We start from the raw sequence: 72,089 nt of genomic DNA, 5'->3' as shown, positions 1-72,089 counted from the left end.
GGAGTTGACTCGTCAGATCCTTGATGCTTTCCCTTTCATCAGCAGGGGCTCTTTTGAACTACTTGGTGAGAGTCTTGATTTCTCCCCTCAGATGATGAATTTCCCTTTCTCTTCTGCTTGGCTGGTTTGCAGACTTGATGTTGACTTTCTTCTCCTCAATTCCAAAACGCTCCCTTGCCAGGTTGTAGGTTATTGTTGTGAGAGTATTGACTTTCTGCTCAGCCGTTTCTGCTAATGTGGCTTCTAGCACTTTGTCAAGATCTTGGTCTAGTTGGTCTTTGTTGTCGCTCATTTTGGGCCATTTGATTCGTTCCCTCGCAGGGTGGGGTGGCTCCCTGGGGTGGCATCAGGTGGGTCCCTCCTGAGGTCTTGAGGTGACACAGGTGCTGAGAGATCTCCAGTGCTGTGAGGTGATTCCTGCCTGGAGTTCTTCTGCGTCTCACCAGGTGCTCCTGTGACCCCATTTTTCCATAGTTGGTTCTGCTTTGGTGTATCTTAAGCCCTCTTTTGTTCTCGCAGGTCTTTCCGCAATGACACTTTACTTCCAATGCTCCAAGGTTAATGTTGTTTGGGTGAGCCAGCTCTGTGTCCGTAGTTCATTCCTGGCCGTTACGTTGTGTCTGTCCTGTCGAGTCTCTCATCCTCCCCCACTCTCGGGAGACTCTGGGGGTATTGAAAAAAAGAAATAATGTAATTGAGAAGAACGATTGTTCTGCACACTATGTACTGCAAGTAAACTCTTGGTTTGTCTTGTGTTCAGAATTAAAATGTAAAAAGATGTTAAATGTGAAGAGTTTAAGATCATTTTCACAGTTCAAGATGTTTACACTAATTAGTTGAAATGTTTGTTTGAGTCGTAAAATTGCAATATCAGTCCAAATTTTAATGAGTGCATGCGTTGGACAATTGAGAATTCAGTATTGACCAAAATATGCATGGTTATAATTTTATAATGTGGCCAAGTGGCTGCGTCATGTTACTTTTAAAGCCTCTGCCCAATTTATACAGAATGTGGGGGCAGATGAGGTTGAAAGAGGGGGGTGTTGGACACACGTACTGGCTGAAGAAGATATATTACCCTCATGCTCTGGTATGCAAACAGCAGAACAGACTTTTGTGGGAACATTGTACTAGGCACGTTATTGCACGCTACAACATGATTGGCTCTTAAAATAAATTCTGTCTTCTCTATCCCCAATTAGCTACATCCACACGCATCATAAAAAAGGAGGAATGTGTCTGATTTGGTTGATTTGTTTGATTTAATTTTTTAAGCTGTGGTTGAGGTTCCTGGGGAAAATGAGGAAAGCAATTTAGTATTCACACCTATCAGGTGTGAAAGGAGGGATTTGTGAAGAAATAATTAAAGTTAACATCCTAAAGTGCCTTAATATGATAATGACATTACTAAGAAGTTACATGTTTTTAGGAAATGTGGGTGAAGGTAAGAAAAAAGTGTAACTGTGGTCATGTCAAATGTGTGTGAGTATGCTTGAGTAGATAATCAATGGTGCTCTTTGCAATATGTGTAAGCTTGATTAGATCATTACCTGATGATTACATGATGAGCTGGTCATGACAGGTTACATCAGTATGGGACAGTGGAAAAGTGCAAAATACCTAGAGACAGGATAAGAGACATAGGTTGTGAAACAACTGTTATGAGTGTGGTCATGTGAGAAGTCATGTAAGAGTTACATGACTTATAGGTACACTCCTCCTTCAGAGAGCAGCTGAAGAAGTCATTGGACCAGGAAGGGCCAAAGGATCCTGGCCCCAACCAACCAATGGGAGGAGGCGACACCCCAGAGTAGAATAGAATATCAACTGTCTGTACTAGGAAGTCTGGGCCATTCTACGGAGCCCCAGGGTGAAGTAGGGTGGTCCACATCAATGTGTGTGTCATGTAATCTTTTTGTTTTATTATTCCAACTATAATAAATTACCTTAAATGAGAGCAATGTTTGTCTTCTGTCCTGACTGATCAATTGGATCGCGTCAAGAACTTCAGCAGTCTAATAATGCAAGTTAAAAGTAAAGTTTTACCCATTCATTTGATCAATTGATACACATGGAAATGGGGATAACCCTACTATATATATATATATAGTTTTATTTTATATTTTCTTTTTTAGATTAAATTACACTTAGAATTGTCATTGTTGGGAGTGTCACGTGACCTAATGGCGAATTAGTTAGGTGAAGGACGAGCTACATATAGTGCACTGCTGTATTTATCCTTTTGACGATTCTGACCAGAAATATTTGTGCTCAGCCAGGATGAGAAACATTCTGAATGCCAAAAATGCAAAATCTAAAAAGTTAGTGGCCGGTGGAGATATTAAGCAGCATATGCTCTGTGGTGGAGACGCGACGGAAAAGAGTCAAAATGGCGCCGCTGTTGTGACAGTGGCAAAAAAGCAACAGGCTAATGACATGTCGCCAACGGATATTGTTAAAATATATTGAAGAATTGATTCAGGAAGCAGAGGCGGAGGGCCTCAAGTGGACAGACACTACAAGCCACACACTCTGGAGACATTTCGGATAGTCCCGCATTGCCAGACCTTCCTGCACAGCGCTGCGGAGAAAGGTCTGACTAGTCCACACAGCATTCAGGGATGGGAGAGAAACGTGCTCTGGTTTATTGGCATTTCTTTAAACCAATCACAATCGTCACGGGTGGTACTAAGCGCCGCACAGAGCCCTGGTGCCGCTGCGAAATAGTCTCCAGAAGGAACTTGTTTTGGTGTAACGTGTACGTTCAAAAGTTGTTTTAGATGGCAACAGAAAACTCAGATTGGACAGATAGTCTAGCTAGCTGTCTGGATTTACCCTGCAGAGATCTGAGGAGCAGTTAACCATAGTCCTTGTTACATGCTAGACAAAGCGCCTGTCTGCATGTATTCTCTCTCTTGTTGTTGTCTTCCTCTTGCTCACTCTGTTTTCTCTCCAGGTGATTGAGATGATTGCTTTCCACCTGTGTTTGGAGTTGGCCAATCAGCATTGGACTCCTGAGAAGTGGGATTCTCTCTTGCTCTGCACTGCTGGCTGGGTGCTACACCACAAGGGGCAAGGCTGAGTAACACTGAAGTGCGGTCTGACTTGGACCGCTACTCGTCTCATCTGCCTGATGACCAGAGTAAAGATGTAAAGGACCTAATAAGTCATTTCCTGTGTTTGTTTACTGACATCTCCTCTCAAACTTCTGTCATAGCTCATGACATTGTGCTGACTAGCCCTAAGCCACTCAAGCAGCATGCATATCAGGTTAGTCCTGCTAAGAGGGAAGCCATGAAGAAGGAGGTTGACTATCTGGTGCAAAATGGATTTGCGGTGCCGAGTTCCAGTCCATGGAGCTCCCCTTGTCTTCTGGATATGAAGTCGGATGGAAGTCCAAGGTTCTGCGCTGACTTTCCCAAGGTGAATTCTGTCACTGTCCCAGATGCACATCCATTGCCTCTTACTGAGGACTGTATTGATGAAATTGGTCCTGCTGCATATGTCACCAAACTTGATATGTTAAAGGGATACTGGCAAATTCCTTTAACCCCTCGTGCTTCTGCAATTTCTGCTTTTGTGGCCCCTGACAGTTTCCTCCAATACACTGTTATGCCCTTCGGAATGTGTAATGCTCCGGCTACTTTCCATAGGCTCGTAAATAATGTATTGGGGGATGTTCCCAACTGCAGAGCATATCTCGATGATATTGTTGTGTTCTCTGAGGACTGGACTAGTCATTTGAAAACTTTGAGGGAAGTTTTCAGACGTCTATCATCTGCATCCCTGACCCTTAATCTTGCCAAATGTGATTTTGGGAAAGGTACTGTTCTCTATCTTGGTCAGCAGGTTGGTCGGGGACAGGCGCGTCCTGCAGATGCAAAGGTTAAGGCCGTTGCTACATTTCCTGTACCTACTACCAGGAAAGAGTTGTGTCGATTCCTGGGGATGGCTGGCTACTATCGACATTTCTGCAAAAGCTTTTCTTCTGTAGCAGCCCCATTGACAGATCTGACCAGTCCCTCGAGGCCCTTTGTTTGGTCAAGTGAGTGCCAACGTTCTTTTGAGAGCTTTAAAGGTATGCTGTGTTGCACTCCTGTCTTGTCTGCCCCAGATTTTTCCCTGCCGTTCATGCTTGAAGTTGATGCCAGTGCGGTTGGAGCAGGGGCTGTTCTCCTGCAAGAGGACAACCATGGCATTGACCATCCTGTAAGTTAGTTTCCATGCAAGTTTAACAAACATAAACTCAACTATTCCACCATTGAAAAGGAAGCGCTTGCATTGATGTACGCATTACAACATTTTGAGGTTTATCTTGGATCAAGCATTAAGCCCTTTAAGGTCTTCACAGATCATAATCCTCTTGTGTTTCTCTCCAGGATGTACAATCACAACCAACGTCTTATGCGTTGGTCTCTAATAGTTCAAGACTACAACCTGGACATCAGCCATAAAAAAGGGTCTGAAAATGTTCTTGCTGATGCCTTGTCACGTGCTGTGTAGTATGCTTTGCATTATTATTTGCAAATTATTTTAGATGTGATTTTGTTTAACATGGCTTGGACTTATATGGGTGGGGTGTTACATGCCAGACAAAGCGCCTGTCTGCATGTATTCTCTCTCTTGTTGTTCTTCCTCTTGCTCACTCTGTTTTCTCTCCATGTGATTGAGATGATTGCTTTCCACCTGTGTTTGGAGTTGGCCAATCAGCATTCGAGGTGGCAGTCAATAAAAGGAGGACTCCTGCGAAGTGGGATTCTCTCTTGATCTGCACTGCTGGCTGGGTGCCAGTCTTCCTGTCTGTTAAGCTGTGGCTGTTGTTTGGTAATTAAACTGTAGAGTTTTGTGAGGTGGAGGTTGAGGACCTTAGGTAAGTTGGGGTACCCTGTACATTTTGCACGTTGTTGATCTTTGTATAGATACACCAGGTTTAGCGGTTTTTGGCGCCTGTGTAATGCTCTCTTTATCTTTTTTTTAGAGAAGCAGGTTAGGTATTTTGTTTGACTTGTTTTTGCAGAGCTAGTGGTGAGCTAGGCCTAGTTTTGTTATATTACTTTCATTTGGCACAACCTCCAGGTCCCATTTTCCACCATCTTCCACCATCCTGTTGTGAGCTATTTCCATTATTTGGAATAAAAACCAAATATTTCACTTTCACACTGATTCTGTCACACTTTATTGATTGTCGTGTTACTGTCCCCGAATCCATCGCAGGGGTCGTAACAACATAAATCAACCGGAGTTTAAAAATCCAACACAAAGCGTAAAGTAACGGACATCAGGAATTTCTGGGGACAACGGAGCAATCCTGGAAGTGGAAGGTCGTGGATATACCATAAACTACATTTCAGAAGACTGATTCTTATTGAAGAGACGTTTTTTTTTGTTTCCCACAACACGACTTTTTGTAAATACACCTTTTTAAAGTGGACATATGCTTTTCTGTATTTTCTGTCATATTTTTCTTTTTTTTTTTTTTTTTAGTGACAACGCACATTAATCAACATGATTACAGAGTCCAACATGTAAATGTGCCAGATTTAGCCATACAGGCTAATTTTCATCTGGCTTAAATCAATAGAGAAGCTACAACAATACAGCACATACACATAAAACAAGAACACATAGGCATAAACAAGTAAAATGACACAACCACTATTCCAGATCATGACAACTGGCAGGTTGATGGCATGAGAAAAAAATAAGTACCATATACAGTAGACACAGGTAGAAGTGCATAGACATACATTAAAATGCATCAACAACACATAAGCACACATAGAAACACTACTATAGCGACAAAGACAAACACGTTATACTGGATTATGCCAGCATATTTTCTATATTAGTAAATACCAATGTTTTATGGATTTGGAGAAGGATTTGATAGATGTGATGTTCCTTAGTTCTGTGGGTATGGTATTCCATGTATGGGCTGCTCGAAAGGAAAAAGCTGACGGTCCAAAACTTTTTCTACATGGTATTTTACAATCCCCTCTTGTAGATGCTCTTGTGGATGAATTTAGATTTTGTTGAATTAATTTGTTGAGCGGAGGGGGAGCCATACCATGACATTTTTTATATACAACTTAAATATCTGCAAACTTAATCATGTTTTCCCAGTTTAACAGATCATATTTAATTAAGATTTTACAATGGGGATATGAATTTAACTTTTTATCCAACGTTTTCTAGGCCTGTTTCCTGTCTGTGTCCAACTGCTAAGACAATAATTCATATGTGAGAAAATCATAGCATTAATGTATAACTTTGAGGCCTCTGGTTAAATTATTCCTAATGTGTCTGAAATTTGCCACGTTAAATTTGATTTGGTTTATTACCCTTTTGACCTGTGTTTTAAATGTAAGTTGTGTATCTATTATTAATCCCAGATATTTGAACTCTTGGACCACTAGAAGTCTTTTCCCTGCTACTATAACATCTGGATCTGGATCTCTATTTGCAGATTTTGAAGAAAAAAAAACCATACTGTTTTATCAGCAGTAAGGTGCAGACATGAGTTTGCTAGCAAATTGGAAATATTGATCATTGTAGCTGATAGCTCTTCTGCGGCTTGCCTCTTGTTTTTAGCATGTAGATATGTAGATATATGACAGTGTCATCGTGTACATCTGGCAGGTGACAGTAGGTGGACAGACCTCAGGTAGATCATTGATATATAAACTGAATAACAGGGGACCCAAAATGGAACCTTGAAGTTATTTGGGAGATGTTATTATCCACACGAACACATTGTGTGCTGTCTGTAACGTATGCTTTTATCCATTTAATGACATCTGATGAAAAATTAAACTTTCATAACTTGTTAATTAACACGTCATGATTAACCAAATCAAAAGTTTTCTTTAAATCAAGAAAAACTGCTCCGACCACTCCACCCTTATCCAGTTTAGCCTTTATATTTTCCAACAGAAAGACATTAGCCGTTTCCGTAGAATGATGTTTTCTTAATCCAAAATTGCATAGGATGTAATGGGAAGGAACCTGCATTTAAATACATTGTAATCTGTTCAGATATCCATTTTTTTGCAATTTTGGAAACTGTTGGAAGAATGCTTATCGCTCGATAGATGCTGATGACACTATGATCACCTGATTTGAATACTGGTGTTATTATTGCAGTCTTCCAAGAACTGGGAAACACACCTTCATTAATCGACCAATTAACAATTTTCATAATAGATAGCCTCCTTATGGGTTTTTATAAATGCTGTGACCATCCTATATATATAAATATATATATATATATATATATATATATATATATATATATATATATATATATATATATATATATATATATATATATATATTGCCTTTGAACCATTAAGAGAAGAGATGATTGTATTTACTTTGAAGTTAGTCACTCCACTAAAATTCATAATGGGGGCATCTGTATTTAAAGGAGTGAGAGAGCAATTTGATCTAGTAAAATTCTGAGACAGAGCTTTTATAGAATTAATAAAATAACAATTAAATGCTGCTGCTACCTTACTTGGATCATGGGTTACATTTCCATCTACCGTAATTCCTCAAATAAAAACCGGTAGTCAATTAAAAGCTGGGCTTTTGATAGTGGCCGGGGGTGTGGTCAACATGGACAAATAAAGGGAAAAATTAGTGTGGATAATCTCCTAAATGCCTTTCATATAATATTAAGTAAAAACTGAATTCAAGTTCATCGTAATGTACATTTCTACCAATTTAATTTAACAGATTCAACAATATATTCACGCTTTTTTCCACACTTTGTTTTTCTGGATTATGGTATTCATGTAAAGTATTATTGTCCTACCGGTATTTTAGTCAATGCGGCTGTATGTGTTACTCAGCCAAGTGTAGTTTGTAGTAACATACAGGTGCCAATAGATGGCAGTAGCTACATTGTACACGGGTCTCATTTAGTGCTAGCAGCAGAGGCGGACTTTACCATTAGGCAAAGGTCGGCAATTGCCTTGGGCCCCGAGCTACCTAGGGGCCCCTAAAATGCCCCATTAACTTATGCTTAAGGTTTTTTTTTTTTTTAATTTTCGCAAATTATATATTTCTAAAACTCCATTTGTGAAAAATGGCATCAAATCATTAGTTTTGCAGACCGGAGGGGGCCCCCCCACCTCACTACATGATTGGACTATTCCATTATCTCACTTACTGCGCATCTGCGAAAGTGACAAGGCTGTAATGCGCCAAAATACGGAGAAAAAAAAGTGACAGACAGACAGGGTGCGTGTGTAGAGTGACAGACAGTGTACAGAGTAGAGTAACAATGAAGCCAAACTACCCAAGTGGTGCTGAAAAAAGGAGGAAGCGGGAGGAAAGCAAAACGTTTTTAAAAAAATTGCCGAAGTTAACAAAGTTTTTTGTGATGCCCGCCGCTGACAATGACAACAACACTACAACCCATGCTACAACCACCATCACGACCGTTAGCACTGCTGCTAGCGAGGAGGAGCTACCTGTTGCTGCCGACAGTGCCAGCCCAGGCTGCTCAAGTGATATTGCTGCTAACGTTATGGATATGGAATCAGTGATAGCAAGATTTGCTGAGGCCAAAGCTCGCAAGGTCAGATTATAGCGCTTTAGACATGACAATACAGACACTCACTCACACACACACACACACAGACACTCACACACTCACTCACACACAGACACTCTCACACAGATACACTCACTCACTCACTCACTCACACACACACACACACTCACACACAGACACTCACACATAAACACTCACCCACTCACTCACACAGACACTCTCACACAGACACACTCACTCACACACACACAGACACTCTCACACAGATACACACACTCACTCACTCACTCACACACACTCACTCACACACACATAAACACTCACCCACTCACTCACTCACACAGACACTCTCACACAGACACACTCACTCACACACACACACAGACACTCTCACACAGATACACTCACTCACACACACACAGACACTCTCACACAGATACACTCACTCACACACAGACACTCACTCACTCACTCACAGACACTCACTCACTCAGACACTCTCATACAGACACACACACACACACACACACACACACACACACACACACACACACAGTCTCCCTCCCTCTGACACTGTGTCAGAGGGAGGAGACTGAGAGAAACTCAAGGTTTCTTCTCTCTCATTTCCTCATTCATTCATTCAGTCTGTATCAGGTGCATTTTAATGCAGTTTGTTATCTGCATGAATAAAAACTTAATAAATAAAAGGCAGATTTTCTCAAACATGTCATGTCCTTTTGTCGACGATCCCGTTGATGAAAAAGCTGCATTACTTCAGAGAGTTTACGTCGGGAGATGATATTGAGTCCCGACTAGATGTATTTTCATTTCCACATAACCGCTTTGAGAGGTATTTTTTTTCACAGTCCATCAGATATGTAGATACCTTTTCCGTCCTCATATCACTAACATCCACCATCGTGGACATGCTTTAACATCCCAGCAGATTCTTTGTGTCGCATTACGTTTTTTGCAAACGGCAGTTTTCTTTATTGGTGATCAGATCATACTGTAGGCTAATAGTAAAGCCACTCGTCAGAAAAGTGTGACCCGCTCTGAAACGTTTTTTAAAAGTTTTTTGTATTGTTCCCTGGACACAAACCAGTGAGAGACATAAAAAAGAAATAAATGATTATAAATTATAGTTCTGTTAATGATCATGGTGCTGCAGCCTCAGAATGGGATATAGTAGGCCTAGTAGTTTACTTTTTCGCCAGTAGGATTGCACCCAAATGAAATTATAGGTGTAATACAATTCCAGTTTTCACTAGTAGGCTAATATTATAAGTTAACTGTGATTAAATATGAAATTAATACACTTTTAATGCTTACGCATTGACTCGAGCAGCAATTTTTTCCCACACCAATTCTCTCTCTTTTGCAGCAGCAGCAGCCGCCGTCTTACTTTTTTAACGAAATACATGTTCAAACTCGCTGTTTGTGCGCATGAGTATTTCCGCCGACCCGATTGTTTGTGGTTGTTACCATGGTGAATCGTAGAATCATGGCTCCATTCATGCTGCCTTTTTATTGTGGTGGTGCACGCGCGTGAACCTACTCTGAGTTGATTGAACCAACTCATATCAGCTGTTCTGGAACCGAAAACTCTTCCCATCTCAGGGTAAATCAACTCAGACATCAGGGTTAGACTCAGAGTTTGTTAAACCTTCTACCTGAAACGGACCCCCGAAGTCTAGACATCATTGCTGTGTGAAGACTGCTGAAGAGAAGTTACAAGTAGGACTTTCTTAGAAAAATAAGGATTGACAAAAGGGGGGAAACAAGAGATGTAGAGGGCGCCATGTCTGTGTTTGCCTTGGGCCCCAAAATGACTAAATCCGCCCCTGGCTAGCAGAGAATGACGGGCTCTGGTGCTAGTGACGGACTTTTCAACAACAATACAAAAAGAGTTTTAAAGTATGTGGAGGAAAACTCGGATGAAAAAGCTGCGAGACATTTCGACATTGACCCCAGGGATGAGCTGACAAGATTAGCCGACAAGAGCAGAGCACAGCTAGCTGGAGGTGGGAGGAAACAAGTTAGCGTGGAGCTAGAAACGAATAGCTACCGTATGTAACGTTAATCAGATACTGGTGTATGCTCTTATTGTAATCTACCAGCAATACCGTAGTACCTGTATTTGAAATAAATACCCGGTACATTTACAGGGTTCAAACTGATACAATGGTGGTGTTTGATTCATTCTGACCCAAACTGCTTTGTCGCCCTTCTGGCTGTTGTTGTATATGGTGATATTTTTGCAAATGTTTCTTAAAAAATGAATGATCTCTGTCCACTGGAACGCTATGGCTTTTCATTTAAAATAGTTTATTTAAAACAATTATATTTATCAAACAGATGGAATTAGAAATAAAGGCCTGCCTCTAACAAAAGCCTGGTACCTTCTACAGTTCAGGTAAATAAAGGCCCCAGTTTTTATTTGAGGAATTTCGGTATATGTAGTTGTATTGGTTTACTGATGGTGTTTGATTTCCCTATTAATTTTTTAAAATTATTCCAGATTTCTTTGGTATTTCCTTTGGCTTCACGCATAGCATCAATAAAAAAAAAATGTTGTAGTTCTTTTGAGAGCCATCTTCTGGGGCCAGTTGTTCAAAGGTAAGCTTATCGGATTTTGGTTATCGAATTGGATCAAATCTTGAAAATGGGAAGAAGGAATCTGAAATCAGATTATATCACAGAATCCAATCCTAGTTTTAATCTGGATCAAACCTTCAATTTGTGTTGTTCAAAACTTGTCAGTAGGATTTGGATAACTTTGATCCAAAAAAACAGGATTATCCTGATCCCAACAGGGGGTAGGATTTCAAGGTGGATTCCAGGAAGAAAATGTAGTAAAACTTTAAAATTGGTCAAATAATACATTTGTATCATTTAGTGTATATACTTTTATTTATATTTTGTACTTGACTTGTGTAACTGTTGTAACAGTGATAAAGTAGATAACGTAGACATAGGCTACCAATTAAGCTATTCAGTATAGTGAAGTAAAAATTAAAATTATCTTGTCCCCATGAAATAATCCCCCAAACAGATTTCAATAAAAACAAAAATAATATATTCAATTTTTCTGTCATTCATCACCGTATATTAATTTCAAAGAAATACTCATCAGAGATGAGCCTGTCAAAAATTATTTCTAACAATTGCATCCCTTACTATACGTCCAGTCAGTTCCTCATTCTGACAGAACGCCAGAGGTTGGACTGGTTCTTCAACAGGCTCAGGTGCATCATAAACATCATCCCAGAGAGGGACATTGCACCTGGTAGCAATGTTGTGCAGGACGATACACGCAAGTATTATGTTGCATGCTCCCTGTGGTTCCACTTGCAAGTAGTTAAGGCATGCAAAGCGTCTCTTCAGAACTCCATTTAAACGCTCAATTGCACATCTTGTTTTGCAATGAGCAGTGTTAAAGCGTGCCTGCACAGGTGTGGTTGCTGCAAGAAAAGGAGTCATCAGCCATGGTAGGAGTGGATAGGCATTGTCTCCTAATGTTATGCCATCCGGTCGATTGGTTTGGAGCTCTCTGTATAAAGCACTCTCTCTCAGGATACGTGCATCATGAACAGACCCAGGCCACTTCACGACAGTTTGTGATGATGAGGTCAGCATCGCCCACAAGTTGGATGTTGATCCTGCGCCTCCCCTTTCGTTTTCAACTCAGACATTGTTTAAATTCACCTACCCCAGTGGTTCCCAACCTGGGGTCCGGGGACCCCTCAGGGGGGCGGCAAAGATCACAGGGGGTGTCTTTATCTGGTTTGAGGTTGAGGTAAAAAAAAAATATTTGCACATGTTAAACAAATTATGATAATACAATAGAATATATAATGTATACAAAAGTCTGTATAAAAACTATGTATTTTTGTTCTCGCTTAAACTTGTAGAAAGGCTACTTAGTAGGTCAAACCTCCGGGACCTCTTAACCTGGGACCTTGCTGTCATCAGGTCAGCTGCTAGCTGCTATCATCCTCGTCTTTCCTGCCGCCACGGCATCACTATTTTGAATGAAACATGGCGGAGAAACGTAAAAGTACTGATAACGCCTCTGTATCAAAAAAGAAAGTAAGGCTCTATCTCGAGAGTTACCTCAACTTCGGTTTTGGAGGTGGGGGCTCAGCTTTTCTTAGACATAAGTAGGGGGGGGCACCAAGGAAAACAGGTTGGGAACCACTGACCTACCCTGTCTTGATCCTGCCAGTGGGTAGCTTGGCCTGTTAGCTGCTAGCTGCTAGCTGTTACCTATTTTTGAGGGGGAAATAAACTACAATTTTTCGCCGCGAAGGCATGATCTGTCCTCTGGAGGACATCCACCAGACCACCGGGCGCTCGGGGGATTTTTGTCGGCTGCGGGAGTTGAGCAAGGGGGGACGAAGGCTGCTTGCCTGGCTAAGGGAACTACCACACAGATCGACACTGACAAGCCTTCTACTCACCAACACCAGATCGATCACACACAAAATGGATGAGCTACAAATACACAAAGAACTGCTGTGTGATTTTCACAAAAGCCTGGCTGAACAAACTTATCACGGACGGCAGATAGCAGCTAACAGCTAGCAGCTAACAGGCCAAACTACCCACCGGCAGGATCAAGACAGGGTAGGTGAATTTAAACAATGTCTGAGTTGAAAACGCATCATGTTGTCATGTAAGGGCCCTGTTCATGTGGCACAGACATATTAATTGCATTTTGTGTCTGTTAAGAGGCACAAAGGCACTCTAAAATTTGCCCTGACAACTGCCATTTTAGCTCAGTGGACGCTTGTACACGTAGCTGCAGCAACTCCAGTTTGCTAGGAGCGATCCAGGTCGGGTTTTTTTTTATCGAAAGTACTCGCATAGCTATAGCGATCAACATTAACGTAAAAATTGGCCGGAATTCTCCTTTAAGTCAGCTGGAAACTTACCCAGACTGGCAGCTTCGGTGGCAAGCAGATTGCTGTTTAAGATAGTAAATTCATACCCCAGCATATTGTCCAACCCAGGATATTGCTGGGTATTTTCCGTGAGTGCCGCTCAGTGGTGATCTGGACCCACATCTCCCTCGACTGGCTCGGGATTAAGATGAACATCTCCCGCAAGCAAAAGGGTGAGCAACAGGTATCCAGAAAGTTTTCGCAGTAGTTGCGGAGGCTTCAGTGTGATAATTTTATTTGAAGAAGTAGTATTTGGGATTGTCACTTTTCCATTGTTAAGAACGTTGCAATATACCGTAAAGCAAATTGTCCACTAGGCAAATATATGTGAGTAGGCCTATATTCACAGAACAAAGAAGACTCGAAATGTTTGGAACAGCTGTTCTCATTCCCCGTGCGTTGGTCGAGTGCATTGAAGCACGGCCGCACTGAATTGGCGAAAAGAGCCACAATATAGATGGCAATCAATGTGGTAATCTTGACATGAATTAAGTTGCCTTTGGATACAACACCACGGCATTTCCGCCTTTAATGGATAGGACAGTTAGATATGAAAGGGGAGAGAGAGGGGAAAGATATGCAGGAAAATCGTCACAGGTTGAACTTGAACCCTGGACCTTCTGCGTTGAGGAATAAACCTCTATATATGTGCACCTGCTCTACCAACTGAGCTAACCCGGCCACTTCCAGAGATGAATTTTGAAAGATTTTGAAGCTGGATGGCAGCAAGGCAGCACCTGCTAGACCGCATGCCGCCATAACTCTCTCGTGCTGAAAATGGCCAAAACTCAACTGCTAAAATACTGCTAACTATTAAGTAGCTGCATGCTAACGCCAGATAGCTGTAATCTTGGCGGCCAATGTTGTTAATTTCTCCCCAATTTCAGGTCACATTACTGCTGGGATATGTCTGGTTGTGTAGTATTTGGTTTAGAAGCCTTTATTGGTGATTTTTCACGTTACACAGTTCTGCTATATACTCCGTTGTAGTAGCTCCAGCTGCTACTAGGGAAACAAAAACTGGAGCGCAGCAGAGATTCCAGGAAACAGTCTGGCCAATCAGAGCAGACTGGACTTTTTCGGGAGGGGGGTTAGAGAGGTCCGTGACTCGAGTCTGTTCCGTGTGTCCCGTGCCGTCGGCCGTCCGAGGAGCTGTCGGCATTCATTTGGGCCGACCCGACATGTTCAGTCGGAGACAGGGCAGTCGGGACTCACCCGGAAATGTGGAGCGGATGAGCCGCTCAAAATCTAACGAAAATCTTTAAAACTGACCTTTGTCAATCTGAAATGAAGACAGATTCAGCAACTGCATGGCCTATTTCTCGCTTAAAATGTTTTCAGAAACACGTTTCGGTGAACTATTTTAGTACAATATGAGATCGTATTCTGAACAAGCCGCCATGACAGTCTGGCTGTGTGGCTGAAAATGCTATATATTAGTTCCCCTTTAAAACCTGAACTACAACATAAATATCGCGGAGTCCCGACGCTGACGAAATACGCTGAAAAGCGAACCCGGAGCCATGGTGAGTGCCGTCGGCGTGGTCACCGAAACAAGCAGGCCCAGCTCCGGAGCGCGAATTGAGACAGCGGCTGGGTGAGTCAGTTTAAAACAGCACAACCCCTCTTAGGTAGAAAAGTATACACTCATCCAGGCAAGCACAGGTCTCATTCTCTCGTTAAGTGCATCATGCAGGGAGTGGAGACCAATACCATTAATGTTACAAGCAAGGTTGGCCTTTAGTAATTGTGTTTCTTTGTTCTACGAACCGGTTAGCTTAGCCGTGTAAAAGTCAACTATTAGTCATTACTTTAAGTCAAAAAGTTTTCTTTTGTCCGGAGACCTTCCTCCACCACGGCGCTGCGGAGGAGGGTCTGGTGAGTCCACACAGCATTACGGGATGGAAAACGTGCTCTGGTTTATTTCTTTAAACCAATCGCAATGTTCTTGGCCAACGCTAAGTGCCATATGGAGCAACGGTGCCTCTGCAAAATAGCTTCAGGAAGGAACTTGTTTTGGTGAAAAGTGTACGTTAAAAAGTTGTTTTAGTCGTGCAACAGAAAACTCAGATTGGACAGATAGTCTAGCTAGCTGTCTGAATTTACCCTACAGAGATCTGAGAAAAGGTTAACTATAGTCCTCATAAACGGACCGGAGTTTAAAATGCCAAAACAAAGGAAGCCCAAGGTAACATACATACGGCCTAAATGAGTAGTAAACCCGAAGTGGAACGTCGAGGATAAAGACTAACAGACAGCTCAATGATGTTTTTTGCCCCCAACGGCTCCTTCCAGGCAGTGCTGCGACCGCTGCAGCGCTGCCTGGAAGGAGCCGTTGGGGGCAAAAAACACCGATAAACTAACAGACACTTATCCCTGCTGTTATTACACATCTTTATAATCAAGTTAACTGGAGCTAATCGGAGCTAACAGATAAACTGAGTCTTCAGTTTGTCTCCGTGCCAGTATCCATGAACAGTATTTACGGCCTCGAGCCTGAATAAAACCCAATATTTTATTAAGTTGGCTGTTTTAAACTATATTTCAGAGTTGTTTGATTAACAGAAGTCTGTTCAGATGAGATCTTAATGACTGCAACACAGACATGTATAGTACAGAACAATGTGTTTAGGATCCCTAAAACACAGATTAAAACACAAAAGAAGAAAGAATGAACAATGATCTATACAAACAAAATGAGCAAGAATTAACTTTAGATAGCCTTAGTCTTATATGATTTAACTGGAGTTAGGAGGAGACAGTGTTAACATGTAACTGTCTGTATCAATTGTAGTATAGTTTTAAGGTGAAGTTGTTAATATAGGCCAATACACCATTTGAGCTCTGGGTAATCAGGTATTTTATTGCCTGAACCATAAAATATACTTGGACAAACCAAGCACATTTGATTGCCAAAGCACATACATGGCTACACTTCATCTGTATCATATTTTTGTCTAGTTTGTTTAATATGTAAATAGTTTAAAGTAAAATTATCTGTTAATGTTATGTAGTAATTGTTTTCAATAAATTGTTCATAAAACCTTCGTTTGACACTGAACCCAGCCATCGCACCGTCACATCCTGCACCACCCACCACCACAAGTAAATTCTCAACCTGTGGGAAACACTGTCTTCACAAACTTTACTTATCTAAAACAGTTTGATGCATAGCTCAGGCCCTGGAATCACTTTGCCATTTTGACTCCACCACTGTTTGTGTCTTTCTATTTCCTTTTCCCTCAGGCAAGCCAGACTGAGCTAGTGTTATGTTTCCCAGAACAGTTGTCCCCTTAGCCATTCCTTTTGCTCCAGCCTGGCTTTCTCTGTCTCTTTTAGTGCCACTGCAGCCTCCTTTTCTTTTGATTATTGTAGTGATGCCTGCCTAGGACTTCTCGAGGTCATCTGGAGCTGGATACAGCAGGTGCTTGCTTTCTTGAGCCATAAGAAACTCCTGGTTCCCGATGACATGTACACAAGTTCATTGTGAATTAACTTTTCATACTGTTTAATGTTGACTGAGGTGCTGGAGTTTGCTCTGTAGCCAGTGTACCTGTGTTCAGTGTAGTTCAAACCCCCCCACAAAATGGACAAGAAGGCTGGACACTTATATATATTTCAAACTACATTTCATCACAGGTCACCAGATTCAGACATGGGATGAAGATGTTTCTCTCCCTGATTCAAAAATACTACAAATCTTAGATAACTAGAATACCCTTAAACGCATCATCAAAAAGTGGGACTATATGTTAAATATTTGGGCTCTATGGTATCAATCTTCTCATCCAACCTCACTGTTACCCCACTCCATATCTCCGACCATTTCCTCATCTCTTACTCTCTCCCACTCTCCCAATCTGACAACCCTATATCAACAGATACCTGTACCCTGATGTTTTACTAACCCTAAGTATTTTAGTTGCCTAAACCTAACTCGTTCAGTTTCACAACCTATGATCCATGTTTAAAACTACGCCTGTTACATTCACTCGTTCTTATGTGTTGTTTTGGGAGCCTTCCGCCACTGTGCGGCAGTAAATAGAACAGATATATGTGTTGTATTGGGAGTCTTTGGAAATCAACGTATAATGTCGTTTATGTATAAGGATATGTTGGAATGTGTTGAATGTCCTCTTTCTTAAAGCTACATTGTGTAAGAATTCCTCGCATCTAGCGGTGAAATTGTATGACAACCAACTGAATATTACTTTCTAGCCCTTCCCATTCCGAGCGCGTTTTAACTCCTATGGTGGCCGAACCCGAAATTAGCTCTTAGTATCTCCATCGTTTACACGCAGCTGTTCTAGCCACTCCAATATTAACTTTGGTCTTGTTGCTTTGCCTGTCGCGTTGTCGTTTTAATTCTCTTTTTCACTTCCCTGGCGAGTAATCTCCCCCTGGCATTCATCACGGTGCCACTACGTGTAAGAGAGCGAAAGGCGGAGGTATGTCCCTCTTTGGCTAATGTATTTTAAAGATGGAGGCGCAACATGGCGGCCGCCATTCGAGCAACTCGCTCGTATGTATTCTGAATGATTCTAAATGGCAGATTCTACGCTTACGAGAATACTTTGATTAGTTGGTGGAAGTAATTTCACATGGATGAGCACATATTTGTGAAAGAACAAAGGTTTTTTTTGCAAAGAATCAACAAAAAAAATTACACAATGTAGGTTTAAATAGAGGACCTAAATAACAATTGCCATGCTGAAGCATGTGTCTGAAGGACAGCTGCAAGGTAAAGGAGAGAGGACCCGAGAGAGTAAGCAAGTAAAACTGCACAGAAAATAAAAAGATGTGGAGAGGGTTAGAGAGAGACAGTGAGAACGCAAATATGTCTGACAATAAAAGTCTCCAGGTGGTGACACATTTTCACATTACACAAAGAGATTTAATCTACTTTCAATATAAAAATATTGATTTCTGCTGCTTTAACCAGTGTTGCTAAATCAATGTACACCTACTACTGATAACAGAAGTAGGCAATTATGGGCCTTTTTAGATAAGACCTAAAATCAACAGTAGAGTCGATTGACACAGGCTACACGATACAAAGCACTGAAACTCTTCCCATTTTCTGATTTATATTTGGCATGTTGTCGATATCAGCCTGACCCAAAGTCAACTAATTATGTCTGTCTTTATATCTTTCTGTGATCCAGGGTTGTGGATCTATGTTTTCCATTTTTTTGTTCTGTGTCGAATCAGTAGACCATCTTTGGTTTTATTATGTCAACTCCAAACGACTTTCAACTCAAAATATTTTCAGCGTCAAACGCTCAGTCCTGTAGAGGTTAAAGTGTGGCTGCTCGCTTCTTTGCATAGGGTAGCAATTTCATTCAGCTTGGATTCTGGGCAGATACAATGGATTCCAATGGTGACTGAGTTTCACAGTAGAAGAAAGTACAAATATCATCCCATGAACGTTTTCAGTAATAAGTCTCTAAAATTGTTACTGAATGATGTGTCAATACATTTCCAGCAAATATTGAAATATATGATCTCAATGAAATATGTGCAGTGTCACATGTTCAGTGTAAACTGTCACATGACCAGAGCTGTTTACAGAAGAATATGGCTGCATCTAAGCTCCCAAACAAAAGGTTAGTAAAATATGTTAACATAATCATCTTCACCTTTAACATCATCTTTAAGGTGTCTAGTATTAATATATGTATATGTCACTTCTTTTTTTTTCAAAGGAAGTGTAAACTGTTCCAAAAGCCTGATGGTTCTTTTTATGGTCATAAAACAGCTGTCCAAGCGGTAATTGTTTTAAACCCAACAAGCAACAGAGAGAGGGCTGATAGCAGCACATGCAGGTCCTTGATGCGCCTGGATAAATGCCATTACGAAAGGGGGGAGATCATTAAAAATAGAAAATTTTGGATTAATTGATTTAGAAAGATGATGAAAAAAAAGATAATGATAAAAAAACATCATCCAGACAGCTGGAACATAAAAAGCAGGAACAGAAAAAGTTTGGTATAGGAAAGTGAATCCTAGATGGGAAATTCTAAGCATCATAAGTTCAGATAATAAAAGGGAGTTTGTGGATAAAATCCAGTAGATCTCAAACAGGGTAAGGAAGTTATCAGAAGCTAGGAATTGAATGGAAAGAGTGAATGGAATGGTTAATACTAAACTGAACTCGGATTGTTAGCCATTAGCGCGGATGGCATAATGATATAGGAATGATGTAAACTGCATGATGCAACTAACCCTGCAAGAAAAGCTAGTGGGATCTGAGTCATGCATGCTAACCCATATATACAGAAAGGGAGACGTCCCTGGGTATTTTAGAAGTTAACAGAGTAAGAAATGTACAGAAAATTGCTAACAAGTGTCTTCCATTACATTATAGATTCACAAAAACAGCAGGAGGAGGAGCCAGAGGAAGCCCTGACACATCCAGTCTGAGGAGGCCAACCAAGGGCCACCTAGTCCAGTCTCTATACACCTCTACAAGGTTGGCAGAACATGGCGGTTGACTGTAGCATCTCCAAGCCAATAGTCTATATCCACGACGTTCCACTTCCGGGATTGCTCCGGTGCTGATCCTTCAGCCGGATCACGCTTTTTTCGCCCGGATATCCATTACCTTCTGATTCTTTATGTTGGAATTTTAAACTCTGGTTGATTTCTGAGGACTATGGTTAACTGCTCCTCATATATCTGCAGGGTAAATCCAGACAGCTAGCTAGACTATCTGTACAATCTGAGTTTTCTGTTGCACGACTAAAACTACTTTGATTGTACATGTGTTCCAACAAAACAAGTTCCTTCCTGAGGCTATTTTGCAGAGGCACCACGATTCTGTCGGGCACTTAGCACCTGACCACTAGAGTGTGATTGGTTTAAAGAAATTAAACCAGAGCACGTTTTTCACAGCACTGTGGAGGAAGGTCTGGCAAAGTGAGATTACCAAGCCATTGAAAGAAGCTGCTGGCAACTAGCGCAACTTCTGACAACACATCTCATTCAGAGGAAGAAGAAAGGAACTTTAGTCCCCTAACATGATTATTTAGACCAGTGGTTCCCAACCTGGGGTCTGGGGACCCCTCAGTGGGGCGGCAAAGATCACAGGGGGTGCGCAAGTCTTTATATGGTTTGAGGTTGAGGTAAAAAAAAAATATATTTGCACATGTTAAACAAATTATGATAATACAATAGAATATATAATGTATACAAAAGTCTGTATAAAAACTATGTATTTTTGTTCTCGCTTAAACTTGTAGAAAGGCTACTTAGTAGGCCAAACCTCCGGGACCTCTTAACCTGGGACCCTTGCTGTCATCAGGTCAGCTGCTAGCTGCTATCATCCTCGTTTTTCCTGCCGCCACGGCATCACTATTTTATGAATGAAACATGGCGGAGAAACGTAAAAGTGCTGATAACGCCTCTGTATCAAAAAAGAAAGTAAGGCTCTATCTCAAGAGTTACCTCAACTTCGGTTTTGGAGGGGGGGGCTCAGCTTTTCTTAGACATAAGTAGGGGGGGCGCCAAGGAAAACAGGTTGGGAACCACTGATTTAGGCTATATAGTACAACCCATATATTTGAATTATAAGTAAGTTAGTTTTTTACACGTTCCACTAGGAAGAGGTCTGTTTATCAGTGGAGCTTGAAAAGAGTAATCCATCTGATGTGGCATAAGTTGTCCCTATGATAGGTAAATGCATCACATAGTTAATAGATAGAGAATGGGGAGGAAGATGAAGATTGGAGGACGCGCGCAGAGGAATCAACAAATCCACAGACATTGAGAATGGGGAAGGGAGAAAAAAAAACACTAGGTGTTGCATCACCTTCGTCATTATGAACTGTGTAATTCATATAATGTTCAAATTCTATATTTGTAAAGGTTTGTATTAGCTTGGTAAGTTTATAATATCACAAAAAAAAAACGCTAATTCTTTATTGAATATAGGGTTACACCTAAGTGTGACTGGTTATTTTCTGTGAAAAAATGATTGTGGTTTGAAGTGACTAATGTTTCTTAAGACGTATTTAATTTTTCGTCTGATAATCATAAAGGACCTGTACCAAAACGTGACTGACAGTGAAAAGAATGCTATTTTTTATATAGTGTTTATTAATGCCTTTTGCCAGGGTTAGATTTTTCCCGTGACGTCACTAAATGATTTACGGCAGCCAGACCTGCTCTGCAGAGCACACACTCGGAGGGGTCACACATTTCAGTTGAAAAGCCCATGTTTGAGTATCCAGCTAGCTAAAAGGTAGCAGGGGATTTCTTTAGAGAGGCCTAATTGAATTTTAATTATCTGCTGTAGGTTTTCATACATTTTCAGTCTGTGTTTGGATTAGCCTACTACTTTCTTTTTGTCCCTCTGTTCTTACGGAAAGCGCTCTTGGGTTTCATTAAAGGTGCTATATAAATCTAAGTTGTTACGACAGCAGGTGAGGTAAAAACACTACCGCTTTTGTCCAAAGGGGTCGCTAGAATTAACACTAACAGGAGTCTCCTCATAGCCACTTTAAAGATGATTAATTATTAATATTAATAATTATTTTAGGTTTGTCATTCTACTATTATCTAAATTTAAAATGTGTTTGTTAGTTACTTACTGGTTATTTTTGTGTAATTTGTGTACAAACAATTATATATACAGTATATATATATTTGTGTATATTTATGTTCATGTTTTTCAAAACTATTATTGCATACAGGTGTGTACGTTCAAATCTTACAAAGGGGGGAATGTCTGACTTTTGTTTGTTCTCTTACACCCTTTTTGAAAAGTAGTACTTTAACCCTAATATGTTTCCTATTTTTCTGTGTCAAATGCTTAGGAAACTTGTTTTTCTGCCTTACATGCAGTTCAGAACATCAGAACTATGTCCAGGAGTCAATCCAACAACAACAATTTTTCTAATTGATTGAAAGAGCATGAGGAGTTTGAGTGACCTTATATGGGGATGTTGGTTTGCTGAGATGTCTGATGAGAAGCATGTGGAAGGACAGACATTTTTCTGGAGAAAAATTGCTCAGGGTCTTTTGATTGAGTTAGGATCTATTATTGCACCATCCGGTCTCCCTGAAGATTCTTTGATTTGACATATCGGCCTAAGAAATCCACAACACAATTACTCAACTTCGTTAAGTGTGATCATAGAATGTAAATATTTTGAAGGTAACGATAGTGATGGGTGGGATAACACAGTGCATCTAGGTATACAGATAAATAGTTCTTGTTCTACCTAACTTTCTACTCCTTCTTTTCTTTTAGTTTCACCTTGAGTCAAGTTCTGGATAAGTTAGACATAGGTGACTGCCCAGATAAGGCATGCAACATTGCAGTTATCCCTCAAAATGAGAGAGATGCTGTCCTCAGTGATTGTGATAGACTATGAGGGGGAGACAGGCCATTTGCCAGCCAGGCTGTTAAATGTGTAACCGCCAGGTTAAGTCGGCCTCTGTCACGCCCACTTGAGTTAGCTGACCCGCATGATACAATCAATGCAGTGAGTTTCCACATTGGTCCCCCAGGAATAAATCGTAAATCTAATAGTAAGCTGCTGCATGGTGTTCCTGCTCTCACTGGTCCAGGTATGTGGCGTGCGCTTAACGCCATTACTTTGTCTATGTCAATATGTCTGTAAAAAATATTCCAGACTGACGTCCCTGTGGGCTGCCTGTGTGTGTCCTTGGAAACGGCTCATTGAAATGCAGGCGTGAAAGTCTGCTTGGTGCAGAGAGTTATCGTAAATAATCAATGATTAGAAGTGTTGCATATAGCCAAGGTATCCTGTTTGTCGATACTGGTTGATTTATTGCATATGTGAATAACTGTGACCACCATTAATGCCGCTCATGTTTTGTCCGGGTTAAATCATGACTTAATATCATAACTTGATATTTACTATATTAGGTTATGTCTTGTTTTATTATTCTGTATCTATTTTTTTTTTTGATCTTAGTTGTGATAATTTTTTTATTAATTTGAGGACATTTGATACCATTGTAAATATGTTCTTATAATGGTGGCTACAGCTGTTAAGCACAGGGGGTTAGGGAGTAGCAAGTGGCTCCTTTTTCTCATAGTTGTACATTGACCTTAAGTGTGCCTTTGCTGTTGTATTCTGTTTTATTTATTGTAGTGTTGTGTGAACTTTTAGGCCACTTGCCTTAGGTGCCTCCCCAGTTCTTTGCTGAGGTCTGCGTTCTCCGAATGCCTTTAGTTGTATATAATTGAGTCTTTAATTGCATTTGCTTCTTTTACCTACCTCATTGTTTTTGTATTTTGATTTATGTCAAGTGGCTGCTGTACCACTTGAATTTTCATTTGGGATTAACAAAGTACTCTATCTATCTATCTATCTATCTATCTATCTATCTATCTATCTATCATATGACTGGCAGTTTTCAGTATTAGAATTTGGTACCGGTACCCAACAGTACTTCTTTTCACTACTTTCTCCCAGTAATAACAAAAAAATAATTTCAGTTGTAAGAATAAGTTCAAATCTATTTATTCGTTTTACATTTTGTTATTTAAAAAAAACAAAATAAAAACATTTTACACACCACATGTAAAAAAAAACTCCCTCTCCCCTCCCAAACTATCAAATCAAATTATTAACTGCGCTGTAACTTTTGTTGCTTATTATTTTATACCTCTCTTATTCTAGTTGCCTTACCTTGTCTTGACTTACAACCTCCAGCCTGTCAGTCTGTCACCAGAGCATAGCGAATACTGTTGTGCGTGTCTTAGAGGAAGTATAATTGCACCGCGACCGCTTTCGGCTCGCTTTTATATTATTTTACTTACTTACTACACAATTTAACTTGAATTGGTACCCTGTAGTACTGACATCATTTGGTCGGTACCCTATAAAGTACAGAGTTCGGTACCCAACACTAATATCTACATAAGTGTCAAAACTTTGACACTTTTCACTTTCCGTCTCTAAATGTGAACCATCACCTCACTGGTTTCAAAACATCTCGCTAATGAACTGCAGTTGAAAATTAGCTAGCTGACCCTAACCCTAACCCTAAAACTGGCACATTAATGTGCATTGTCCTTTATAAATAAATGTAATGAAATTAGGACATTTTAAACAAATACCTCATAGTGTTGCTAGATAAAAAGTCATGGAAGCTTCATCCCCCTGGTAACCACAATTGTCTGTACAACATTTCTTGGCAATTCATCAAAACGTTAAGATACTTCAGTTTGGTCCATAGTGGTGGACGCACTAATTGACATTACCACTTTATATGCCACTAGCATGGCTAAAACAGCAAATCAGTAAACTACAAACTCAGATCAAGAAATGTGTTGCAGAAAGATGTGTTATGGTAGACTTAGTAATGTCATTGACTTGAGGCTTGAGGCACCAGCCAACTGGTTTAGGTTTATCTTCTTAATTTTCCATTTAATGCTAACACGTGTTACACCACCAACATTTCTAACGGCTTCTCAGAAATAGATGACATTATGGGCACCTGGGTAGCTCAACTGGTAGAGCGGGCGCCCATATGCGGAGGCTCAGTCCTCGACGCAGCGGCTCAGGGTTCGAGTCGACCTGTGGCCACTTGCTGCATGTCTTCCCCCTCTCTCCCCCCTTTCCTGTCTACAGTTGTCCTGTCTATTAAAGGCTAAAATGCCATGACATTACATCTTAACTTAAAGAAGTACTTGCCCAAGATCATAGATGGTGTCAAGCTTGTGAATGCTCGCACAATGAGCCTCTTGAAACCCTGAAGGAACAAACTGGCTCTAGTGAAAGCAATTAAAAGCTTCAACCATGATCACTGGGACATTATTACAGCCACTTTACAGTATGAATGTTAAAGCAATTATGGTAAACTCTAAAAACTGGAAGAAATTGCATTTGCTGAAGACCATGTGTTGATTCAGATGACCTACATTCATAATTACATAAGCATTCAGCCATTTCATTTCTCGGCACTGTTCTCTCTGCTGCTTTAATGGCACAAACATTCATGTTTTTACTGCTGCTGGAGTGAGCAGATCATTTGATAACTGATGAGAGCTATTCAGAAGCACTGGATACGCTTCCTATATTTGCGTGCATTGGCTGTAAATTCTGAGCTGCCACAGTTCTTATTAAAATATATCTGATGGTATTCAAAGCATCAGTATTACTTTCACAGCTAATCTGCCAAACTGATAAGGTGAGGAAGTGACTGTCTAACAGACAGAGAGCAAGTGGGATGACACTAACAGACTCTCTATTTAATCAATGATCTGTTTTATCTTAACCTCCTAATTCAAACAGCTGCTGTCTTGCCGCCAACAAAAATCAGATATATTTGCATAAACACCTTATCATTTAATTACAGCTGCGAGTTCTCCAATCATGCCCTGAGATTGGGCTTTTGTAGAGGATTGTGACTAAAATGATTAAAAGCTGTGAGACGGCATGTATATGGAGACTATAGATGCTGTGCAAATTACAGTATATTGGAAAACACTGAAATGTGTGTATTCAGTAAAATTCCCAACAGACAAAAATGACGTGTGCAGAAAAATCTGAAGATGTACAAGTTTTTGGATCTAATTTACAACATTGGTATCTGTGAAAAAAACTTTATATGGGATATGTCCTAATAATGTAATATGCTCACTGGATTTTTGGTCTATCCCTGTGAGAGAATTTTTATTTTTAACAAATGAACATGTCTATACAGCCGTATTATAGCTTGTGCTTCACTCATATTTAATTACTTAACTGTTAGGGTTGGGTATCGTTTGGGTTCTTTCCGATACCGATGCTAAAACGATACTTTTAAAAAGGTATTATATCTATAATGTTATAATGTCGGATTTTCATGTTAAATGTGGCCAAAACAAATAATGAGGTTAACGTATTTTAGAGGAATCCTTGTGAGCTAAAACGTTCAGATTTCCCACTGTTTTGAACGCTCTAGTTTTAACAGTTTTTTCTACTCCAGGGTTTCTGCAGGTTTCACCAAGTCAAATTTAAGACCTATAATGCATTACACAGAAAACGCCACGCAGCCGCCACGCAACAGAAACGCCACGTTCACGCCACACAGGCAGTGTGCAGGAGGCCTAAGTTGTTACATGTAGTAGCTGTACATATGTGTTAGCTCTACATTTAATGGGTGTAGGCTATAAGCTAATGTGTATATGGCGATGGAAATTAAGGCGTGACAACCAGGCTTGTGCAAAATTCAGAATTTCAGAATTGGCCTCCATTCAATTCATGAATTGGAATTTGAATTGAATTGACTCCGCCCCACAGGAAGTTGAATTGGAATTGGAATTGGAATGACAGGAAGTGGAATTAAATTCATGGAAATTCAGATAAATTCCACACAGTCACACAACAGAAAGAATGTGTTGAATTCCACATACATTCAGTGTTAGGAAGGTTACTTTGGAAATGTAATTGCTTATTGTTATAAGTTACCCATTATAAATGTAGTTTGGATTACTTTATTTGGATTACTTTATCAATGCAAATCAATTTCCTTTTAATTTGATTAGTAACTAATTGAATTACACATTTTACCTCAGTAATACAACTAAATACAATTACATTCATTTTGTAATTTAATAACATAATTTCATTACACGTAACTAGTCACTCCTCAACCCTGCATACATTTTCTTCCAAAATATAGATCATTCTTTAAGAGAACAAATATTTCTATTAATTCCACAATTGACAAGAATTGTTTTCTTGATTTACAATAAGTAATAAGTTAAAAAGTGTGCTTGCATGCTTTTAAACACACATGATATCCAGTGTTGGGGGTAACTCCGCTACAGTAATGTAATGAGTAGAGTAATGAGTTACTGTCCATAGAGAATAACAAGTAAGGTAATACATTGGTTTTTTTTTAAAGTGAATAATGTGTATTACATGTTCTTGAGTAGTGACCCCAACACTGATGATATCAAATATCAGTAGCATAATACCATCAAGAGATGTTTTTCAAAATAAAAGACTGTCTGTTAACTTACTTGTAGATGCCTTCTGAAATTTGAAGTAGCGTTGATGGGGCCACAGACTGGAGCACTGCAGTGCTTGCATATGGCTCTGTGGTTTCCAGGTGTTTGTGTTGGAATTGGTTCTTCAAAATGAACTAGTACAGATGACCTTTTAGGCCTGCTATTATTTTCCATGTCGCTGTTATTACAGGTGTCAAATCTATAAATGTTTGTAATCTGAAGTTGTAAGGGACTTCTGAAACTTAAAAAGTCCAGTGTTGACCATCAAATTGTGTAGAAAAGAAGCTTTCTAACAAATGTCCACCTCAAATTGTTTGGCAACCATTTTAAATACTTGGTTAAAGTAAAGCATTCTGGGAAATGGAGTCATGTTCCATCATGTTCCACAAAAAAAACAACTTAATTATTTGTTCTGTGACTAGAGCTTTTAACATTTATTGCTGGGGGAAAACATTTCCTGTTAATGTAATCTGTACAAGTAGTTCAAACTAATATCATGTATAGAATATGTAATGCAACCATATCTGACATATATTGTAAAGCTTCATTGTTAAACACTTCACTGAAATTATGTATATGAATTTCTTTGAATTTTTATTGAATTGCAATTCTGCTTCCTTTAATTCAAATTCGAATTGTAATTCTAGATCCTGTTTTTGACATACATTCAAATTCAATTCAAATTCAAGAATTTAATTGGAATTTATGAGTAATTCACAATGCAATTCTGAATTGTGCACAAGCCTGGTGACAACTAACCTATATTACATGCAGTGTGTACTAATGCTGTGCATGTTGTAGAATAATGTTCTTACTAGTTGCAGATAAATATAATAAGGATGTAAAAGGTTTCCATAAGAGACCAAGTGTGTTTTGGTGTATGCTTATTGCACAGAGTTGTGGTGGTTCCCCGAATAAGGAAACTCTGACGCACAGATGGTTTAGTTTAAGCGGTAAATATAAGACAGTTAGGGTCACAGTGGCCTCGAGCAAAGTACATTGAGTAATAATAACAAGTGAAACAGGAACAGAATGTACCACTTCGCGTGAGAGCAAATGAGGACGAGACATAATACAGTGGCCCCTACCCTGGCGGGTGTTGTGTGAAGATAACCGTCCCGGTGCGTAAGAAGAAGAGGGGGCCCAAGAAAGAAAGTATAAAAGTTTAGGGAAAGGATAGAACAGGGCTCTCAAGGTCTGACAGTCTAGAGATACGTGGACCGGCTCTGACTTTTTGTCTGTTGCTAGGGAAACTTAGTATCTGCGTGCTTTGTGATTCCACAGATCTGTGTATTGAAACTCCGATGCTTGACTGATTAAATGAACGTATTTGACTATCTTATCGTCTTATTTGGCTCCTGCTTAGGATCAATGTAATTCCAATTTAACGAAGGCGCGGGATATATAGGTCTTTTATTGGAGTCAGACACATTGTCCCAAAAGGGGGGACACAGAGGAGGTAAATCCCAGTGTACATGGTGATTGTTTCTAATCAGCTAAAGGGTGCTTGTAATGAGCTACTGCAGTAGTGTGTTGTCGAATGCATATGTTTACTGAATGCAGGTGTAGAAGCTGAGAGGGCACTGCCAGTAAGGCCATGTGTTCTGTTCATGCACAAAAAGACATAAGTCTTAAGTCAAGAGCGTTATTCTTATTAGTTCAAATGGTGTTTAACATGTTATTTGCCAGCACTGTGTAAGATGTTAAGAAATACAGTGTATCCTCTATAGATATATATTTGACATATTTAATTTCTTTATTTTCTATGGTTCCAGAGCATTTCTACTGATGCAACATGGTGAGTACACTAACTGACCAGCAAAGTTGGTAGTCAATCATACATCACCTTGTCTGATTTAACGCTAGCGTCACATGCAGTGATGCTACTGTTGCCTCTGATGTCAGTTTCAGAGCACCAGAGAGCAGCGTAGGCATTTAAGTGGCACCTAAATGAGGGACTAAAGTCTGCGCTGCTATTCGGCCCGGTAGATACATATTGTCACCGGGTTTCAGTACCCAACCCAGAGCCACCTCTGTTGGCTCTGATGACACGGAGGTCACTTGCGGGAGTTGCAAAGCTAATGTGTGGGCCTCGCCTAGGCTGTGTGGAGGTAGTGCTGGGGCCGGGGCTGGAGCCAGCGCCAGATACTTGGCAGAACTGGCTGGCTGTCGTTTTGCTGGAGACCTTTCCGCAGTTAGATGGGCATGGTCTGGACACCATGAATACAACTATGGGCAGTATGAGAAAAATAAATTGTTTTTTGAACATTAAAGCATGTAAACATGTTCTAGTAGAATCACAAAATACAAGTATGAACCTGAAAATGCTATATAATAGGTCCACTTTGAAGAACGGCTTGTTTATTGCTAAGGTCAAATTTAAATGACTTATTTAAAATGTAATAATAACTTATAACAATAACTTATTTCAAAACAGTTGAACTTAGGTTCAACTGTTTTCTGTTATGGCTCCACAATGGTGGAACAAGCTCTCCATTGACATCAGGACAGCAGAAACTCTACACATCTTAAAATGCAGACTGAAATCTCCTCTGTTCAGATTGCACCTTAAATAAAATTTAAAAAAATATACTGTATCTCTATCTCCTATTATCTCAAAATGTAAATCTCTTATATACAGTCTATGGTAGCACTTGAAGCTGTTCAGCATATTTGATGAAGTTGATGTACTTGCAATTCTAGGGTTGTACCCACATGGTTGAATGCACTTATTGTAAGTCGCTTTGGAAAAAAACGTCAGCTAAGTTAATGTAATGTAATGAATGTGTTCCATCCACCCAAACTGTCCTGATGAAGCTGAATTTCTGACTTTAACTTTGCTTGCTGCTTAGTTAGTCACAACATTTAATGTTAAAACTTTGACTGCCATATAGAGAGCCAAAGTCACGTCCTTCTACTTCCGGCCAATGGGACCTATCGATATGAACGAGAGTCAATGGAGAGATAATAATTATTTTTTTATCCCGTTTGAATTGAGCCATGGATTAAAAATATGATGTTTGTCAATTTAAAAGATAATTTTTCAACCGAAGAAAGTCTCAGTTTATTGTTAAACTGTTGAAGTATAAGACTGTGAAAATACGTAATTAGAAAGACTACACACTTCAAAGTCGCATGGATGATGTCTCGCTGAAGCTACGATGTCTGTGTGTATCGTACCGGGGATGTAACGTTACTCAAATGACCAGAGGATCTCGCTTGTTCTTTTGCTTCTCTGCTGAAAACACTTCACTGGATAAAACACATCAGGTAAGATAACGTTACATGTGTTGTGGAACAGAGCTAAGCTAGCTAGCGAGCAAGTTGAGCATCAAGCTAGGTGACGTAAATTGTGTGAGACAAGAGATTCACTGAGCGGTTTCACACAAAACTAACTGGTCATATGACAAACCTACGGCTAACTGAGACTTTCTTCGGCTGAAAAATGTTATTTGAAATTGACAAACATCATATTTGTAATCCATGGCTCAATTCAAACGGGATCAAAACATAATTTGCCTCTCCCCGTTCACTACAGTTCATATTTTTTTCCAAATCAAGGTCCCATGAGGTCCACCGGAAGGGGCGTGACTTCGGCTCTCTATTCCATTTGTTTTCTACAATATTCACTTGTGGCTACAAAAGCATGATTAACAGGTTTATGGATATGTTTAGCAACACAAAGCACTTGGCTAAGGTTAAGGGAAGATCGTGGTGTTAGATAAATATTGGTCAAATCAATGTTGACTTAAAGCATGAGACAGGATGTGTTAACCCAAAACATTATTTTGACCTAAATTTAAAGTGTTTTGTGTAGCCTAAACCTAGCCATATGTGGAACACATCACCTGGACCCTTGCCTCTGGAGTCAAATTCATACATTTTGTCCACAAACCACCGTGACCATCTTGGCCACCTCAGTTTCAATTCAATTACATTTTATTTATAGTATCAAATCATAACAAGAGTTATCTTGAGACACTTTACAGATAGAGTAGGTCTGACCACACTCTATAATTTAAAAAGACCCAACAATTACAGTAATTCCCCCAAGAGCAAGCATTTAGTGCAAAAGTGGCAAGGAAAAACTTCCTTTTAGGTAGAAACCTCGGGTGGTGAGGAAAACTTACTTTTAGGGAGAAACCTCGAACAGACCCAGGCTCTTGGTAGGCGGTGTCTGACGGTGCGGGTGTGATGAACAGTAGCAATAATAGTCACAATAAAGATAATGGAACTATGACTAGAAATAGTATTTGTAGTAGTTCATGGTGTAGCAGGGCACTGCAGGGCATTACAGGGTGTAGCAGTATGTAGCAGGGCACTGCAGAGCGTTGCAGGGTGTAGCAGGGCATAGCAGGGCGCAGAGCAGGACCACGGCGGTTTGTAGTCTAAGTGTTTATCTTAGTTTGCCACGAATCTTGAACTTTTTTTCAAGATTATTCTTCTAAATTTAGCTGCTGTCTAAACAAACCATCCTCTCCTCTGGAGAGTAAATCTATGGTTGTATAAAACCAAAATAGATGCATGCACCTTTTTTTCCACAAGCAGTGCATTGTCATTGTCAGTAAGCGTATTGTCTCATTTCCGATGTTCCCGTGTACAGACGCTAGTTTGCTGCTCCAGCAAAACATTTACTCAACTCTGCTTTATTGTTTAAAATTAGCAACTATTTGCCTGGATTGCAATTAAACAAAACTTGCCTTGCTTAGAGCCCGCATCAACGGGGCATAAGCATAAGCATTTGTTTAATTTAAACAGCGTTTAATTTAGCGGCTAACTTAGCGGCTAATTGCCTGGATTGCTTAAACTAGGCCTACACTTGCTATGTTTAGAGCCTGCATTAATGGGGCATGAGCATAAGCATTTGTTTAATTTAGCGGCTATTTGCCTGGATTGCCTTTAAACTACACCAGTTTACTCAAGCACTTATAGCTCTTCTCTTGCAGTGACTGCCTCGCTGATCTCACAATAGTTGGATCACTGCTAGCTACTTTAGCTACTTTAGCTTAGCCATTAGAAATGGCTGATTCCTCTCCTACCCTCTCTTGCTCTGTGTGTCAAATGTTTAGTTATTCCTCTGCCTCCTTTAGTGATAATGATAAGGATATATGTATTAAGTGTAGTTTATTCGCTGCTCTGGAAGTGAGGCTTAGTGAGTTATGGCGTTTTTCCATTACATGGTACCTGCTCGACTCGCCTCGACTCGGCACACTGTGCGTCCGTTTTCCATTGCATATTTTAGTACCGCCTCAGCGTGGCTGGTCGTCTTGCCGGCTCAACGCACACACCAGCGCACAAGTATAACATCAGGCCACTTGAGCTTGTTTTACAGTTCTGTGGAGGCTCCACGCAGAGCTTTCACCGTAGCCTATGTAATATGTGGCCTGATGTATACATTTGTCAGCTGGTGTGTGCGTCGAGCCAGCATGTGTGTGTGTGTACATAGGATGCGGCGAAAGCTCTGCCTGGAGCCTCCTCCGCAGAACTGTAAACAAGCGGCGCCGTAGTAAACTGCCGTGACCTAACGCGACACGAACGTTGAAGGTGTGTGTTGTTGCCAGAAGACACATTTTGTTTCTAAAGAAGCTGGAGGCAGCAAAAAAAAAAAACAGCTGGCTAAACTGTTTAAAAATAGCGGGTTTGTTCAGGACACCCCCGTCTGTCGCTTTCACGTCACCTTTTCGGCTCGCCTCGGCTCGCCTCAGCTCGCTTGGAACCTCGACTGAGGAGGTACTAAAAAAAGTACCTGTTAGCAGGTACCAGGTACTTTTTTTCGTAATGGAAAACCAAAAAAGGCGAGTAGAGTCAAGGCGAGTCGAGCAGGTACCATGTAATGGAAAAGCGCCATTAGAGGCACGACTCCCCACCATGGAATCAAAATCGTATGCTTCCGCAGCTAGCCAGCGCTCCTCCATAGCTGGTGCAGGCCAACATGCTGTAGCTTCTGTTAGCAGTCCCCCGGCAGACCCCGAGCAGTCTGGCAAGTGGGTGACTGTCCGAGGGAAGCATAGCGGTAGTTATAAACCAGGGAGTGTACATGGCTGCGGTCACTCTCAACCGGAGCATCCTCGCCTTTATAACAGGTTCTCCCCATTCAGTGATACACCTGATGAGAAGCCAATTTTGGTTATTGGGAGCGGTATACTGCGATATATGAGGTTAGCGGCTCCAGCGGCTACGGTCGTATGCATCCCTGGGGCCAGAGCAGGCGATGTAGAATCCCATCTAAAGCTGCTGGCTAAAAATAACCGTAAATAGAGTAAGATCATACTCCACGTTTACGTAAATCAGAGTCTGATTGAGAGAGACGGCATTCATCCCACTTGGGACGGAGCCGCTCTCATATCAAAAAATCTGATCTGAGTCTATCGATTTTAAACCATGACAACCCAAGTTTGATATTAGTAATCAGAGGTGGAGTGCAATGCACTCCTCTGGGCTTCCGTTGGAGCTGTCGCCCACTCATAATCTAATAACCATGGTCTCTGTCCCCAGACTCAGATCGGTTAAATCAAATGTAAACAAAAGAGGAGCTATACTTAACAACCTAATTGGAATTAAAACAACCACTGCAATGATAGAACAGAATAGGAAAATTAGATGTGGACTATTAAATATTAGATCTCTGTCTTCTAAAGCAATATTGGTAAACAATTTGATATCAGATGATCAAATTGATCTATTCTGTCTTACCGAAACCTGGCTGGGCCATGAAGAATATGTTAGTCTAAATGAAGCCACTCCTCCCAGTCATAATAATACTCAAATTCCTAGAGACTCAGGCTGAGGAGGGGGAGTTGCAGCCATATTTGACTCAAGCCTGTTAATTAATCCTAAACCTAAACTAAATTATAACTTGTTTGAAAGCCTTGTTCTCAATCTTCAACATCCAACATGGAAATCATTACAGCCAATTATATTCGTTGTTATTTACCGAGCTCCAGGTCCGTATTCTGAATTTTTATCTGAATTCTCAGAGTTTTTATCATGTGTAGTCCTTAAATCAGACAAAGTACTTATTGTAGGTGATTTTAATATCCATGTGGACGTTGACAGCAATAGCCTTAGTACTGCTTTCAACTCATTATTAGATTCAATTGGTTTCAGTCAGAATGTGCATAAGGCTACGCACTGTTTTAACCACACCGTCGACCTTGTGCTGGCATATGGCATTGATATTGAGGATTTAATAATATATCCGCAGAATCCTGTATTATCAGATAATTTCTTAATAACTTTCGAATTCTTACTACCCCACTATACAAAATTAGATAAAAGCTTTTACACTAGATGCCTATCTGACAGTGCTATAGCTAAATTTAAGGAAGATATTCCAACAGCATTTAACTCAATGTCGCGCTTTAATATAACAGAGGACCTTTGTGTTAATTTTAGTCCCCCCCAAATTGATAAATTTGTAGACGGCAAAAGAAGATGATGAAGCAAAGGAAACTAGCACCTTGGTATAACTCCCAAACTCGCAAATTTAAACAAATCTTGCGAAAACTTGAAAGTAAATGGCGTTCCACCAAACTGGAAGAATCGATTGGCAAGACAGTTTGAAAACCTATAGGAAGGCCCTCAGAAATGCCAGATCAGACTATTACTCAACACTAATAGAGGAAAATAAGAACAACCCAAGGTTTCTTTTCAGCACTGTAGACAGAGCTGACAGAGAGTCACAGCTCTACTGAGCCATCTATTCCCCTAGCTCTTAGTAGTGACGAAGCGTTACCCGTGGTTAACACTTCATTACTAGATATGATCAATATGTCTTTATTAACAGGTTATGTACCGCAGTCATTTAAAGTAGCTGTGATAAAACCTCTTCTAAAAAAAAAAACTCTCGATCCTGAGGTCTTAGCCAACTATAGACCTATATCTAACCTTCCCTTTCTCTCCAAGATCCTTGAGAAAGTAGTCGCTAATCAGTTATGTGACTTTTTACATAGGAATAGTTTATTCGAGGACTTTCAGTCAGGATTTAGAAAACATCATAGCACAGAGACGGCACTGGTGAAAATTACTAACGACCTTCTAATTGCTGCTGACAAAGGACTTGTCTCCATACTTGTCTCATTAGATCTTAGTGCTGCTTTCGACACTATTGACCATACCATCATGTTACAGAGACTGGAACATTTAGTTGGCATTAAAGGAATCGCACTAAGCTGGTTTAAGTCCTATTTCTCTGATCGATCTCAATTTGTTAATATCAACGATAAATCCTCCAAGTACGCTAAAGTTAGCCATGGCGTTCCTCAAGGCTCAGTGCTTGGACCAATTCTATTCTCCTTATATATGCTTCCTCTAGGCAATATTATTAGGAAACACTCAATTAACTTTCACTGTTATGCAGATGACACCCAATTATACTTGTCAATCAAGCCAGACGAAACCAGTCAGTTAGCTAAACTTCAAGTGTGCATTAAAGATATAACAACATGGATGACCTACAATTTTCTGATGTTAAACTCAAACAAAACTGAAGTGATTGTGTTGGGCTCCAAACACCTCCAAGCTTCATTATCTAAAGATATAGCTATTCTGGATGGTTTTGCCCTGGCCTCCAACACTACTGTTAGAAATCTAGGAGTTATTTTTGATCAGGATTTATCCTTCAACGCCCATCTAAAACAAACCTCAAGAACAGCCTTTTTTCATCTTCGTAACATTGCCAAAATTAGGAATATCCTGTCGCAAAACAATGCGGAAAAACTAGTCCATGCATTTGTTACTTCTAGGCTGGACTACTGTAATTCCTTACTATCAGGATGCTCAAATAAGTCCCTTAGGACTCTCCAGCTGATCCAGAATGCTGCAGCACGTGTTCTGACAAGAACTAAGAAAAGAGATCATATTTCTCCTGTATTAGCTTCTCTGCATTGGCTTCCTGTAAAATCCAGGATTGAATTTAAAATCCTTCTCCTGACCTACAAAGCTCTAAATGGTCTAGCACCATCATATCTAGAAGAGCTCTTAGTACCGTATTGTCCCACTAGAGCACTGCGATCCCAGAATGCAGAGCTACTTGTGGTTCCCAGAGTCTCTAAAAGTAGGATGGGAGCCAGAGCCTTCAGCTATCAGGCTCCTCTCCTGTGGAACCAGCTCCCTGTCTGGGTTCGGGGGGCAGACACTGTCACCACATTTAAGAATAAACTTAAAACACTCCTCTTTGATAAAGCATATAGTTATGGAGTGAGGAGATCCAGAAATGCTTGTTACTAACCTAGCTCTGCGGAATTTACTCCCCGGAGTCCTTATGTTCCTTTTCCCAGCGTTTTTCATTGGATCTGGATGGCACCTAGACCTTGGTTTCAGCTGTCGCCGTGTTCCTGCTTCAGTTCACCCTGCTACGCTCCACGGTGCCCTGCTGCGTCCTGCTGAACCTGCTACATCCAGCCATGCCCTGCTGTGCCACGCTACATACTGCAACGCCCTGCAGTGCCCTGCTATGACATGAACTACTATGACTACTATTCCTTAGTCACTCTTCCATTATCTTTATTGTGACTATTATTTCCACATTCAGCACATCCCCAACCGGCATCGTCAGACACCGCCTACCAAGAGCCTGGGTCTGGCCGAGGTTTCTTCCTAAAAGAAGTTTTTCTTATTACTGAGGTTTCTTCCCAAAAGGGAGTTTTTCCTCGCCACTGTCGCACTGAATGCTTGCTCTTGGGGGAACTACTTGAATTGTTGGGGCTTTATAAATTATAGAGTGTGGTCTAGACCTACTCTATCTGTAAAGTGTCTCGAGATAACTCTTGTTATGATTTGATACTATAAATAAAATTTAATTGAAATTGAATTGAATGTAGCTACTTAATATGCACCTAAATGACGGCATCTTCATGTCTGCGTTCTTCATTCTTGATGTTGTATTCATTTGCAACAGCATTGTCTTATTGCAAATGAGGCATACATGATGAACAGTCATAACCAGTCGAACCATGAACACCCTGCTTGAGCTATGTTACTGGTTTCTGGTTGCATGGCGTTCGTCGTTCGACTGGTCATGACTGTTTTCCCAAGATGGCGCCTGCCTGTATAGTCAACGGTACAGTCTTTTATAAACTATCTTTTTAATAAACTGTCAGTGGTGTAGAAATAGCGATTTACCCTCTGCCCCGAAGGCTGGCGTTATAAGCTATCACTGGTTTGTGCTAGCTTGTTTCAAGCTAGAGACACATTCAATTAGCATGAAAACATATCCCAGAGAACGGTCGACTCGGTACACATATGTTATTAACCCCTAGGTTATTTAGAATTATTTGGAACTGCTGCCACAGGCTTGACCTAAATTTATAGTAACACTTTACGGTAAGGGTACATGAATTATGAATTCATGCGTGAATTAATTCATGATTTGTGCATTACTTCATTCCTTTATATCTTATGAATCATCAGGAATTGACATGAGTTCATAGCCTCTCATTCATGACCGCCTGCATGAACAACACCAACTAAAGCATTAGGTAAGGTGGGTACATCATTATGCACAAGTTGTGTTCAAATCAGAATTTGCGCAGTGATGACCACATTTTTTTGCAGAAAAATAATCATGATCATGCTTAATAATTCATAATGATGTGCCCACGTACCTAATGCTTTAGTTGTGTTGTTCATGTATGAGGTCACGAATGACAGATTATGAACACGTCAATTCCTGATGATTCATGGGATATTAAGGAATGCAGTAACACATAAATCATTAATTACATAATGCATAATAATACATAGGCCTACATCAATTAATGAATGCATGAATTCATGATAATTCATGTACCCTTACCGTAAAGTGTTACCAGTGTTATTCTAATCAACAACACACACACACAAATGTAATCTCATTTGATAGAGCAGATAGCTTCCCTATTGGAAACATTCATTCCGTATATTTGTTAGAGGAGTGAATTTGCTCAAGAATCAATTTGTTGGCTGAAAGCCTACTGTGAAATTGCACACTGGTGTCAGCAAAATTGGCCCGTGTGACGAGTAGCGCCTTTAAGGTGGGAATGGTCATACGGTTCCTCTCGTCAGTCCATGTGTTGACTGGTTAAAACGAGACAGACAAGAAGAGGCAGACGCAGACGCAGACGCAGACTGATACGATTGACTGACACACACACATTGTTAAAATCATACGCTGGACGCTTTATTAGTCTTTCTACATGGGTTTAGTTAATGATCGGGCTATAATAAGACCACGTCGGCTATGTAATCGCTGACAACCGGGACAATTTCATAGTGGTTGGTGTAAACCGGGGCATTTTAGCGCCCCGACAGGCTTTTGTCGGGACTTGGGACACCCAACTCAGAATCGGGACTGTCCCGGTCAAACCGGGACGTCTGGTCACCCTAGTCTAAAATCGTCCATGCTTCAGGCTCTTAACAGGGACATTTTTACCTGACAACAGGCCTTTCTTTCTGCAAGCATTTTCCAATGTTCTGTAATCACAGACTTCTCCTCAGTGAACTGCCTCCTAGTCTGAGATGATATTCTAGTTAAAGAGCCAGTTATCATTATAATTTAGTAAGAAACAAAAACAATAACATGCTTAATAGGTATAAATACATTTTATTTTCTTTATTTGAAAGTCTGGCCCCCAGGGTGTCTGCTTAGAAAAATTCTGGCCCTTGGAAAAATATAGTTGATGACCCTGGCAGTAGAGTGTGCACCCCATGTAGGCCAAGTCCTTGGCAGTAGCCCGGGTTCGAATCCGACCCGTGGCCCTTTGCTGCATGTCGTCTCCCCTCTCTCTCTCCTTTCCTGTCTTCAAGCTATCCTGTCAATTAAAGGCTATAAAAGCCCCAAAAAATAATCTTACGAAACATAATTTTAGGAAACAGGGTTCAACTCTGACCCCAAACAACTTTTTACGCTTTAAATACATTTTTTATCCACATTGCATGCACGTGCAAAAGTACATAGTTATGTCAGTGTTTCCGATTCTGGTTGAGAATTTACTTGTGGTGGTGGGGGGCGCAGGATGTGACAGCGCGGCGCGTGATGGCTGGGTTCAGTAATAAACTAGTCAAATGAAAGCTTAAAAAATAACCAGATAACATTATCAGATAATTTAGAAATTAAATAACTATTTACATATTAAACAAATTAGACTAAAAGATGATACAGATAAAAATGAAAATATTGTTGGACTATGCTGCTTCTGACACAATTTCAGGGTATTTATTAGGGCTGAACGATATGAGGAAAATATGCAATATGCCCTAACGTTGTTGAATATTGTGATAATGATAAAAATGACTTGCAATAAACAGATTAAAATCTAATCATTTCTGTCTCTCCTGCTTCGTATTCTGCTAAAATACAACAAATTGCTCTTTGAAATTAAAACAAATGACAGGAAAGTGTAGCCATGATGTGATTTGTCAATTAAATCAGTTTGTTTTGCCAAATGTAGCGGTTCATCAGATAAAATACCCATAATACTGTACTATGATCCATACAGAAAGTTAGATGTTATTATTAATCTCAACACTGTTTCCTCCTAACTCCTGTTAAATCATATATGACTATGGCTATCTAAATTAAATTCTTGTTCATTTTGTTTGTTAGATAGTTAATCCGTGTTTTGGCGATCCTAAACATGCTGTTGTGTAATATAACGTTACATGTCATGTTGCACTCATTAAGATCTCATCTGAGCAGATTTCTGTCATTCAAACAACTTTGAGTTGTAGTTTAAAACGTGTATAGCCAATTTAATATAATTACGGGTTTTATTCTGGTTTGAGTACATAAATACAGTTAATGGATACAGGCATGGAGAACTGAAGGCTCGGTTAGCAACGATTAGCTCCGTTAGCGGTTAGCTCCAGTCAGCTCCGGTTAGATCCGTTATAAAGATATGGAGTGGAGGAGACTGCCGCGGACAGGGGTAACAACCAGACTCTGAAAAATGGCTTTCGGGGAGCTTTCACAGCAGTGTGGCTGTGGTCCTTCTACGGTTTTATTAGTACAGTTAATCCCATTGCAAGACCACCAGCAGCATGCTACTATTAACATAACGATAGCCTCTGAGCCTGAAGTGCAGCATTGACGCTGTCATGCACATGGCGCGAGACTTCACAAGGGGGAGGGGCTAGAGGCAGAGAGACTGAGGGAGTGTAGGGACAGGAAATGCAGCTGAACGAATACGCTGCATGTTTTAAATAGCGTAAAAAAAAAAAAAAAAGAATAACGAAACGCAATATGTGACGGCCGGTTTTGATTCTGTGGCGCACCGCCACAAATTAGTCTATGTGTGGGAAACACTGTATGTATAAGGCTGTGAGCTCTGTCAAAACACTTGTGAGTGCACAGCAGCGCTGTGACTGAACAGAGGACTGCTGTAGATTAGGTACATCAGAAGCTATTTGCCATTTGTATACATCACAGACATCACAGATGTGGAAGAATGCATCAACACATTTTCTGTATCATCAGCCCTCTGCATATCATTGAATATAAAGAGGAATATTATGATACTGGGTTCCTGCCAGCTCCAACATCTGACTGTCTTTTCATGTGTGCAGACAACTCAAAATGTGAAGATGCCATTTTCCCACATCTGTGATGCTGACTTGGCACACCTATATCTTTTAAGATCCAGCAGTATGTAGGCTTTTCATCTCACAGAGCCTGATGTTCATGGACAGGAGTAATTTGTGCATATTTCTTTTAAAAAAGTGCAAAAAAATTGTTTGTTATTCATGAGTCTGCAGGAAAACATTTGTATGATGTATTATTGATGTCCAATGATGCCAATATAATCCATCCAACTGGTTATGAAAATCCCAGCTTCAATGTACAATTAATAATGACGGAAACTTGGGGAAGCAGTGATAAATAAAGCATGTGTGCAAATGTTTAACATTTATATTCTTAATTCATTTTATTGGCAAACATTGTAAGGTGCCAAAACCTGCACATAACATTTGTATTATCATGTATATGTCCTACAAGCAAATGAGTCAGAGGGGAATCAATTGAATCAAACATGTTTCTGAATGAAAAATGATAATCAAGTCAATAATGACATAGCACTGTACTGCACAGGAAAATGAAGCTGTACTCTTCAGTGCCAATACATTATTAATAAAATTAAAAGAAAAACAGTTGTTTTTTTTTTTAAATTCTGTACTAGAAATAAAAATTTAAATCACACATTAACACTTTAAACCCAAACCTGATATTCATGATTTTCAGATATTGAGTAGTATCGATATCATTTATCAGAATATTGTCATTTCAAATCCCTTTTACAGAATTTCAAACAATATAACATTTATATATTTCCTTTAAATAGATTCAGTGTCCTGAACTGTATGTTCCCAGACAGAGCCGAGCAGTGCCTCAAAGTCATAAAAAAACTCCACCTGTATTTTGCAATATAATACAAACAGTATAAGCAGTTGAAGTATATAATTTATACATAGTTTCTCTGTATTTAGACAAAATCATTTATGTTATCTGAAACAACGGTTGTTCAGTTGTATTAACAGAATGCATTTACATAGTGCCTTTCACTAGTGGTGTCCAAATGAAGCTGCATGAAGCATTTTCTTTATTTTTTTAAACCCAAAATATGAAGAAGTCCTTTGACTGTTCAACAAAGTCAGTCAACTGAATTGCCATTTCTTGAGCTTTTTTCTTTAAACCAAGAGCAGCATCTAGTTGGGTCAACGAATACAACTAGTGGTTAATGAAGCTTCATTTGGACATAACTACCTTTCACACTTTGACATGTGCAGCATAATTTTCATACCACAGTGGAATCCATAAGATTTTGGGCCTGGTTGATTTGCTACTACCTTGGTTACCATGGTAACAGCAAGTACAGTTTAATACTACAGCAAACGCCAATTGAGCAGCTTCTTTGTCAGATATACACAACAAAAGAGCATATGTACAAAGAGTATATCTGTTTACAGTGGAGCCAAACACGTAGGTGTGCAGCCTGCAGCTCTTCATCTAACAGCTCACTGTGGCTGCTCCTCACTCTTCCATTACTTCCAGAAATATTTAAAACTGATTCGCTGTCACAAAATGCTGAAAATGACCATTGTCATGTTTTCTATTGCAGTCAGTGCTACCAGTAGGAAATGTTGCTTTTGCATTAGCAGTAACTGTATACAGCTCTGATACAATGTTTATAAGAAAACAGAACGGTGAGGCTGTTGTCAATGAGATAAAATGATGCTGGATTACGTGCTGCATCGTTTTCTGTGAAGCCTACGTGTGAAGAGAAAGCCAGCGCAGGAATGGTGGACTGCACCACTAACAATAAAAACTGCTATATTGTGAGGTAATTACTGAATGTTAATACATTGAATGACTATCGCAAAACAATTGCAGACCATAAATAGTATCAAAAATTGGTTTGATTTCATGAAAATGTTGAGAATAATAACTTTATACTGAAATGATAATACTAATATAGCCTGTAGGGTTGTTGCTTGTAGAAAAAAAAGACACCATAACTGTGTTATCATCTCACTAGTAAACCCACCCAGGTACACTGTAGTGTGTAAAGAATTTCATTGTAACCAGGGGCGTTTCTAGGACTTGGGGTTGTTTGGGGCTTAGCCCGGACCCATTTAAATAAACTAAATGCAATGCAAAACGGCGATTGGCTTGCCCAGCTTGTTAATAGCCAGTGTATGTTAATTTTAGCTGGCCAGTTTGTAGATGTTAGTTAGATGGCACCTACATTTGGCCTAATCATAACTGGCCTGGCAACACAAAGGCCAGGGTTTTGTTTCCAGATTTGTGTGGTGACATATGATGTGGGGGTCCACCCCCCAAACACTTCACTGCATTCTGGTGAATTTTTATGCACCTATTTCTACCATTTTCTGAATCAACATGCTGCAAATATCTTTATGTAAAGGGAAACATAGATTAAAATCCAAATATAAAAACGTAATGGAAAATATTGCAGTAAGGCTCTCAGGCATTCTGTATTGCTTTCAACTATTTATTCTCCTTTGGATCGACTTTTCTAATTATATCTGAGTCAGCACACATGTAGCCTAGGCATCATTTACTCTTCCCTCCTGTTTTGCATCTTTTCCAGCCTAGTCTCACAGAATTCCGTGAAATGATCACAAACTGTTAACACCGCATTACGTGGTGGTGGCACGGAATGTGTGAAAATTCCGTGTGGCCACCACGGAAAACAATGCCAATGTAAAGTCAATGAGAAGATGACGTAGCATTAAGAGCGACTACGGTAGCGAGTAGTATGAAAGCCCGAAAATCCGCATAGGGAGATTGGTTGGGGGGGTGGATGGGTCAAACAACACAGGACGGAGACCGGGGATCGTGTCCCGTGTGTCACGTTTCCTAAACCCAACCGGTGCTTTTTTCTTTTACTAAACCCAGCCGTCCCGTTGTTGTCCCGCGTGTCATGGAAATGTAAGCCCACCCACGACCTTTTCCTTAATTTAAGGGGCCGTGTTCATTTCACGGAATTCTTCCGTGGGCCCATCACAGAATGTTTTGCGATTCCGTGAAACAGCCACAGATATTGAGTTAAGGGTCCGTGTTCATTTCACGGAATTCTATGAGATCAGGTTGATGAGTAACCTCCTTAAATGACATATGACAGTTATTCACCTCAATGATACATTATTCATTTTAATTTATTAATAAACACCTGACTGTAATATTTCAGATGTTTGAGCAAGATTTCTGCTCATGTCCAAAACTTTGTGCACATTCAAAATATAACTCATCCCATCTGCGTTCTCTGAGATTTGGAGGTCGTGATATTTTGAGAAAAATAAAGTGATAATAGGCTATTACAAGAATAAAGTCACTATATTTCAGAAAATAATCTACCTGCACCATAGCCTGCTGTGCAATACGTGATTGCTCTGTGATAAGGTAGATCTCAGTCTGACAGACACAAAGCCCCGTTTGGGCTCTGTGTGTTTGATTCTGAACTTGCCATAGGCTACTGACAGCAAAGAAACTTATTCTATAGGCTAGATTATTTTTAAGACCTATGTCTATTTTAACAGGCTGTATGCAGTATGTGCAAAGCCAAAGCACAATGAAATAAGGCAACTTATGATTTTGGGGGTTTACATAGGCTATTGTCCGGTTTCATATTTGTCAGTCAACTTTTCAAAATACATTCAGGGCTACACTCAAAACATTCGAGGCTGAAGCCCCGGCAAAATTGGCTGACAACGTGTCTGATTGCAGTGTTTCCCACACTGCCGCACTGCCGCACTATCAACACCGGCCGCCGCACACTGCGTTTCGTTATTCTTTTTTTTTTTTAACGCTATTTAAAACACGTTCAGCTGTATTTCCTTTCCCTGCTCTCCTTCGTCTCTCTGTCACTTACGTCTCGCTCACACAGCCTCTCCCACCGAGCATCTGTCTCCATAAAGGAGACAAGACGGCTGGCGAAATTCACAAGTTCACGAAAGGTTGGTATCTATCTTGTGAACACCTTTACACAATCACACATTAAAAAGTGCTATAAAAATATTTTATATTCTGAATACAATGTTGTCAGTGTGTTAATGTTGGAGTCCCAACCCGACTCTTAGCAAACAAACGATTGTGCCTGCTTTAGACAGTTAACTAGTTGCAAGTTTGCGGTAAAATGCAGTTGGGTTGTCGAGGTCAAAACACTGCTGTGATTCAAATAAACATATTATAAATAATGTTATGTCATTCTTTTACTCTTACACTGAATGTTTGCTGCTTCAATCCAGATGAGTATTGAAAAGTATACGACTGAAAAAGGCACGTGTTGAGGATGAGGCTGAACTGTCCAACCAGTGTAATTAGTTATGTTATTAATTTGTTTACAATATTTTCAGGCTTCAATCAGTGAAAGACAGGGTCAGGGAGAGAGAGAGAGATAGATTTGTTAGGCATTGAAGTAGGAGAGGAGGACAGCATCCAACAGCGTGTTGTTACGAAAATAAGTCGTCCCCCCCTGAAAAGAACACAGACAACGGCAACACACAACTTGACTATCCTGGAAATTAAATGTCGTTGATCCGGACTAAGAAGATCCTAACCCTAATGCAGGAAGTTAATGGAGTGCTATAGAAAGACCTCAAGTGTTCAAGACTCATTTGTAGAATTCGCTATTTTCACCTGTAACTCACCAAAACCAGCTGCTCAATTACCTTTAACTCTGAAAACAACATAATGCAAAACTCACTGCTCTCTATGATGATTCTCTTTAAAACTCCCCTCCCCAATTTCATGATTTCAAAAGATTTATTAAATTGTGTATTTCTGATGCAATAATGAAGCATTGCATCTGCACTTTCAAATCTTTCCTCTGGTTTCTGGACAAAAGTGGTAGATTCATGTTATTTTTCCAGCTTATGTCATTGTTTTAGGATGTTTAAGGCGCTGACCAAGAAATGCAATATCCCAGGATCGCATCCGGCCAGGGACCTTTATTGTATGTCTTTATTTTCTGTCAACTCTTCACTGCTGACTGACCCATACATAAAATGCTAAAAAGTCAATCTGTTTTGAGATTCTATTACGGCAATTGCTTATGGTGATTAATCCAAACCATTGGCATAGGTTTGGTTTAAGAGGTACGGTGGCACAATAGCAAGAAGCAAGAAGATAGGGCAGACTGTGTGTAGTCTGAGAGGTGAAACATTGGGCGTAAGAAGCACTTTCTGCAGCTATTGCTGTCTGTGAGCGTGTGATAATAATTGTACGTGACTCAGAAGAGTGTATCAACAATTTTATCAGCTCAGCTGAACTCAATGAACTGAAACAACATTGACTGAAACCATAAAAGTAGGGGGGAAGAAAATAGGATTTAGAAATGCCGCCCCCATCCTGAGTGGAAATCAAGCCCTTCATCCAAACATCTGTGCTTTAACTGTCAGCAAAACTGCATTCATTTTGACTGTGTAGCTCGATAGTGCAACCTATAAATCAGCCAGCAGATAAGTTTAATCGTCCTTGGTTCTCAACGAAGAAACTTTAGCCTTGATATGGTCACAGTGACTTGTGATTTATTTAAACCGCAAAACATAACTTAACTGTTCAAAACACAGCAGAGATGATGAAGCATCTAATTGCATTTGTGTGTTGCACTTTTCCTTCAGCGCCAACTATAAAAAAAAAGCATACTTGATATTACAGAGAACATGCAACTACACAGTGCCTTAACAGACCTTTTTCAGCAGCCAAAACACATACAAGGTACCAATGGCATTTTTTCTGACCGATGGCCGACCCTTGTTATTGGTCTTTAACCGTTAACTTACAAGCAGGCAATGGAGTCCCAGTTCACCCGTCCGGGAGGCTCGGACATACTTTCCGCGCTCAGCGTCCGAGAACAACTGCGGAGCTGTACCAGTCGTGCAGCCACGATGTTACGTGCATTGTCTCGGCCACTTTCCTGGAACCGCTTGCGCGGCTGGTAAATGTCCGCAGCAAGTCTTAAATTTGACTTGGTGAAACCTGCAGAAACCCTCGTTAAGAAATAGATTGTATAGCTTATTTTTTGTTTTTAATAACTTTTTTATATTTGTTTTAATAATATTATTTTTAACTGTTTAACTGATCAGTCAAAACTTATTGTTGGTTAAACAGTTAATCATTAACATTCCTAACTTCCATAATGAAGTAGCAAATTTAGCAGGCAATATCTACACAGAATATTGATACAGGCTTAAACAGAGGTTAGACAGCAAATATTTGGCACTGCACTGAATCTTACACCCCAGGAAAATCAAGCCTGAGATTGTTGTCTCCAGTTGTTTGGCGGTTTTACCCCAGGGAGTCAATCCTGAGAGCTGTAATCTAAATTGTTGACCATTTAGTTCGGGGAATTATCCCAGTTGGCATCACTGAAGAATTATTTCTTTAGCGAAAACCCCAGATATCTCCCACTCTGATCAATGCCTACTGTGCATTCAATCATAAGCATGCGTCCATTCCACTCACGGCACAAAGCAATTACAAATGGCTGCGAGTGAATTGAAACAGGGAAGAGCTGTAGTTGTGGCTTTTTTTCAAATGGATTCACTTTTAAGCTCAAATTAATGGACCCCCTGGCTCGATAGAAATTATATTTCACAATGTATTTTCATAATAACCTCCCTTGGGCTGAATCCAGAGACATCTTATTTGGCAAACATTGCTGGTAGCTTTTAGGCCTTTCAGACCAGAGAAGACTAAATTGTGTAAAAGCAACAAAACTTCTATTACATGTGTTGGGGAAAACAATGATTGTCTTATTGTTTGATGATGTCAACAGTTAATTATTTCTGTGGTGTTGTTTTGATCTTTGACAAATTATCCACTCTGCACACAAGATAATTGCTATAAAGTTGGCATGAATGTTAATCCCGTAGCCATTCCTTTAGTACTACAATTCCACAAAACCTTCACTTGGTTCACTTGCAATTGTAATAGTGTTACATAGGCCGATTTTGCCAGAGAACATCAACATTTTTTTTTTTTTTTTCAAAACCTTATAAAATATAATGACTAATAAGTAAGTGCTAAAATCATCAGTGTGTTATTCATACTATCCTCCTATCATACTATGTCTGCACCTGGGGTCTATTTCACAAGGGATAAACTCAATGCACACTGTTAACATGACTGTAGCACAGAGTATTCATCAGTTATTTTTTTCCCAGCAAAATATAGGGTCAAAAACATTGAGGTGTCCTCTACCTGTTGTTTCATGAATGTACAGTAGCCTACATTATATACTACTATATAGCTATACTACTATACTTATAGCTACTGGTCCAGTGAACTAAGACTATAATTTGGGAGGATTGTGATCATTATTACAGTTTCATAATTGTACATTCCTCCCAAATTATAGTCCCATTTCCCTGGACAAAACACAAATGGTGTGCTAAGAATGCCAAATAAAATACATATGGAATGCCAAATAAAATCTGGAATACATGATCCTTTATTGTTAAAGAATACAAAAAGAAATAATGCAACTAATAAGACGTATTGGTCTCTGACCAGTCTGCCATTGTTACCACTGAAACATGTGTATAGCACTTTATAAATTGCCCTTCCATCACTGACTTCATTTAAAACACATTTGAAACTGTATAAGCCTTTTCTAATCATCTCAACAACTGCCATACTATATTCATCAAACTTCTAACAGCAGTCTTCATAAATGCAAATTAACCCAAACAATGACTGTGATATGAATAATTATAAAAACATTGGTCACAATGTTTAAATAATACCAGTACTTAACTGAACAGCAGTATGCACCTGTGCTATTTTAATGCAGGCTAATAACTAAGTTTTCATGGTAATTTATCTGCCTTTGATTTTATGAAACCAGGTCAAGGATTAATTCATCCAGGATAACTGGGAAATCCAGGCTTAATCCGCTATCTAGGTTTTGTGAAATAGTCTTCTGGGGCCTGTACCATGATGGTAGTTGAACAAACTCAGGGTTGCAGGATTGGTTTAGAGTTGACAAAACCAAACCGATGCAATCAGGCTTTATTGGTACCATGACGCAGCTCATCAACTTTCTCTGTCAACCCAGGCTTTGATCCTTAAACTCTGATTACTCCGCGCGTGCATGCACATAAAAGAGTGACGTCGGCACCGAACAACCAATCATGTTCGATATGGATAGAGCGAGCAAGAAGAGCAAGAAATTATTCTTCAGAAATATGAAGAATATAAAAATGTTTTTCAAGCACGCAGTAATACCGTCTCTGCTGCCAAAGCAAGAGAACAATCTTGGAGGAAGATTGCTGATTGCGTTAGTGCGTAAGTTAAAGAAATACATTCTGTAGGCCATTAATGTAAAATTATGAATATAGGCTAATCATATTAAAAATGTATTAAACAAAATGAAAATGTGTGTATTCATATATGCTATATATGTATGTGTGTAAAATGTGAATGTGTTGGCTTTGACATCCTAAGAAAGATTAATATTAATTGATTTTTAGATGCAACCCCAACTCCAAACGTTCTTGGCATGGCAGCAGATCAAGACAAAATATAAAAATATAATTCAAAGTGGTGAGTATTTACCACAACCTTTTATTATTTTTGTGAACATTTTATCACAAACACTTCTTTGCAGCAAACAGAAAAAAATGTGAAATCCGGAAAACTTGGGGAGGGCCACCTCCTGCAGAATACACTGTGGCGGAGGAGTTGGCTTTGAGTAATAATAAGGGGCGGCCAATTATGGATGGGGTTTCAGGTGCTGTGCAATCTGACCCTGGTGCTGGCTCCTCAACGCAAGTGACACTGGGTATGTGTGTTCAATGCATTACTAGTAATTTTAAAAGAAGGGTTAAATATGGCTGACTCTATGTTCTGCAGCCAGCACACATGCACACAGTCTCCCACACAGAGGTCAGTATGCAGCAGACAGAACACCATGAACATAACCTTCTTTATAACAGTTATGGTTTACATTGGCCTACTTTTACTTATTAGGGTGAAGCAAATGAAGACACTCTGTCTGTGAGTTCTGAGACAGTTGCTGAGGTGAATGCCCAGCATGGGCTTTTTATTATGGCACACACTTGAATGTTTCATAATTAACATAATTAAGTGACTGGCCCTTACACATCTCTTTTATTGTAGGATTTTTCACAACCTGACCCAGAAACTGAGGCCTCTACCTCAATGGGCTACAGAAGGAATGGGAACAAGGTAATACTTTACACCCTTGACAAAAATTATATATGTTTGTAAAAAGTCATGCCACTTTATGTGATTTGATTAACCTCCAGAAAACTTGTAATGATTGTTTGTGATGGAATTGTTTCAGGTGGAAACAGACTCAGTCAGGGCCCTTTACAAAAGGAGTCTCGAACTAGACTGTTCACTAAAGGAGCTGGACTGTGAGCTGAGGAGGCTCCAAATAAAAAAAATTAAATTGGAGATCAATCAGCTGGAAAAAAAAAAACAGATCTCAGTATGTTAACTTATTTAATCAAGTAACCCTTTAGTGTGAACACCATGAATATTTATTAATATAACTTTCTCTTGTTCTCTTTTTCCTCCCTGTAGCCACAGGACCAATAAAACAGTTTGAGACCTATCTGCAGTGTGAATGTGTTTTTATTAAGTAAAATATTGTGTTGTGATTGCATCTCTGACAGCTGCGCCAGTTGGGTGGTCAAGTGTGATGGGGTCAATTTCATCTGGGAGAAGCTGGTTTTGTGGTGGTACTCGCTCCTTTCTGATAGTGGCTATATTGTGCAGAATGGCACATGCAGCCACAATCTGTGATGCCCGCTCTGGTGACACTCTTAAGCGCCTAAGGCAGTTGAAACGTGCCTTTAGGATGCCAAATGTCATCTCGATCTTGACCCTGGTTTTACTGAGGGCCACATTGAAGCGGTTTTGTGGCCCTGTCTGAGGGTCAGGATAGGGGGTTAGCAAAAACCTCTGGCATGCATAACCCCTGTCTCCTACCAACAGGCCATCAAAAAGTCCTGTCATAGAACAGAAAATGGGAAAAAAAAATAAGTTTTGCTGTCACAATTAAAATAAACACTTTAACATGTTTTGTACTGTACCAAATTTAACTTGCCTTCCTCAAAGCGCTGACACAACATAGACTCATGGAAAATTCGTGAGTCATGCACTGAGCCAGGCCATTTGGAATCCAAGCTTGTGATCATGCATTCATGATCACAAGTCATCTGCAGATGAAATCTATTCATTTAAAGATTTATTTAAATTGCAAATAAAAATCATCACATATATATAGTAGCCCTACCTGAACATTAAGGCTGTGAAAGGACTTTCTGTTCACATAATCTGCCTCATGTTCTCCTAGAGCTGTGGAGATTGCAAACATGTGTGCAGTCTATTGCTCCAATGACTCTAGGGAATCCTTTCATATGAAAAAAAAAAAAAAAAAAAAAAAAATATATATATATATATATATATATATATATATTCTTAACATGTAGCTACTGTAGACTATTGTATAATACTTAAGTGCTCTAAGTGCAAGCTGCTTTTTGAAGGAAAAAAAAAAAATGATTGTGAAAGGTTAAATTTGTTCATGTCACCCTATCAATATATCTTACCGGCAATTTTATAAAATCCCTCTTTTATGGACATGGTCGATAAATGTCCAGGGAACACAATGAAGCTATTTATGTACCCCTGCAGTGCGAGGACCACCTTGCGAATGGTTCGACAAACCGTGTTTTTCCCTAGGTTCTCCGCATCACCGACCGCATACAAGTATGTACCACTTGCGAAGAAACGCAACGCAATACATACCATTTGCGGTACAGTAAGTGCATGGCTTCGACGAGTCACATTTGTTATGTGCGGCTCAGTTCGCAAAGATAAGTTATTCCTTCCGCGGAATATCTGTATCTTTCATACAAGTAAATATCAGGAAAGTCAAGGGGATTTTGTCTGTCCCTAAAAACTCTTTCTCTACGAAGTGCTCGTCTAACAATTTGCGCTGAGATGTCCACAGGATTTGGAAGAAAAGGTGAAGCCATTGCAATGATTGCAACAGAGAACAGAAGCTGGGAATTAATTACGTCACCTATATGTTTCTTTGCTCACCGCTGATTGGTCAAACTTCTGACTGAGATCTCGAATCCAGAACATAACCTGCCCCGGAGCAGGTTAGCCGTGCAGCGTAAGATACCATGGCAACGAACACCGATTAAAGCCGAGCTACTTTCATAGTACCTAAAACCCAGGGTTGGTGGAAACTAAACTGAAACATAGCTGGCTAGCCACCTAAACCAGCTTCATGGTATAGGCCCCTGGTCTGCACTTTCAATATTATTGAATTTTGTGACCTTTATTTGATATGACAGCTGAAGACAGGAAAGGGGAGAGAGAGGGGAGAATGACATGCCGCAAAGGGCCGCAGGCTCATGCTGGGGCTCATGCTCAATCAGTTGATCTACCAGGGCGACCCAACACTTTCAATATTATTGTGTAATACAGATTGTGAATCGTGTTCTTACTCTGTATTGTGTTTTTTGTGTTTGCCCCCTGTAAAGCACTTTCTGACTAATGTCTGAACACTGAAATACAAGTCTGCACATGTGCAATGATGTGAAATTGTTTTAAAGAACAACATATCTGTAAAGTTAGGTCATAACTACAGTACCTTGTAGAAGCCTTCAAAATCTGTTTGATGCTACACTGACTTGTACTAGGGAAAATGGTAGTGATGTCCAAATGAAGCTTAATGTACCATTATTTGTATTTGTTGACCCAACTAGATGGCGCTCTTGGTTTGAAGAAAAAGGCTCAAGGAATGGCAGTTCAGTGGACTTTCAACCCTTGGTTGAACAAAGATCGGCATCTATTGAGCTCAGATAATAAAGAAAATGCGGGCGCCCGGATAGCTCAGTTGGTAGAGCGGGTGCGCATATATAGAGGTTTACTCCTTAACGCAGCGGGCCTGGGTTCGACTTCAACCTGTGGCCCTTTGCTGCACATCATACCCCCCTCTCTCCCCTTTAATTTAAATAAAGGCCTAAAAATGCCCCAAAAAAAAACAATAATAAAAAAAATAAAGAAAATGCTTAACACAGCTTAATTTTCATCGCTAGAGGATGGTGCCACTCTGCGCTACAATCACCTTCTTGCACTATGTAACTTTGGCGAGTGAGTTGGATCTCCCGGAAGAAGTGCGTAACCCCTGTTTTCCACCTGGCGCGTCTGTGCTGCGTTCCGGGAAGCGCCACAACCCCCATGAGCATCCCAGAAGTGCGCATGGAGCACCTGTCCAATCCACTAAAGATACGAGCCAGGTCTATTTTCACACGAGCCGCGGGGCGTTCAGACAGCCAGGCAAGAAGTGAAACAGTGAGAGCATCCAGTCAATTTACCAAAAGACACCTGTCAATATCGTATATGTCTCCTATACAACACCATGGACGACGAGAGGATCGTCTTGGTGGTGGAAAAACATAATAGACATCACAAATCCAACACGTGATTGTTCTTTCAAGTACTTCTAGAGACAATAAAATCTGCGAGTCGGGCAGGCAAGACACTCCGCTTCTGAGACGCTCCCATTTTCTGGTTTTCTCTGATGTCCTCCGGCTGCTCTGCCTCAACTCTCTGTGATTTATTGAGTTTCCTGATGGTGTTCCTAAAGTAATGCTAACTGCTGCTGACTGTATACCACCGTCACCTAGTTAGCTCATTTAGTTAGCAGCTCGGAGCACTGGGGGAGTTTTGGTGTCTACACCGCTGGCACAGGAGCTTTGGACCGCTGGAAGGACGAGGTTTTCAGGCCAGGGGCGGAGGGGAATGCTGGAAAAAAATAGCGTGGGAGTGAAGTAAGGTCAATAAGGTTTCCTGCATTAAAACAATAAATTGTTTTTCATCCTCTTTTACATATTGGTGAGGACACCAATATGTAGGCTACCCAGCTTACTGTAGCCTAAGATACAGTAAGCTGTTTCTGGTCTAATAATGCCATTATGCATGCAGGCTACATCGTAGTTTCTGTCGACATTGGTGAACCAAATAGTAAAAGGTTAATATCTCTCACTAAATGTCTTCAGAAATCCTTAAAATGACGGATATTCCAAGGTCCTGCGAGGTGCGTGCAGCTGTCACTTTCAGTGCATGCACAATGAAGGAAAGTCAGATTTCACAAAAGTATAAAAAATAGAAATTAGATTTGTTTTTGCACTGGTAGGTATAGTCTGTCTTTTTTTTTTATTCCTTTAAATTTACCTTAATTACTAAATAATAAATAACAGAAGAACAGAATTAAGACGTGTCATTTGGTTTTGTGTCCTTTTTTTATTAGATTAGAGTCATTTTCCCTTTTTTCAAGCCTACAAAACCCAAAAAAATTTAATATTGACTGGTTTTCTTGTTTTTCGCTTGCCAGATTAAATGGAATGATTGAATGATGAGATGATACAGGGACCATGATGTGATGATTCAATGTATCAAACGTATGTCTGTGTCTTTTTGACTCAGTAAACAACAGCAGTTTTTAGTCGATGGGAGCCTATAAAGAGTGGGGTTAAGTGTTTCGTTCATAAAAACATGCATCGACCCAACCTTTTTTCTGGTATGACAGGAGCACAGTGAACAACAAAAACCTACGAAGTGATAGATCCATCTCATGCAGCCACAAAATGTCAAGTTATTTCCCTTGATATCACTTTTTCAGACATTTTTTCAACACAGGGTTTCTTTAATCATCTCAGCATGAAGGAAACACCTCAAAGTTCACATTCACATTTGGATTGCTCTTGGCATTCATCTGCCAGAATAGCAAGATTCAGACGGCACCTGCAGTCTCACCTTGAGCTTCTGAATTATTATCAAACTTCAACAGCTCACTCTGTACTGCATCTTTACTTGTAGAATTATGTAATAACTCACTAGCACACTAGCTCACTAGACTTGGTCTGTCTGCAGTAGCTCAGTCCTCACCCCGATTTTCTACTGGGCACGTGTGTGCTGTGTTCCGGCTGCGTTCCGGTTTTGTTCCGTCCTCCGCCACACGCCATACCACTCTGAGCGTCTCAGAAGTGGAACGTCTTGCTGCCCGACTCACAGATTATATTGCCTCTGCATTGTACTAAACCGAATAATCACATGTTTATTAAGCTAGTATCTACCTTTCACTCCAGGCACTCCTACAGTTAAACTCCATGCCCTCTCTTTTCTGGTGTTTTCCTGATAAAAAGGATCTGTGATGTCTATTATGTTTTTCCATCTCCAAGATGAATCTCTGGCCGTGTGGCATTTGATATTGGGGGGTGTCTTTTGGTAAACTAACTGGATGCCCGGCTGTCCGAACGGCCCGCAGCACGCATTAAAATAGACCTGGCGCATATCTTTAGCGGAGAGCCACTTCACGCACACTTCTGGGACTGGTGAAATATTAAGCATTGACTTGAGTTGCAGCAATTGCTCGCGGGGTTTCACAGTGCCTCCTGAACACAGCGCAGACATGCCCAGTGGACAATAGAGGTTAGGGGCTAGGCTTAGGAACCTTGAGGGTCGCAGTTCAAGTCCCAAGTACAGTGCGGATTGGTAGTTGGAGAGGTGCCAGTTCACCTTCTGGGAATTGCTGAGGTGCCCTTGAGCAAGGCACCGAACCAACTGCTCGGGGCGCCTTTGATGGGCAGCCCTCTCACTGTGACATCTCTCCATTAATGCATGTATAGGTCCTGTTTGTGCATGTGTGTATGTATTTGGGGCCTGTGTGTAATGTGTAACTCCAACAGAGTGAAAACATGTAATTTCCCCATCCTGGGGATCAATAAAGTATGTCTTCTTCTTCTCAAACATCTTTTCCCATTCGTTTGATAAAATTAAAAACTTTTTATTTTTCATTTCATTAGTCAGGTTTTACTTTTTTCTTTATCTAAAAGAATCAGGTTGGAGACAACAAAATGTCATTTTTCGGTTTCGAGGAGACAGGGTTGGCAAATGTGTATTCCCTTTGCCACAACTTGATGACAAAATGAAAAGAATGTGGCCTAGTATGAGTCAAGCTTCAAAAACACTGAACCCTACACTTCCCATAATGCATCTGGTGACACCACACTCCCAGTGTTTTTTTTTAAGATAATTTGTTTGGGCATTTTAGGCCTTTATTTCCACAGGACAGATGAAGACATGAAAGGGGAGAGAGAGGGGGAATGACATGCAGCAAAGGGCCGCAGGTCGGAGTCGAACCGGCCGCTGCGTCGAGGAGTAAACCTCTATATATGTACGCCTGCTCTACCAACTGAGGTAACCCAGCCACTCCACACTCCCAGTTTGTGATGCAGGCTTTCTGTTATGAATAGTGTCCAATACCAAACCCAAATAACTCTTATGACATCATCAAGGTTATATTTCCAGACTTGAGAAGGTTTTTCCAGAGCTACAGAAGACTGTTGTAAAACTGACGGGTGAACTGATCTTCGTGTGTAAAATCAATGAAGCTCCTTCACAAAGTATTCAAGTTAGTGTGTTCTATATTAAGGTCCTGTCATTTATACCTCCTGTATTAATTGTAATGGTTACATCATGCAACAATAGTAGGTTTGAATAAACAATTTAACCACTGAAACAGTTTTACCCCTTCAATCAAATTGTTCTTCCTCTTTTCAGATGGCATACCTTTGATTGAAGGCTCCCTCCCCTCATTATTACAGCCCCCAATATTCTGTTTCAAGAGAATTGTGTCTAATTAGCAAAGTGAGAAGTTCTCATTGGGCATGAGAAGGTTCCTTTACCATACAGGTTTGACATGGTAGAATAAATGCTTTGAAGAATACACAGGGAGGTGTTTCCAATATTTTGGCACCAAGTCATACTGTTCAGAAAACTGGTGTTATGCAAATAACAGTGGGCTACAACAGTGTTGCAGGTTCTTTCATCAACACGTACTCCAAAACAAACACATGCACTGATTTCTGTGATAGATGATATGTAGGTTACACATCCCAGCCACATGTAGGAGTGTTCTGTTCTGTATTGTTACTCGTTGTCTCCCCCTAGCGGTATACTAAATGAAATTGCACTGTCAGTCACGTTTGTTCTGCGGCTTCCTTTAATGATGTCATCAGGAAGCGCTCAGGAATGTCTCCAGACAGCATTGTCTTGCATTCGTAAATAAATCGAAGGCCATCTGCTCACGTTCAAGCTATAAACGAGCATCGTCGGTATGTAAATGTTCTTTAACATGTCATCTATCTATGTAGAGGAATATTTTCATGTAAGATGAGATGTAAGTTATTAAAATTGTTGTATAAATTTCCGGGTGTTCACTTATGCCGGCTGTGATATAAACAGAATAGTCTGAGCTAAGTTATGACTAAAAACCTTTAAATAGCCATTTCATTGTGTAAAATAACAAGTTTATTTGTACGAGTATTGTTTAAAACATGTGAACAAACTCAATGTGAAGATTTAGTAGTCATTTATGTATAGCTTCGTTTTCAGTTTTAGCCTACCTTTGGTCATCATTAAAGAAGTAAACGATTCACCTTCGTCCAGTGTGGTGACTAGAGGAGGAGTTAAACTGTCTGTCAATTTACACGAAGGGTTGTAACAAGGATGGAACAGTAAAACGACGCCTCATAAGCAAGCTGATCTACAGCAAACCCGGACCCCCGCACGCTGTACCGCTGGAATAAAGGTAGCCAGCACACACAATGTTCCAAGAGGATACACAATCAATCGGCTCATGGAAAACCAGATCTCAAGCTTCCCACACATCCAGCCGCTCTAGCAGATCTAGTGCAGCCGCAGCAATGGTACGCGCAGAAGCTGAAGCAGCCAGAGCAAAAGTAGCATACGCTGAAAAAGAGATGCAAATCAAAATTCAAAAAGCACAATTGGAGGCATCATTGGATAAACTGAATGCAGAAAAGACAGCAGCTGCGGCCTTAGCTAAAGCAAAGGCTTTAGAGGCTGCTTTAGAGTATGAGAATGATGGACATGGCTCTAAGCTAAGGTGTGGATCAGAGCAGCGATCTCACAACGCCATGCAAATGACTGAAGAATATGTACAAAAACATAGTATATTGGACAGCGGTCTAAAGCCGGGGGTGCAACTACAGGGTTCCCCCACTACCACCCAACCTCAGCAAACACCCCCTCCGCAAGCGCCTACAGCACTCACTTATCAACCTATGCAGATCAAGCCTGAAAGGAATGAAGACCCACAGATTGAAGCACACCGTTCTCCAAAATGTTCTCCCACGATAAGCAAGAACCCCGCACACACACCAATAGGAGACAGAAAACACACTGAGCACCGGGGTCACAAAATATACGACAGCTATCACCCGCCATTAGCCACACCTACAAATAACCACCAACAAACATATCATGAGAGTCACATAGGGGCTTATGACGGCCGTCACTACCCGCCTAGTAGGCCTGTCCATAGCGAACAACGAGACGATGTGCTCAGAGGTTCGTCTAATGAAAATAAAATGTGGCAGACTTCGTAAGCTTCCTTGCCAGACGAGAGATTGTTTCAACAGGACTGTTGAAGTTTGATGATAAGCCTGGAAATTACAGGGCATGGAGAGCGTCTTTCCTGAACACTGTCAGAGGCCTTAATCTGACCGCAAAAGAAGAAATAGACTTTTTAGTAAAGTGGCTAGGGCCAGAATCAGCAGAACATGCGAAACGCTTGAGACAACATCCTACAGAAGCTACTGTTTGCCTTGCAAGAAAGATGGATGACACAAGGCTCCAACTACAAAGACAACTACAGAGTTGCCTTCCCTCCATTCTCTTTCTTTGTCAACTTTGTCTCTCAGCAAGAAAGGACACGCAATGACCGAAGTTTCATGTTTGTTCCCTGTACTGGAGATCAGACCAAGACAGACAAACATACTTATAAAAACATGAGCTACCGTACACCCGTAGAGACACGACTGAAAGATCCTGTTCTAAGATTTGTTTGGTCAGAGTCTTTCCTACCGGCCAACAGGATAAAGCAGTCGAGCTGTACGCCATATTGGATGAACAGAGTAACCGGTCCCTGGTAAGATCAGAATTCTTCGAGCTCTTCAATGTTAAAGGTGACCATTCTCCATATTCCCTCAGGACATGTGCGGGAGTAGTGGAGAAGTCAGGGAGAAGAGCGCATGGCTTCCAGGTACAATCTTTAGATGAAGAAGTCACTCTCTCTCTCCCTACTCTCATACACACACGCACCTAAAATGTATCGCAAAACAGATTCCAACTTTACATCCCCAGGCACCCATAATGTTGCTGCTTGGCAGAGACCTCATCAGAGTCCATAAGGTGCGTAAACAAATTAACGGCCCGTATCAGTCTCCATACACACAAAAGCTCGACTTGGGCTGAGTTATAGTGGGCAGTGTCTGCCTTGGTAAGGTCCACAAACCAGACACAGTAAACACCTTCTACACTAACACACTCGAAAATGGACGAGCATCCCTCTTCAAGCCATGTCCCAACCGCTACTTTGTGAAAGAAACACATGACAACACTGGGTCTCTCATCTGCAAGGACAACAAAGGCCACATAGGATGTGCTGTGTTTCAGAGATACAAAGACGACAACAAAATTGCACCTTCATTTGAACACGTGTTGTTTCTGAACATCATGGAACAATGTTTTTTACAAAGATAAAGATAACAGTTGGATGGCTCCCTTACCCTTTAAGACACAGAGACGTCGCCTGCCTAACAACAAGGCTCAAGCCCTTAACCGTTTCAGATCACTGCAGCGCTCCTTCAACAGGAAACCAGAGCTGAAAGAACACTTCTTCGCATTTATGCAAAAGATATTTTAGAATGAACATGCAGAAGAAGCACCCGCTCTCGAACCTGAGGAGGAGTGCTGGTATCTACCTATTTTTGGAGTGTATCACCCTAAGAAACCTGGACAGATCAGAGCAGTCTTTGACTCAAGTGCTAAGCATGATGGCGTCTCTCTTATCAATGTCCTCCTGACTGGTCCAGACCTTAATAATAACCTCCTCGGCGTGCTCCTTCGTTTCCGCCAGGACTCTGTTGCTGTCACAGCAGACATCCAGCAGATGTTCCACTGCTTCCTTGTCAGATCAGACCACCGAAACTTCTTACGTTTTCTGTGGTATCAAGACAATGACTTTAACAGAGACATCAAAGAATATAGACAGCGCGTGCATGTTTTTGGTAACCGTCCTTCACCGGCCATAGCCATCTTTGGACTGAGAAAGACTGCGCAAGAGGGAGAGGAGACCTTTGAACCAGAGTTCTCTATCCCGCGGTTAGAACTATGTGCTGCCGTGTTAGCAGTGGACCTCGCAGAGTTCATTACTGCTGAGCTGGACATTCAGATAGATGACATCAGCTACTTCACGGATAGTAAGGTAGTGTTGGGCTACATCCACAATGAAAAGCGTTGATTTTATGTCTTTGTGAACAACAGAGTGCAGCGGATCAGATGGTTCTCCAGCCCCACACAGTGGCACTTTGTATCAACGGACAACGAGATTCATCTCAGCAGCACGCCTCAAAGACACCATGTGGCTCACAGGTCCAGCTCTCCTGTCACAGCCCGAGCAAACGCACAACAAGCAGGCCACCTTTGACCTAGTGAATCCGTAACAGGACGTAGATGTCCGCCCCCTTGTGTCTATCCTGAGCACAACTGCCAGGGAGAGCCAATTTGGGTCCCAACAGTTTTTCTGCTTCTCAAGCTGGAAGTCACTCACCCATGCCATTTCATGTCTCACCCATATAGTCCGCCTCTACAGGAAGAATACAGAGGATTCTCGTGATGGTTGCAATGGATGGCATCACTGCACCCAAGATCACACGGTAGAGATGCTCACCAAGGCCCAAAACACAATCATACGTACCGTCCAAGAGGAGACTTACGCAAAAGAGATGCAGTGTATCAGGGATCAAAGATCTCTTCCACAGGACAGCCCCATCAGAGCCCTGAGCCCTTTCATTGACACGAAAGGTCTCATTAGAGTGGGCGGACGCATCACAGAGGCTAGTATAAAATGCGAGGAGAAGCAGGCTATAATAGTTTCTGGTCGTCAGGTTCCTTACAGATCAAGGCTGCGTGTGGGAGTTTAACCCCCCTCACGCCTCCCATATGGGCGGAGCCTGGGAAAGGATGATAGGGCTGACACGCAAGCTCTTGGACTCAATGTTCTTACAGCTTGGGTCTTCAAAAATCACCCATGAGGTCCTAGTCACCTTGATGGCTGAAGTGACCGCCATTGTAAATTCCAGACCGCTTGTACCAGTGTCTACAGACCCAGATGACCCATTTATACTCACCCCTGCAACTGTGTTAACACAAAAAAACGGTCCCTCTCTTGCTCCTCCAGGCCACTTTGATGGCAAAGACTTGTACAAACGTCAGTGTAGACAGGTACAAAGTCTTGCTAACACCTTTTGGGACAGATGGAGGAAACGATACTTGTCCACTCTGCAGACAAGAAGAAAGTGGCAGTCTGACAAGCCAAATCTCACTAAAGGGAGTTTAGTGCTCATCAAGGACAATCAAGCCAAAAGAAACACATGGCCTATAGGGCGTATCCTGAGGCCAGTTACAGAGTTGGTCCTCCTTTTACCATCCGAAGACTAGACTACCACTGCCCTTTCGGACATGTATGGTATATTAAGTAATGGTATCCAGGGACACCAGACGGGGAGTGTTCCGTTCTGTATTGTTACTCGTTGTCTCCCCCTAGCGGTATACTAAATGAAATTGCATTGTAAGTCACGTTTGTTCTGCAGCTTCCTTTAATGATGTCAGACATCAGGAAGCGCTCAGGAATGTCTCCAGACAGCATTGTCTTGCGTTTGTAAATAAATCGAAGGCCATCTGCTCACGTTCAAGCTATAAACGAGCATCGTCGGTATGTAAATGTTCTTTAACATGTCATCTATCTATGCAGAGGAATATTTTCATGTAAGATGAGATGTAAGTTATTAAAATTGTTGTATAAATTTCCGGGTGTTCACTTATGCTGGCTGTGGTATAAACAGAATAGTCTGAGCTAAGTTATGACTAAAAACCTTTAAATAGCCATTTAATTGTGTAAAATAACACGTTTATTTGTACGAGTATTGTTTAAAACGTGAACAGACTCAATGTGAAGATTTAGTAGTCATTTATGTATATCTTCGTTTTCAGTTTTAGCCTACCTTTGGTAATCATTAAAGAAGTAAACGATTCACCTTCATCCAGTGTGGTGACTAGAGGAGTTAAACTGTCTGTCAATTTACACGAAGGGTTGTAACAAGGATGGAACAAGGAGTGAACAAAATGATCTCAGGGTCAAGAACCTTCTTTCTTCTTCCATATTTTAAATACTTAGCACTAAGCTTTTAATGGTTTCCCCTCTGGAACAAAGTGCTTGAAAGGGCATCTTGCATATGCTAATTCCATGTCTAAATCTTAAAAGGATGCAATTGAGGGCAGTGCTTGGTGAAAAAGTGCATTCCGGGTGAAATCATAACCTCGTGAATCTCAGCTTTAGCAGCCTAAAGCAAAATAGGAAACCCATTATAAAAACAACTGTTGCATATTGTCCAGGCAATTTGCAGCATTGTGGGGTGAAAACTTTAAATGAAGCTCAGCGTTCAGTTCATTCAGGAAGACTTCTATGCTTCACATTTCTCTCTCTCCCATCCTAATCAGCTGCAATGTCATCAGCTGAGTGGGGGTGTTTACTCTTTCAGTTAAACCAACCAGATTTTGCCACAATCTCTGAGCGCTATTGCGTCAAACTTTACATCTGTTCTGCTCTTTGCTGCTGTCAGTTGTCATTTCAGGTGAACTCGATGTGACCCTCCTCAACCCCATTTACCTCCAGTTGTCATCATTCCCAGCACCCAGGGTTCCTCCATCATCAGAAGCCCCGCTTCACATCACATCCATCCAGATCTTCAGGCTTCCTTTATACCTTCATCACCTCCACCAGTGTCTAGACTCCATCAGGAGGGATATTCCTACATATCCATGGTACAGATATTTAGAAATGATGTTCGGGTTCGGGTTGGGCTCGGTCACATCATAAGATAAGATAAGATAAGGCATTGAACATTTTAAATTTAAAAAAGCTTATTATGTAGGTGCGCGCCTGTGTTAACGTGCGCTTGTTTCCCCATGTGCCCTGATGCGTGCAGTGTGCAGTTGCACAATGTGTCATTAGTATGAGAAAAAAAGAGATTTTAACTGTGTCGGGCTCGGGTCGGGCTCGGACAGAAAAATGCGGCCCGATCCGCACTCTAGTGTCAACTCAACTTCACTGAGGGCCACACTGGAAAACGAGAATCACATTAAGGGCCAGACATGTATAGTTTATTGACATGCTTTTATTTAATCGAAAAAGTAAAATGTCTTTGACTGTATTATTGCATATCTCATATAGCTTTCTCACTTACAGGTTGGTCGCCATAAAGCCCTAAAAAAGTCAGAAAAAAAGGTTTAAGCGACAAAAACTTCAGTACAAGCGACAAAAACTTGGTGGGCCAAAAAAAATTAACCTAAACCTAAATTGATATGCGGGCCAGGTCCAAATCTGCGAGGGGCCGGGTTTGGCCCTCGGGCCTTGAGTTTGACACGTGCTGTAACCTATCAACCTATCATGCACCATGTTCATTAAACTTATTTCACTCTTAAATTAAGTCTCTCCTGATTGGAATGTTCATGCTTAGAATTACATTGACAGGATTAAAATATAAGTGAAACAAAGGAATCACACTATCAACACAATGCACAATATAAACAATTTGAATAGAGCTGATCCCCACCCTTCTCCTTGAGCCCATTGATTAGCATGATTAAGTCTAATCAGCCCAAATCAACAGCCACCTCCCCATCACAGAAGCTCATCAGGCATCACTAATCAAGTACAGCTTGATGCTCCTCTTCAGCCAATCTTGCATAGTCATCAGGCGCTGTGAATAAATATGGCTGATATGATCAGTCTAAATTTTTAATCAGACGTTTGAACTGCAACAGTTATTTTCGCAGTTGTGCTGCTCTTTGTTTTGCTGATCTGAGGTCAGGAGGAGGTCAAGGTGATTTTCCTGAAGAAAACAAATACTGTCAATGTACAGTGCCTCCTTAGCTATTGAGCTACTATACTTTGCTGAATGTTATTAATGTTTTATGAACTATAGAAACTGCTATGCGAGTGCAAAAATGAAAAAGACTGCAGTTTCAGCATAATGTGTGCATTTCACAATAACTGCAGAAGTGATTTATTAAAAGGACTATTTCACATACTGTCAATCATTTCTCTTCCTGTCATAATAACTAAATGGCTATACACATATATCAGTGTGACAACAGTCGCTATGTTTTAGTAGCTCTGTTCACTACCAGTGGCTGAACACAGTCGTTTATTTTTTTCAGTGGTCGTTTCAATGTGTCGTTGTAGATGTTGCTGTTATGAAACAACAGTACGCCATGTGAAAGCATAAAAACAAATGTTTAAATATAGGAAACTGAATACTGTAAAATGAGAACAAAAACTGGGTGTTTTGTCATCCAGCTGGGGTATAAGCGCATCTGCTGCTGCTTAAGGCAATATGTCAAAACCTCTTTGGAAATAAAGAAAATTTCATGCCACCCAACTTCCTTCATTTTTTTTCAACCATTGCTGATATTGGACAAAGAAGAACTATGACCTGGTGAAAGTCAGCTGATCAATGAAACAGTGAACAACAACAACAATGAAAATAATCGTTGCAGACCTAATGAATTGTAATACAAAAGGTATTACAATTCATTAGGTCTGCAACGATTATTTTCATTGTCGATTAATCTGTCAATTATTTTCTCAATCCATTCGTTTTTTGGTCTATAAAATGTCAGAAACTTTGGTTAACCTCAGTTCAGATATATTTAAGATCCACTTCACACTTCATCATCGTCAGTTGTGCATCCCTCCAAAATGCCTTTACAGTTACAACAATTCTATTAAGGCATCAGTAAATGAAACATGAACTTTCTTGTTGGAATCATAGTTCCACTGTGGAATGAAGGACATGTTTCTTCTAGTTTTCCTTGAAACTAGTACATCATCAGGCTAAAAGGGATTTTGAAAAGTCACACTGCTGCACAATTTCCCCTCAAGGTTCAATAAAGTTAATCTTGCCCTTAACCTCAATGATCACTAACAGTGAACCCCATAAATGCTACAAATATAGAGACCACTGACATTTACTCTGATGTTTCCGATCCCATTTTGATGGCACATTTCACACCAACTCTATAGTTTCTTATTTTTATGGAGCCAGTCCAATCTCTCTTCATACTGGCATTGAGGACAGTATGACACAGGAAACAAATGAGAGAGAGAAAAATAGCATTAGGGAATGAATTGATCTCTATCTGCAACATTTGCCTGCAACCCTGGCTTAAGTGTGCTCAGATTCTTTGGCAAAGCATCCCTTTATACTTTCATTATTTTTCTGGTGGTGCTTTCCATAAAAAGCCTCTTGAAGTGGCGCTCTTTTAAGCGCCACATTAAAGAAATTATGCACAGGCGGCCTCTGAAAACTGGCACGGTTCATGTTTACTGTTTTTCTCCCAGATATCATAATCCCACTATTGAATTTACCCTCCACAACTCCTTCCTCGGCCCTCTCTGTTTGCTATTATTTGATATGAAAGTCAGAGAGCAAAATTATTCTGTTATGTCCTCTGTTGTATCTGTTTCATGTGTGTGCTTGGCAGGCAGGTTATGAATACAAATTCAGGCCAACATACTATTTAAGATTCATGACGGCATCAGAGGTAATATCGTATCTATTTCTCTCTCTCTCTCTCTCTGAGAACAATGGTAGAAAACATCTTAGAATTTGGCACCCACAATATGTCTAGCACTTGACCTTTCTTTTCCATCACACAGTTGTATGAGATGCCATCATGGGTTGCTGAAATTTAGGCAGGTAAACGAGGCAAAGCCGAGCAAAGCGACCGACTGATATGGAGATAAGACGAGGTTGGCTGTCCCCACGGGGCAAGGGTGAGATTGAAGGCTCGGCTTTGGGAATGCATTTAAAACGTTGATGTATTTTCTCCACCCTTTCTTTCCTGCCTGCAGCATTGATCTGCAAGCAAGACCTAAATCAAGCCACGCAAATGAACTGAACAATGACTGACGTTTAGCAAAGCGCTGTTGGCTTCCAATCGGCTGTTCATCATCCTGCAGGTCATACTCGACTAGAACCCATATCATATACATTAATATAGCAACAAAATACAAAATGGAAAAGGCTCAAACTAACTTTGATGAGTGGTGTTTATTAAACAAAAATGCCCATATCAAATCAACATATTTAAAAAAGGCACTGTTTTATAAATATATAAAGTCAAATTATTCTCCTGTGGCAATTGCTAATTGTTCTGTTGTCTCTAGGTAATTCAATAATATGTTGAAGTCAGTATTTATACAGTATTTATATATTAAAATACTTATACTAATCCTACACCCTGGGACATTTTACATAAATGTATCAAATTAAAAGTGTTTTAGGAAGGGCAGTTAATCATATCAAACCACACTTGACCATTACTTTGTGGGCCCTCAGGCCAGCTGTTTATTGTATGTGGTTTAACTAAAAATGATTTAGAAATATGTGCCAAGTACATTTTGACAAACAAAATACATTTTCAGTTAATCAAATAACCCTGCCACGGTATATGTTTTCCTTTTCTGCCAATTCATCAGAGTGAGAGGTTGGGTAGCAGTGCTCATTGTTGTCTGAAACTACAATTGGGTGGTGTGAAATGTTTGACACATTTTTATGCATCATGGCCTAAACAAAATGTTATTTGTTAAAATTGCTTATTGTTGTTTTGACTTTGTATTTCAGCAGAGCACTTTTTCTTGATACATTCAGTTTTCCTGAAACCACCTTCTAGTCAGCCTTGGTTTTACAGTAATTGCATAGGCAGTGCTAGGCTATGATCAATGGAAGGGTGTGTGTGTGTGTGTGTGTGTGTGTGTGTGAAAGAGAGTTTAGGTTTTACACCAGCTCCCCTCCTGTAAATCTGCCACTGAGGTTACTAAGGTACGGAAGAGCTCCATCCTTTATGATTGCAACAACTTAGGTCCAAGTGTGATGGTTGGAAACACATCCCGCTTTAACTTAATGAACTCTCATGATACAGGTAATTATTTTGGACACAGTAAACCATCTATCTCTCTTACATTTTAAAAAGCTCCAAATAAATTTGTCTGTCGAAAGACTGTGGTTTCATTACCACACTAAAATTAATCTCCTTTTTTTTCACACGTCTATGGCGACTAATGGACAAAATTTTTCCTGTAACCCCCACTCCAGTCGTTAGGCATTCAGAAAATAGGGCTCTTTTCCTCTTGTAATGGGACTTTCAAATAAATCATTCATAGCACCAAGCTAAATTAAATGCAATAACTTTTCAATGATTCCTTTTAACCTGCTGTGCAGATGGAGTAGGCCATTTCATTGCTATGGTGCATTTACTCAACAAAATGTAGCTATAAATGACTTCCGCACAATACAGCCTTTTTAGTTAATGATTTTCAGTTAGGGTTTCAGGAAAATTGAGCCGGGAGAAAGACAGCTTTGAGGGTTGTTTGAGCTGCCATATGTAAAGACGAGAGATATGCACTATTACAGGTGCCTGATAACAAAGGGAAATCTTTCTCTTTTTATTTTCCTATACACTCTATTTCCTCTCAGAGCTGTTGCCTGTATGTTTGGCTGTGACAAATGGAACAGCTGCATTGTGATGGCCAGCTTCCAGCCCTTCAGTGGAGCAATTCAGTGCTCCGTCTCAAAGATTACTGTTGTGTTGTTGTCCTCAAAACTGACAAGAATAATTATTCATTTTTGGCTTATTTGCATCCTGATGTGGCATTTTCATGTTTGTTTACACACCACACCAGCCCATTTGGAATAGCTAAGCTGACTGTCACAAGCCAGGAGTCTGCCACACCTTTAGCTTGTAAGTACAGTTTAGTGTATGAGCGGCTCAGTGAGTAGTTTGAAGCTGTAAAGGTCAAGGGGGTAAGCTTCGCCTCAGAGCTCGAATCTCCTATGGCGCCATTTTGATGCTACAAAGCGATCACCCAACATTAGCATTCCATTGACTGCCATTCATTTTGACGTCACTTTGACCGCGAATAACTTTACATCTGAAGCGTTTAAAGACTCTATTTGTCCATTGTTTATTTCCAAAGAAACACGACAATGTATAAAAGGCTCCATTACCTTGTACCTCACGTTATGGCTCCGTAGTATACGTTTTTGTAAAAATAGGCTAACGATTGTGTCATAACCACGCGACTTACTGTTGCATAGTAGAGGAGAAGCTCGCAGGCAGTTTGGACTTACATTAGCTGTTTAAGTGTAATTACTAATGTTAACTAGCATTTTAGTTAGTAATAATTAGCCTGTGTCCACGTTATCCCCTTACATATTACCTACGCTCTCCTTCTCTGCAAGATTCGGTATGATTGAGATTTCTCTTGGCACAGCTACCAGAAGACTTACAACTTTCAGACACGTTGCTCACGTCACATTTACGTCGTTTCTCTCAGTTGGAGGCTGCGCAGTAACGCTCAGCGCTCACCAGAAAAGTGCTTCTAAAGGCCTTCACTGGTCTCCGTCCAGAGCAACGGGATCTGTTGGTCCATTCTTATATACAGTCTATGGTTAAAGGTCAGTCAACCATTAGAAAACCATACCAGTGCTTCTGTAAGCACATTTAGATAATAGGTACTGTAAGTTACGGTACCATTTCCCAAAGCATACTATTTTAGGTTTAATTTCACAACATTCCATTAAGCCATTGGTCTCCATAAATTTTCTATGCTGAGGAAATACAACTAATGCCGACCTTACACCAAACGACTTTTCAAGTGAATCCACTGTCGCAGACAAATTTCCAAAATCTGAATGAAAGTCTTGCTAGATTTGGGGCGCACTCCTGTCGTCTCAATGGTTTGGTGTAAGATGGTCATAAAACTCACTCCGAGTTAGTCTTTTTCCCGTCTTGACGTTCCGACAAAATCAAATGTGTTTGATATTATCGTAAGTTTTAAGTCTTGATAGTGAACTGAAATCACGTGAACATTGTCAACAACCAATGGGTGCACTCCCTCCAGCGCCAAACAGGAAGCAGCAAACGGCTAGAGCCAGTGTTGATTATGGTTGCTATGGCACCGTGCTAAGCTAAACACTAAAGCGGGAAAGTTGCCGATTTTCAACCCTTTTGAAGGAGCTTTACCGGATAAACGCGGACCTCCAGGTACTGCCGCCATTCATCTGCATGTAGGGCAGAACAGAAAATCAAACTTTCCCTTAAGTTACCACCAAACGCTAGCGGTAGCTAGCTAGCTAGGTTAAATTTTTTAAAACAAAGCTAGTTGTAGTCTTGCAATTTGTGACCCTGCAACATCCCCAGTCTTTACATATTATGTCAGTCTTTAACATTAGATGTTAGATGATTGTCTTTAAATGTGAGATGGTGTCAGACTTTAGTCTTTTCAAAGTCTGTTCAAAGTCTTCTAGTGTATGGTAGGCATTAATCAACTAGTGCAGTACCTGTTCAAAATGTGCCTGTTTGGAACAAGCCGATTGCTTGGCCTGTGGTATTGCTGCTTGTAGCTTTCTCCAGGACCATTTTACCCCAAATTACTTACAGAAGGACCCCAAAGCAAAAAAAACCTTGTACTACTGCATTTACCTGACAGAGAAATTTTACTGGTTACGTTGCAGATTGACATTTTACTCACAAAATAAAGAGTTTTTGTATTAAGTACATTTTAGTGTTGTGTTTTTCCTCAACAATATTGTGTGTTGATATTGTTAACGGGGTTAGCTTGCAGTGCACTTTGTCAAGCACACCAAACATTGTACACAACTGTCACACGTGTTGCCTCTGTAGGCGAACTTGCAGGGGGTCCAGGAGTGGGTTGGAGGCGCCGCGAACAGCCGCAAACCACCGCGAACCACCGCGAACCACCGTGAAGCGGTGCTATTTTCATTTTGGCGCCCATATTATTCAATCTGTCCGGCCGCACCGGCCCACGCTGCAGTGGTCGTTTTGGGTGTCTCCTCTATTTCTTCCGCGAGCGAATGTGTCAAGCCAGGCAGGTAATCACATACAGGAAGACCACAGTGCAGCTGGATACTTTACAAAATATTAGAATTAGAATTCATTACCACAGAGGTCAGGGCGACGGGTCTGCAGTCATTCAGTCCTGTGATCCTTGTTTTTTGGGGGCAGGAAGACTCGAAGCAGGCTGGTAGGAAGCATGTCTTCAGTGAGTTGCTAAAGATGTCTGCTAAAGTGAGAATTAAGTCAGCTGGAGTTGTTTCCGTGAGGTTTATGAGCTCATCTCTAGTGAAAGATGTCTGGGTACCGCAGCTGAAAACTAAATTAAAACTAAAAACAAGATAAAGCAATGTGCACTGTAGCTGGCGCCATCTTGATCTAGGAAAGTCTATAGTCTAAAAAGTCTGTAGATAAAGATCTATAATCTGGGTATCTACAAGCCTACAATGTGACAACCACAAGAATAGCCTCATAGCAAATTAGTGTGCACTGCACAATAAAGAAGTGTGTGACACACAAATCGCCCCCATATTTTGCCTAGTGGTAAGAGATAACTATGATGTTTGCATTGCTCTGATGTTAGTGGAAAGCCGTGTGTGTCTGAGGGACACGCTATGATTCCAAAGGTTAATGCATGGCAGAAATAGAACATGAGTGGGTTTGATAATCACAGGCAAACAAGAGACCAGTGATACACCATGTCAGCTTGAAGATGCAACTGTGTGTGTGTGTGTGTGTGTGTGTGTGTGTGTGTGTGTGTGTGTGTGTGTATGTGTGTAAAAGACTGGAGAACAATTTGTTCAGGCAAATAGCTGTGTAAGTTTGATTTGAAGGAGGGATGTGCACAAATATTAACTTTAGGAAGTTAGTGAATCTGGAAGTTTATAATGTATTTGTATAAGATATGCATATAATTGCTAGCTTCAGTGCAATGTAGTGTATCACAGATTTTCAGTGCATACACTTATAATGATACAGCAGACAGTGTGTCTCTGAAATATGTAATTGGCTGAGATGCACACAATGAACTGTTGATCCTCTATCAGATTTGTCTTTCAGAACTAGTTAATGAAACAGAAATCACCCCATACTTTCAATACTCCTTAAAGACTCATACGAGTGTTGCAAATATTAGTTTGTTCTGTAGCAAAAGTGCAACGTTGCTTCTTCAAAAGTATGTTAATTTACTACTATTTTCAAACCACAAATTTGTGAACATGAACCACCAGACTAATTAACAGTTTCTTTCCAAAGGCTATCCTAAAATCTAAATCTCCACACATGACTCTGCACCCATATTCACACATTAGTGTTTTTACAATCCATTTTATTAATCTGTGCATTATTATTATAATTATTATATTATTATTATTATTATTATTATTATTAAGAACTGTGCAATATATTTACTATCACAAACTACCTGCCCTTGTTTTATGATGAATGAATGTTGTTTTGTTATACGTGGATGTGTGCAATATAATTTTATTTTAAGCACCGCTGGGAGGGGCACTCATAATTTCGTTGTATTCATTGTAATATAATGACAATAAAGGCTTCTTATCTTCTTATCAAACATGTTTGGACCTCACACATTGTACTGTACAGTATTGGCTCAGTCGCACACACACTGTACTGCTGCCAGAAATACTCATTAGAGACCAAATGTGGATTAATCCAACAAATGTGCTACTTACTGCTGTTTAAGTAACATTTATTAAAAACTACAGTGACTATAAATTATAAAAATTATATATATATATATATATATATATATATATATATATGTACGTATTCAGTAGGTACCAATGGGTTCGGAGCCACAGAGTAGGTAAGTCAGAAAGTACTGACAGACACGTTTTAATTTTTTTCATGGAATTTGCTGATGATAACAACATATACCGTAGCAGCCTTATCCTTTTAAACAAATGCATCTATTAAATTACAGTTTAGCACATTTCAGATGTTTGTCTTTTTAAGTTCTAGAACTTTCTAATTCTATATTTGTAGGTACAAATATGTGTGTATGATCCCTATAAGTAAATGTTAAGCATC

The 72,089-nt window shown here is 40.3% G+C and overlaps 1 pseudogene; it reads right to left on the bottom strand.

Moving 5' to 3' along the window:
- Window positions 1-50,582: 50,582 nt before the first annotated feature.
- On the bottom strand, window positions 50,583-52,272 carry LOC116050739 (annotated as a pseudogene).
- Window positions 52,273-72,089: the final 19,817 nt, after the last annotated feature.

The sequence above is a fragment of the Sander lucioperca genome, chromosome 23, assembly GCF_008315115.2.
Source record: "Sander lucioperca isolate FBNREF2018 chromosome 23, SLUC_FBN_1.2, whole genome shotgun sequence".
NCBI classification, from domain to species: Eukaryota; Metazoa; Chordata; class Actinopteri; order Perciformes; family Percidae; genus Sander; species Sander lucioperca.
The sequence above is the reverse complement of the archived record's forward strand: the minus strand, read 5'-3'. Positions and strand labels throughout refer to the sequence as shown.